The sequence below is a fragment of the Papaver somniferum genome, chromosome 5, assembly GCF_003573695.1.
Source record: "Papaver somniferum cultivar HN1 chromosome 5, ASM357369v1, whole genome shotgun sequence".
Taxonomy (NCBI): Eukaryota; Viridiplantae; Streptophyta; class Magnoliopsida; order Ranunculales; family Papaveraceae; genus Papaver; species Papaver somniferum.
The window spans coordinates 205,702,046-205,774,134 of record NC_039362.1 but is presented as its reverse complement, the minus strand read 5'-3'; the positions used below and the strand labels follow the sequence as shown (position 1 = coordinate 205,774,134).

Here is a 72,089-nt window from a genome sequence, read left to right as displayed (position 1 = left end):
TTCTTCCTTTGCCTTTGGCCCTTGGCCATTGCCTTTGATTTATCACTGCCATGCCATTGTAAATTCGCATCCTTTTTCCCTGTGTTGCTTCCATGTATATGCCATTGTCACCTTCACCATCATCATTGTTGTTTGCTGTTTGCTTTTGCCATTGTAAATATCCATGTTTTACCTTGGCCTAGTGCTCTGCTGCCTTGTTTAGCTCCAGCTGCACTAGGTCTTTTTGGCTTTTCTACCCTTTTCCTTCCCTGGCCTTGCTGCCAGTTCTCCCCCAGCTGCTACTACTTGTTGTTGTTGTTGCTGCTGCTGTGCACTGCTTCTGCTGCTGCTGAAGCCACCACTGCTGCTGCTCCAGGTCCAGTTCAATTCTGGGCTACAAGTCCAGTCATTACAAAAGCCCATTGTATCTGTTTAGAAACCTAAGGCCCAACTCAGTTCAGTTCATTTCAAAGACTACTGAGGCCCAGATTCATTACAAAGCCCAGTTCAGTCTTGGGTTAATCTAGAAGCCCATTGACACTCAAAGCCCAGTGCACTTCAAAGGCCAAGCCTAGTGCACTTCAAGACCAACTGAGTCCAAGCTCAGTTCACTTCATTGTCAAACAAGCCTATAATCCAAAGGTACCCTAAGCCCAAAGCCCAAAAGGCTTCATAGTTAACCAACAACAGTTTAGGAGCCCAAAATAGCTAGAAAACTCCAAAACACTCCCAGTCTCTGTGGATCGACCCGTACTTGCACGAGCTACAACTGACAACCGTGCACTTGCGGTATTACTGTAGGCCCGTTTTTATTGCGCTTAATTTTCACACACCTCCGGGCCCACCAAGTTTTTGGCGCCGCTGCCGGGGACTCGGGTTTGTTTCTCTAGTAGTTTTATTAGCTATTTTTGCATTTCACTGCATAGCATTTGCATCTGCATCTGCTTCACTTCATTTGTTGTTGGACCTGCTGTTCTGAACCAGTTTTTCCTCTGCTGGGACGCCACCAAGGAAAAGAACCAAAGCCCAACTGGGTTTTTGCAACAATATCAGAGCAGCTGGGCTGTGCTTAAAAGGTAACCCATTTAAGAGAACCCGAATTGTGGGCTTCCAATTTTTAATTGTGGGCTTGTAATATTAAAGCCAATTTTTGGGCTTTTTATTTTCTGTTGGGTTTGTAATTAATTTTTTTGGGCTTGTTTGTTTAATTTGTGGGCTTGTATTTAATTTTTGTGAGCTTTTTTAATTTGGACTGGTATTTTGTATTCTGGGTTTTTAAACCCAGCTGAGCTTGTAACCGATCACGCTAGGTTAACTCGTTAGTGGGCCGAGTACCCAAATTCTAGGCCGAGATTTTGGACTCAGTTTCACCAAACGTTTTCAAACCAGCTGAGCCAAAGCAAACACAAAACCAACAGTGGGTTTGCTCCCATTCAAAAACCAAATTTTATTTTCTTTTAAAATAAATAAATAAAAAAAAAAAAAAAATTGCTCCAAATTTCAAAAACCAAAATTTTTCTCCCTCTTTAAAAACCAAAACTTTTCCTCATCCCGTAAAAAACCAAATTTCTTTTCCAAACTTCCCAAGAAACACAAAGCTCTTTGCTCCCTTTAAAAAAAAAAAAAAAAAAAAAAACCAAAAGTTTCCAAATGTCTCCCGACAAAACCAAATTTTTCCCAAAAAGTCCAATCCCATTAAAAACTAAATTTTCTTGTAGATAATGTGTTAGTTAAATTTCCTTTTGTATATATTTTGTGTTCATCCATTGTGACTCCGAATATGTTGGAGTTTTCATAACCTCTTAAGCTCACAAACAAGTTCGCGAACTTAAGTAAACCGGCGGAGTTTTCCAAACTCAGCAAAAACTCTCGGAAAGAGAACTTCCGCCAGTTCGCGGACTGGGTTCGCGGACTAAGCACACAAACGAGTATTTGGAAAATCCCAGCAGAAATTCTCGGTCGAGAACTTCCGACAGTTCGCGGACTGAGTTCCCGGACTGGGTTCTCGGACTTGGCAAGCCAATTCCACAATCCTTCTGATTTCTCTTGATCAACAAAGTTGAAAACTTCGGTTCAAGGAATACATGGTTATGTAATCTAAACTCTAATTCCAATCATTGAGACATTCTCAGAGGACGTTATATAGCCGTTATTCACAGACTGTTTCGCATCAGAGCAATTCTCAAAAGTGATTGAAAGTTTTCATGACTTTCGTCACTAGGTGAAGATAAACCTGATCAAAGCGAAATACTTTACCAACACATGATTTCGATAAAAAGAAAAGTAGATTATACTCAGCTCGAAATGTCAAATGTGTATGATCTAGTCTATATAGCATACGACTTTTGTCTCATAAGAAGTAGGAGATAAAATAGATAGACTTTTGAGTGATAGATAAGTTCAATTCTCCACATACCTTTTTGTTGATGAAGTTCCACGGTTCCTTGTGTAGATCTTCTTCGTTGTATGATGAATCTCCATGAAGTCCTTGAGCTCAGCTACACTTTTCTATCCTAGTCCGAGACTTAGCTAGTAGACTAGAAATCAAGACTCATCGTTTTGATCACTTACATTGACAAACATGCTTGATATAGAAACGCATGCGAGGTCGACCGAGCTGTGCTCTAACAGCTTGTGATGCTTTTTTGGTACACATTTTCAAAGCGCGTGCTTGGGTTACTTCCATCTTGGATCCAAGCAAAACGAAGCACTCACTGAGAATCAAGGTAAAATACCTGAAAGAACGACACTTCAATAGTGCATAATTTGGATCTTGGATCCCATTAGACCCAACCTAAGAAACGGATAAAGAACATGATAAAAATATGCATTAATTAATCACGACAAGTGGTGATGAGTGTTTATGCATTCCTTAGAAAGACTTAATGCAAGACCAATAGAAACTTGATGTTAATAATTACCAGCGGTAGAAGATACCCAATAACAGAATTTGTTGACGATGAAATCCAATAGCCGTCTGTTTTAGCTACACGTTGGCAGTTTTCTTTTCTTTTCCTCTTTTTTTTTTTGTGATGAATACGGTGATAGTGACAATGGTTGTAGCGACAATGGTGGATAATAAATAGTCGCAGAAGCTGAATAGGAAAGAACTTGTCTGATACCAATGATAAGAGACGATTAGTTTCTTATTCACGTCCAGCAGCTCAAGCTCAAAATATCATGATTCGAAGAACCAATAATCCAAACAGGAACAATTTTCATAATATTTTCTGATTAATTATTAATGAATGGAAAAGGCATATTTATAGGCTACATTACTTGGAAAATAAGAAAACAAACCCTAAAAAGATTACTTTTAATGTAAATCATAATTCTAATAACATACCTATTTTTCATAACAAAAACTCTCAAAATAAATTAAATAACTAAATATTAAACTACAAAACTTGTTGTTGTCGCGCTATGCAATGGCTAGTCAATGTGGTTTCCATAATTTGGGTAGGCTTGACCCAAATAATGGACCAACAAGACCACATATGCTCCAGTGATGTATCGGGCCAGCAACGTTGACATGATAGATAAGACGTGGTCTTATCTTTCCACCTTCCTTAGATTGGACTTTGCCCACAAATTCCACTATATACACTGGCTTTGTATACGATCGTTTCATAATGATAGATGGGTTTATCTGGAGTACTTTGAACTATTTTCCATATTTCCATAATATTAAGCCGTTAGTCATGGTGTTCTTCGAAGCTAGAGTAAATTTTCGTCTGCTTAAAAATTAGTAGAGTTATGCGGATATTGTCTTAGTAGTACTGGTTTCCAGTTAAATTATTCTACGTACTAAAATCTGTACTGCTTGTTGAAAATCGAGCTGCTAATGCCATCAGGATTAATGGGTAATGGAGATCTAAAATGCACCATCGCTACTTTGCTAATCTTCGTAGAAACTAAATTAATGATATTGATCAAATTTGTCGGTATGACATAACTGTTGTAGATGTGACAGTAATGAAATCGTTGGGAGTGTAGAAGTTACGAAAAGTTGTTGCTGCGCAACGTACTACCTATTGTTAGAGGTAGTTGCGGCTAAGTTAGGCAGTACGTACCATCTATTGCAAGAGATGGTTGCCACTTATCAAAGTAGTTCATACCATTTAATAAAGGATACCTTAATTACATTATCTAAATAAATAATGACGAATTACGGTCGTGTTTGATTCCTTCGAGCAACGGAGAAGATACGTAGGCAGCCGCTATGCAGTTCAACACAATTATGCGAGTTGTTTGCCGACCGAGCGAAGAGAGAAAGGACCCTCTATATATATATATGGTAATCTTGTGTCAATGTGAAGCATGACTATTTTTCCCAATTCGACACAAAAGATTGAATTTGGTTCAACGATGAAAGAACGACACCGCCCCTCCGAATCAATTTTTTTTTCTTTTTCTTTGGATATTTTCATAAATAAACAGAAAAGGAAAGGATAATAGGTATTAGAGATCTTCATAAATGAACCAAAGAGGAAGGAAAATAAGGTATTAGACATTTTCGTAAATAAAACAAAGAGGAAGGACAAGTAGATATAAGAGTCAAATTGTATTATAATTCTTTAAGCATGCTATTTTTTAAGGGTATAAATGGCAACCGAACTTTAATATAACATATCTAAAAATTCGTTCCTTGGAATTTTATAAATTTTATATCATTGGAAAGGTTTTAAAAGAATCTACGCTATTAGTACAAACAACAATATCGAATTCACAATTTTTACGAAAAAATCGGAGATAGTTATCATTTTAGGCACAATTTTAAAAAAAATAATATTATAGTCATTATGCAAACCACCACAAAGGATGCGATAACATATTTTGATTTATGTATCAACTAATTTTCTATTGCAACTAATAAAACGATGTACTCCCTCTGTTTCAGAAAAAGTGATACTTTCACTTTAGGCATAAATTTTCCTTTACAGTCCAATTGCGACAGTGTTTTCTTTTTTCTTCAGTCGCCCCTCCCCATCGTGGCAGCGGTCATCTAGTATATATAGTTGACTTACATAGGGATAAATTTTTGATGAGGGCGTTTTTTAATAGGGATATGGGGGACAAACAAGATGATGAATGTGGCTTTCTTATTAAATTTTTTAACAAATTTTGTTTCCAAAAATATCAAAGATAATATATAACCAATTAAGATAACCAATATTTATTCCAAAAATACACTTCTTTGATATTTTTAGAAACATAATTCGGTGGAATCAGTTATTAGGAAAGACACATATTAACATCTGATTTGTACCTCATACCTCCATCAAAATTTTATCTCATACATAGCTAAAAGATGAAAACAAGACTACTTAAAGAGGAAATTTTATTTTTCACTAGTTGTATATTCAAAAAGAATGCTGACATGCTAAATCCAAATTAGGTAAAGAGTTAGGTTCTTAATCACTAGAATACGTTTCAAATAGGTATCTTGATATCAGAAGATCCAATTCGTATGCTTTCTTAACAAATCTTGATATCCAAAGATTTATTAATTAATTTATATGATTCATTGACAAATCTTGATATCCAAAGATTTGATTGATATGTTATTTCAATAAATTTTGATAATCCAAAGATTTGATTGACATGATTTCTTAATAAATGTTGATATTCAAGATATAATTAGTATACTTCGCTAATAAATATTGATAATCCATTGTGTGATAATGCAACTGAGATCCCTAGGTGTAGTACCAAGTGACACTCATTTATCATTTTCCATATATAACACCATATATGGAAGTCTAAAATTACATACAACTGTGTTCATCAAAATTGGTTTTGTCTAAAAATGGGAAGAACTTTTTTCATTTATGTTATAACAATCACTCATGTTTCGCTACTATTAAACTCAGTCATTGCGCTGAATCTAAAGATAGGGTTTACTATGAAGATGATTCATATAGACTCCATAGAATCACTTTTATATCCTGGTGACCATTTAACACGAGATGAAAGGATACAAAGATTCGTCGAACAATCCAAATCTCAAGCACGTTACATCGAGTCACAAATATTATTCCAGACTAATGCAACACGTTCTATAAATCCTGATGTTGCGCGTTTTTCCTGTAATTTACGAACCAAGAATGTTTTAAGTTGTAATGGTCGGTTTAGGTACGTTTCCTGGTAAACGAAACTCATTCATGAATTATTATTTGATGATTGATACAGGTAGTGATCAAACATGGCTTCAGTGCGAAGGTGCCACCAAAATTTTCTCCCAAGATATGCCACTTTATCCTTGGAGTTCATCAACTACATATTATCATGTTCCTTGTTATACACACATCCTCTTTGTAAGGGAGATAATTGCAATGATGATGGTCAATGCACTTACGTAGCACGCTATAAGACTGGATCAGTTACATCTGGTATTTTTGCCAAAGAAAAACTCACTTTACGCTCTGATACCGGTAGCCTTGAAAGTATGGAATTACACATGGGTTGTGGTTTTCGCCAAAAGAATTTCGAAAAATTTATCGGCAACAATCATTTATATGGAAAACAGGATCTTATTGCAGGAATACTCGGCTTAGGATCAGGACAGTGGTCTTTTCTAAATCAACTAGGTGTTGCTGGACAAGGAAAATTTTCTTACTGCTTCCAGACGTTTAACCCGAATACTAAGGGATCAGAAACATATTTAAGGTTTGGTTCAGATGCGATAATTGGAGGTGCGAGTCAAAAAGTACATACAACTCCAATAGTTATTCCTGAGTTTCAAACTCAAAAATATTATTTAAATCTAGAAGATATTAGCGTAGGTAAGAAAAGAGTAAGATTTCCTAGAGGTACTTTCAAGCTTCACAGTCAAGGAGAAGGCGGTACTGTCATAGATTCTGGTGCTCCAATATCCATTATGTATAAAGATCATTTTGATAGAGTTGTAGATTTGGTAGATGAATATTTTGACGATCTCGGAATTAAATATATTGGCTCTCACCAAAATTTTGATATGTGTTTCGGCTTACCGGGAAGATTTGATACTAGTAAATATCCTTCCATAATACTTCATTTTCAACAAGTCGACTATGTTATTCCAGATTATAAAGCTAATTTTATAATATTTGATGAAATTGTTTGTTTAGGTATTTTTCGAGGAAATACTAGTAAACCAGCTTTTGTTTTAGGAGCAATGCAACAAGCTAACAAAAGGATTTTATATAATGTTATGGATCGCTCACTATCGTTTGCTACAGAGTACTGTGAATTTGACTCATGAATAGACAATGTCATTTCCTAGGAATTTTCCAAAAATAATTAATATCATCTAGGATTTCATAAATTATGTATTCTTTCGATATCATGAGTTGTTTATTTTTTAAAAATAAAAAAATTAATATTTTTTACTAGAGATTTGATGGGAATCTGGTTATAAGCTGAGCTGCAACACCTTTTGATTGAGAATCCTTATATAATTGTAAAATATGTTTATGGTTAATACTTTCACTGGTTCGACCGAAAATGGCAGCATTATGGAGAAATTTTTTGCATGAAAAATCCTTCCTAAGAGAATTATTGGGCCCACTTTCTTCATTACCTATCCCAATGATAGCGGGGTTTCCCAACTTTCATTTGTCCTTTATTGTTTGAGTATCTTTGATACGTTTCATCCAATTTACCCCTCCACTGTAGTTAGTAATTCAATTCACTTTTGATTAGTTAATAATCGGGTCATCCAAAAAAAAATTATTATGAAACCCGAATGTCGCGTGGATAATATATACGTCTATAAAATTTGGGTTTTTCTATCTTACCTAATTCTTAGAAGAAATGACATTTGATGTTCAAAACTCGCGATACTCTCGTATGGGAATAAGTAAATAACTGTGAATCTGGTACATACGAAGACATCAAAGACCCAAAACCTTCACAGTTTATATTTTTTAAATTGGAATGTCTCATATGTGGGATATAGAATTTACAAGTGTTATAAATTCCTAGTAGTATTTTTCTTTTCAATTTCCTGTTCAAAATCGAAATGTATAATTTCGTAATGGAAAATTATGGTTATTTTGTGTGGTTAAGTCTATTTATGTCGTATTGTTTCAAAACATTTAATCCCAAGATCACGCGATTAAGAACAAAGAAGAAAAATCCCAAGATCACATGATTAAGAACAAAGAAGAAAAGGGGACGGTCCTAATAGGGAAGCAGGATAAGGTCCACTTTAAGGCAATAAAGGCCCAAGGGCAACAAAAAGCCTTGTTACATTCTGGGTATTTTAAATCATTTTGAGGGTTAAAGTGTAATCAACATAAATAATGGGGATGAAATGCAATAATATTAAGAGGATATTAGAAGAAATATTAAGTAGTTGGTTGTGCTTGATTTTTCTTTGTACTTCCTTTCTTTTCTTTCTATTTCTAGTTTTCTTCCTCTACCATATGTGTGCGCACCACCACCTCTATTAGGCACTACACTTGCTCGAGTGTTAGTATCACCAACTTCTTTTTTTGGTTTTCTTTTCTTTCCTATTATTATCTTTAACTCAAGTTTTTTAATTTGTTTCTCTAATATTCTTTTGGTCAATTATTTTTTCCCTAATGGATGTGTGCACACGTAAATCACGAAGGCATTTATATGTTCACAATCAATATTCGCATTCTATATACACACTCGTACTGATGAAATGATTGTACTGATTCCTTGGATCAAAACCTTCGGGTTTATCATAGCCTCATCTAATACATCACTAGAGGCGTTCACATAGAGGAAGATAAAGAAAACGTAGTATAAAAGTAAAACTCGTGGAGTATCAAATGAACGTAAAGTGCTGAAATGTAAATAAGACTGGGATTTACGTGGTTCAGCACTAAGGCCTACATCCACGGGGTTGTTGTTTCACTATGCATTAGATGATTACAGAGGTAGTCGAATGACTTTGGAGTTCACATAGGTCTGTGAATTGCACAAAGATAAACTTACACTCACAATCCTTCTCTTTCTCATCCTCTCTCTCCTTTTTTTCCGATCCCCTCTCTCTTGGTGGAGAGGGGGTATTTATAAGGTTAGAGTGTGGGACCCGTTTCTGTAGGCCGTTGGAACCTTATCTTCTTGTGCCTTGTGTCCATCACGCGGAACTCTTCGTTCATTGCTTGATCACGCAGAGTCATCCTCGTTCGTTCCACGGGTTGATCGACACGTATACTGCTCAGAGTGTTTAATGCGGGTAGTTGAGACGCATGCTCGTGTCAGACAAGTGTCTTCTGCCCCTCTCACGTCCATGTCAGTCAACCTTCTCTTCACCGTTGATCTTGGCTTCTTTTGGGGATGAGATAAAGTAACTCTTCGGGAGTTATTTAGTGCTCCGCAGTACATCGTGTTTTTGGTACATCTTTTAACTTCTGCCCTTGGATTTGTTCGGGCAAAGATCTGACGTCGACGGGATGGGCTTCTTGGCTGTGGGCGTGTGTCATCATGTTTTGATGACTTGGTCCGCATGCTCTCCACGTGTCTTCCTACATACACGTGTTTGATGATGAAATATGTACACACAATTTGCCCCTTTTCTTCGGGCTTGAGTGTTTAGTGGGAGCATTCAAGAAAACAGACGTTACATATTCTTCCTCTCTCCTAATAACTTCTCCTATATACTTGGGTACGTTTCTTACTCGTGCATTAACTGCTCATTTAATGGGCACGTTTCCCATTCCTCCATTAACTTCCTTCTCTTTCTTTCGAGTATATTAAGGAGAGGAGAAAAATTAATTTCATTCTCCTTGAAAATTAATTTCATTCTCCCTGTCAGTCCTCATTCTTTGTTCTTCAACCATTAAATTCTATCTGCCCTAGTATTAATCACGCTCGTTTCTTCTTTGTTTCTGGTTGGCTGTCTTCTTTTGGGATTTTGTTTGTGGTGGTAAGGTTTCTTTTCTTCGTTTCTGGTGTTTTAAGTTTTGTGTTGATTGTGTTGACTGTAAATTTCCTGCTGTTGTCGTACCTTGTTTGTTATGAAGAACATCTTTTGATGCATGTATGCTAGTTTTCCCCTGTTCTTCTTCTCAAGTCGAGGAGGCCATTGTTTCAATTGTATTGATTGAACTTTTAAGCTTAGGGTTTTAGGGTTTTTAGGGTATACATGTGTGTATGCTAGTTTTAGGGTTTTAGGGCTATGTTGAGATGAACTGCTAATTTTGTGATTTTTTGATCTTTGGTGATGCCCCCGTGTTTGCTTTTAACATGTTTTTGTTGTATCACCTCGCAGCCATGTTTGACCGTCCGCGACTTCCTTATCAAACTCCGGCTTCCAATCTACCAAGATCCCCTCCACGTAGAGAGTCTGATACATATCCACCTGGGGGAGATTTCTCTAAATTGTCGCAAATGGATCCTCGTGGTAGTAAAGTTTCGTCTTCTTCTGGGACGAAGGCCTCTCCTCCTAGGAAAGGGGATCCATCGAAGGGTCCTTCCGGGTCTCGATACGCTGTCGGCCGTGCTGCTTCTCGTCCTCATGATGACTCTAGGTGTACGCAGACACCTCCTTGTGGTGGCGCCTTCGATATTCCCCCTCTTCGTTCTATAGTGCCCGTGCAAAACCCTCTGCCCCCGCCTCCAGTACTTTCTTTCAAAGGGAAGAACTCCAAAGGTGTTGTGCCGAGAGCCGAATCGTCTAAGAATCCTCCTTTGAAAAGAAAAGCTTCCGAAGCTTTTGTTGGTTCGTACGATCTCGCGGAAGAGGATGAGGCTGCCCCGGTGATACGCAGCGTTTCGGTCAGCAAGAAGAAAGTCACGTTTAAACATATTGACCTTGAAGTTTTCAAGGAAAAGCATGAGCTTCACGCCTTAGAGGTTCGTTTCTATGCCCCTGAGGATGATATTACTTACGAGCTCATCTCGAAGTATCAGTTTGATGAGTTTCACCTGTTGACTACGGTTGGAGCCTTCGAGGCGGGTCTTATGTTGTCGTTGAATAAGTCTGGTGATTCCTTTTATTATGATGTGATGGCTGGTCGTGAAGGCTCTTCCACCAATACTCACAGTCGTTCTGTGTCGCAATTATCGGGGAACTATCTCCGTGCACTGAGGGAATGTTATCTGCGGAGTAAGGGGGAGACGACGATGACATGTTACGTTCCAAATCCCGCTGAGAGGGAATGGTATACTCCTGAAAACTTCAACAACTCCTTTGGGGATTATGTTAATAGCAGGAACCGTAAACCGTGGAGTGTTAGCCTTCGTAACCTCGCTGCTCCTCGGGGCGAAATTCGTCTCTTAAGTGAGGTGAGTGATGCCAAACTGAAATACGTTCCAGGCACCGAGGGGTCGGGTCAGCGGAAACTTTTTCCCGCTCGCGAAAGGATCAAGTGTGACCATGATTATGAATGGCACGCCACTGTTATTGAAATTTTTGGCCCTTGGGCGTATGGTTGGATTCCCCGTCCGCGCGGTTGGCGTCCTTCTGAGAGTAGCAGGCTTCGTGAATCTCCTCCTGCTCGTTATGGAGATTTCTGTCCCTGGCGTTTAAATTTCGAAGGCATGAACTTTACTTATGCTCTCGATGTTGTTGAAGGAGACGAGGAGGAAGGTTCGGGTGCTATGCTTCCGTCGAAGAGTGCTGCTACTGCCAAGGTATGGTTATTGCAGATTCTTGTCGCGCCCCTCCCCTTTTTTCTTTGAAAATCAGGCTGTGTATGAGGAACTAACTCTTTTTGTGGAACGTGCATTGGTTTGTAGGTGTCGAAAAAGAAAAAGATTGGGCCCAAGCAGTCTTCTACCATTGTGACGGGTGAGGCCGAGGTTCATGAAGAAGTTACCAGTCCAGTGAACGAAGAGGTTGCCGAGGATGAGGACATGTCTGATGGGGAAGAACGCACTGATACTTCCCCTCCTGATGTCGAGGAAGAGGTTGGTGCAGGGTGTGATGGTGTTGAAGGGAGAAATAATACCGCGGTGGCTGACAGAAGTGTTATCGCGGACATGTCTGCTCCTGCTGGTGAGGCTGCGGAAACTCTCCCCACCATTTCTCAAGAGTTCTCTTTTGACAGGATATATTCCGCAGGGGAACTCTTTGACGATACCCTCGATTTTCCCGAAGACTTTTATTTGCTTTCCCCCAATGATGATTGGGATGTGCTCGGGGGTTCTGGTAAGGAAGATGTTGCTGTTCAGAATAAGGGCGCGGATGATCACAATGCGCATGGTGATGACGAAACTTGTGCCGATGAGGCAATGTCAGCAAAGGGGAAGTCTGTGGTTGACTCGACGTCCGAGGATTTCCCTCATTCGCTGATGTTTGAGGGTGAGGATGCCATAATAGATTGGCTCAAGAAAAAGAGTCTGCTATTTGTTCCTCATCCTGCCCCGGTGGTTGCTGGTGAGAAAGATTCCGATGCTTATACCCGTCGGATGATGGAACTATCTTCCGAGGCGCGTGTTGCTGAGATGTGGGCGAAAATCTTGAGTGTTCCAGAGGCTACCCTCGTATCGGACCCTCCCTCTTCTGTTGCTGACATGATGGCCATAGTCGATGGGTATCAATATGGTTTTCCCAAGCAGTGTGTCTTGGAGGTAAGTCCTCGTGCATATCTCTTCGTGACAATTGAATCCTTCGGTGTAATAATGTTTTCCGTTTGATGTGTAGATGATGAGGAGTGAGAATTGTAACCATGTGTTGTATCAATTCTTTAAAGCGAAATCTTTGAAGCTGGAGGGTAAGCTCCGTCACAGAGAAAAGGCATTATCTGCGGCTGAGGTGGAGATAGAAGAACTGAAGAAAAGCCTTAAAGAGAAATAAAGGTTGGGTGAAGCGGAGGCTGGTCTTCGTTTAGAGCTTTCCGCCGTTCGTGATGAGCTAGAGCAAACTCGCGGCCAAGTTTCAGCTTTCACCGGTTTGGTTCTTCTTCATCTTTTATCCCTCGTAATTCCTCTCTACTACTTAGTTGTTATGTCTGAGTCTCCCCAATCTATCTTCAGTGGGTGGCGTCCCCGAGCTGATATGGCTTCGAGACGAAAGGGCACGGAAAAAATCTCGTATCAAAGAGCTGGTCGAAAAAATTAAGAGCGAAGCCAAAAAGTGGGACGCTCGAGCTGAGGGATGGCGCGCAAGGCATGTTCAGATGGTTGATATGCAGAATCTGTATAATCACGACCGTACTTTGTTCAATGGTACGTTGTTGTGGACACGTGAGAATCTGCGGGAATCCCGTGAGCGTACTTCGTTGTTGGAGTCTAGAATACATCTTCTGGAAGAGGAATTACAAAAGGCTCGCTCCCTTCCTTTTCCGGGAATTAAGGAGAGTATGTTGTGTCTTACCAGAGAAATGGACGATGCCAGGGCCGAAGTTGGGGCTCTCAGCAAAGCCCTTGCTGCGTCTCGCGCTGAAATAGCCCGCCAGGCTGAGTCTGAGAGGAATATCGAAGTATGTATGTACAGACTTAGCAAAGGGGTAACAGAGATAAACAACGAAGTCAACCACCTTCGTCACATGGATTCGATGAAGCAGGTAGAATTAGATGCCAGTCAATTTACTCTCACCAACCTTCAACTAGATTATAAGAAATTATCCGAGGAATATGACTATCTTGACGAAGCGCGAGATGCGGTTGTTAAAGAGTATGAAGAGGCTTCGGCTTGTGTCGAAGGTATAACCTTATTTCGTCGAGTGTGATTGTGTCTTTTCTGTGCTAACTCCCTTGTGTTGTCTTTTTCAGATCTCGAGGGACAACTCCGCGCTGCAAATGAAAAATTTGAAAAGCTCAATCTTCCTTAGCGCAGCAGGAAGAACAGACTAATCATTTTAAGAATTTGGCGGCATCCCGCGAGGAGGCCGTTGGTGCTGCTTCTAAAGAAGTGAATCGTCTATCGTCGTTGTTATCTCAATCCCATCAGCGGACGACAGTTATTATGCATAAGGCTCGGTGTCAATTGGCTGAGGAGACAAACAAGATGCTGGAGAAGATTGAGCTTGGCCTTAAGACCGAGCATGGCCTCGTCAAGAGATATCCGCGTCGTCCTGTACCTGCCTCGTTGCCTGGCTCCTCGGGACCCTCTTCTGGTGGGAGCGTCCCTTCAACTCTTCGGAAAAACCCTGCTGATGGGGCGGCATCATCTAAGTAGAGACCACGGCATTAGCCTTCCGTTAGATTTTGCTAGTATTTTGTAAAAAGAATATTTTTGATGTGTTTTTCCTTGAATTGGCCTTGCCGCTTTTTGTAACCAAACTTTATGAAATATACCCTTCTTTTGATATACCTGTAATATCAGTTTGTTGTTTATTTTAAGCATTGTGAGGAAGGACACTAAAAACAAAAGAAGAGTGTTTTAAGTGTTTGGGTGCGATACCGAAGGGAGGTACCTTCGTGACCGTCTTGAGACCTGTCACCCCGCTGGCGAACCCTTGGCCAGAGGATTCCCAGACGGTGGGGGCCAAGGCAACGTTCTAGGATATGGGGTTAAAATATTTACATACACCCATTCCGTCGACCCGTTGCCTTAAAATTGGTTGGGTATCTCTTTCTGTTGGGTGCCTTCCCCCCGGTCTTACATTCATGGACACTGATGGGGGAGCCCTGAGAGATTGTAGATTAACTACTATCCCCAATATTGTTGATAAGTTTTGTTTACTCGAATTTCATAAAGCTTGTTTGATTGATAGGTTGAGGCCTGCTACTCCTCGTCCAGAGATAGAAACATGTAGAGCGGTTACGCTGCCTTCTTCTTCTGGTATTCTTCACGCAGATGCAAAGCTGCATTGCTCCTATGGGTAGTACGGTTTTAGCCACTTAGCATTCCAAGGATGCCGGAGAACCTCGCCTTTCAGATTGCGAAGATAGTAGGAACCGTTTCCCGCAATGTCGTGTATTATAAAAGGTCCTCCCCACGTAGGTGCTAGCTTTCCCCATTTCTTTTCTCGTTGATACTGTGGGATTTTTCTTAGCACATACTTCCCCTCTACAAAATTTTGAAGTTTTACCTTTTTGTTGTACTCCCTTGCTAGTCTTCGTTGATAATTTTACATCTTCTGCAATGCTGCTTCCCTTCTTCCTTCCAGGTCGTCCAATCTCTCTAACATCATGTCTGTTGTGAGATTTTTCTCTCATGCTTCGGTCTTTGTGGTTGGCATGAGGATCTCTGTTGGGATGACTGCTTCAGCTCCATAAGTGAGGAGAAACGGGGATTCCTCAGTGGCAGATCTTCGTGTTGTTATGTATGCCCATAGCACATTGTGCAACTGTTCACACCATCGCCCCTTATGTTCGTCTAATTGTTTTTTGAGGATAATGGCGAGGGTATTGTTAGTGGCTTCCGCTTGTCCGTTGCTTTGAGGGTATATGGGGGTGGATTTGTTCTTCCTTATTTTGAAAGTATCGAAGAGCATGTCTATATTTTTCCCTTGTAACTGCTTACCATTATCGGATCTTTGTTCACAAACAATGTTCGCACTCTATATACACACTCGTACTGATGAAATGATTGTACTGATTCCTTGGCTCAAAACCTTCGGGTTTATCATAGCCTCATCTAATATCATCACTAGAGGCGCTCACATAGAGGAATATAAAGAAAACGTAGTATAAAAGTAAAACTCGTGGAGTATCAAATGAACGTAAAGTGCTGAAATGTAAATAAGACTGGGATTTACGTGGTTCAGCACTAAGGCCTACATCCACGGGGTTGTTGTTTCACTATGCATTAGATGATTACAGAGGTAGTCGAATGACTTTGGAGTTTACATAGGTCTGTGAATTGCACAAAGATAAACTTACACTCACAATCCTTCTCTCTCTCCTCCTCTCTCTCTCCTTTTTTTATGATCCCCTCTCTCTTGGTGGAGAGGGGGTATTTATAGGGTTAGAGTGTGGGACCCGTTTCTGTGGGCCGTTGGAACCTTATCTTCTTATGCTTTGTGTCCATCACGCGGAACTCTTCGTTCATTGCTTGATCACGCAGAGTCATCCTCGTTCGTTCCACGGGTTGATCGACACGTATACTGCTCAGAGTGTTTAATGCGGGTAGTTGAGACGCATGCTCGTGTCAGACAAGTGTCTTCTGCCCCTCTCACGTCCATGTCAGTCAACCTTCTCTTCACCGTTGACCTTGGCTTCTTTTGGGGATGAGATAAAGTAACTCTTCGGGAGTTATTTAGTGCTCCGCAGTACATCGTGTTTTTGGTACATCTTTTAACTTCTGCCCTTGGATTTGTTCAGGCAATGATCTGACGTCGACGGGATGGGCTTCTTGGCTGTGGGCGTGTATCATCATGTTTTGATGAATTGGTCTGCATGCTCTCCACGTGTCTTCCTACATACACGTGTTTGATGATGAAATATGTACACACAAGATGCTTACAAATCGAATGAATCTTCTATTTGATAGTGAGGGTTCTTTACTTATGAGTAACTATGATGTTAATAAAGTTTAGTTTGATGAAATGAATCTAACGCTCTTTAATTTTCAGAATTTATGCATTAAAACAACAGTGACATTTTGGTAATTGAATTTGCTTTTCGTTGATTATAAGGATAGGTTGATAAGTACAGTTTCCTTTTAGCTTTTAAATATTAATATCAGAAAACAATGATCTTTTATTTGTAAAATAAAATTATAGGGGCAAAAATAAAATTAATTCACTTGGGGACAAAAAATTCTCAGGAACGGCCTATGGCCGACCATAATGTATACAATCTTAGAGGTGGTCATTAATCAAGATGGCTCGAGATCCTCTATACTCAACTTGTTTGTCCCTTCCTGATCTTGTAGCCTCAAATCACAATTATCAAAGTGTAGAATAATTATAACTTACAAGTATTCAGTGAGCAAAATAATTTTTCTAAGCCTACTGGTCAAATCCACTGCCGATGTGGTGTTGACTTTCTAGTTTTACAAGTTTTTTTTCCTCCCTTGACGTGTTTTTTCGGTTTATGGTGATCGAATGGTGTTTCTTTTTCTATCCCTTTCTTTTATAATTTGTGCCATAAGACGAGTTACGGTTTTTGATCCACTCCTCTAATTCTCACATGAACCCCTAAACTCGGAAAGAACACACAAATGAAATTTTCAGAAATTAGTTCATTCAAAGCAATGTCCAAAAGAGTGTTTAGCAGACGGAAGAAATTGGAATCCAAAAATCTGCTCCCCTTCAAGTTCAAAAACATTGAACCCTTATCTCAATTTTTAATTCTAGCCTATTTAATTTTTATAGTCTGATGCTTCGTTTCATCCGATTTCATGATGATAAAAGCTCAAAACTAAACAACTTCTATTTATCACTCAAAGTTTTTTAAAAAAAAAACCCACAAGGTAAAGGTATTCGCTACTTAACAAATTAGCCTGGATAATGTGGGGTCTAGTGTGATCATTTGGGGCTTATAAATTACTTCATCTACCCAATAGGATATGATAAGGTGTGTCTAAATTTGTTGAAACTACCAGTTTACCTTCTAAAAAATATTAATACTACAAATTTACCCTGGAATTGCGGGGGTCTAACAACCACACCCAACAATTCATTTCGCAATCTGAGAGGACTTACTTCAATACACTTTCTAGAGAATCAACTAGACAGTCATACTCAATCTAGAATAAAGTATATCAAAGAGTATTAATATCTCTAACTCTTAATTCAATCCGCAATCAGCAAATAGAAATCTGCGAGCCCGATTGAATATATGAGGAGTAACTTGAACGGTACTAAAGACCAATGTTCAAGTGTCAATCAATGTAAATCAACAACCCAAGGTTGGATATTCTAATTGATTGATCTTAACGCACAACCTGTGATATTTCAATTATATAAAAAAATATAATGCTGAAAAGAAATAACACAGACACCAGAATTTTGTTAATGAGGAAACCGCAAATGCAGAAAAACCTCGGTACCTAGTATAGATTGAACACCACACTGTATTAAGCCGCTACAGACTCTAGCATACTACCAATCAACTTCGGATTGGACTGTAGTTGAACCCTAATCAATCTCACACTGATTCAAGGTACAGTTACACTCCTTACATCTCTGATCCCGGCAGAATACTACGCACTTGATTCCCTTAGTTGATCTCACCCACAACTAAGTGTTGCTACGACCCGACGTCGAAGGCTTGATAGACAAATCTGTCTCACACAAAAAAGTCTATAGGATTGAATAAATATGTCTCCCACAGAAACATCCAAGATTTTTTGTTCCGTCTTTTGATAAATCAAGGTGAACATGAACCAATTGATAAACCGAACTTATATTCCCGAAGAACAACCTAGTATTATCAATAAGCTCACAATAATTTTAATCGACTAGCGAAACATGATATTGTGGAATCACAAACGATGAGACGAATGTGTTTGTGATTACTTTTATATCTTGCCTATCGGAGATATAAATATCGAGTCAATTATTCCAATTGTACTCAATAAGATAGAAACAACAAGATCAGATCACGCAACTACAAAGATAATAGTTGGGTCTGGATTCACAATCCCAATGAAGTCTTCAAATCGTTAACAGGTTAAAGTACAATCGACTATAGTTATGAAACTAGTAGCACACAGGAGGTATGGGGATTAAGTTTCCTAATTGCTAGAGTTCTCATTTATATAGTTTTCAAATCAGGGTCTGAAATCCAAGTTACCTTGGTAACGAAGAACCGTTAGATGAAAAACCTGATTCAACCAAGATAATATCTTTCAACCGTTAGATATAACTTACCTTGTTTCACACAAATGAAATGTACCCTCATTTAGGTTTATGTAACCGTACATAAACGTGTACACCATGTTGGTTCACAAATAGTTAACTGAGGTTAGCCATATGATTACTCTCATATCAACCTTATTCATCTTAACAATAACTAGTTGAAATGACTCAAATGAAACTAGTTAAAGAGTTTTTCAGTTCATATAAGCAAAATCGGTTTGATTCCCTCGAATCAATACATGAACATTATAGCCATGCTTTGCAAAGATTGCATTATTTATTGATAAATTTTTAGGTTCATGTACAACCGATTTTAGAAAGTAACACACTTAAGTATGCGTACTTAAGTAACCAGATTTGTTTTAGTTTTCAAACTCAGCAGAATTTCACGGACGTGAACTTTCTGCCAGTATGCGTACGGGTACGCGTACTTTAGGTAACCAGATGAGTTTGGTTTTTTTATTTCAAACTCAGCAGAAATTCCCGGACGTAAACTTCCGCCAGTATGCGTACGGGTACGCATACTTACCCAGTCTCCTACATCCATTTTGTATACACACAGGTATGCATACTGTAGGTTCCCGGTTTTGGACTTATAAACTAATGTGTGAACACACTATGCTTATATCCAAATATGGTTACAGGATTCTAAACTCTTTATTTCAATCATTGAAACATTCTTAGAGGATGACAATAGCCGTTTTCACACACTATTAGCATCAAAGGAATTTTCAAGATATTGAAATAATCATTATCAAAACATTCCAAGCTTACATCAAATGATTGTATCACACAAACCATGTAACATGTTACTCGGCAATTTTATCATGATATAAGATGAACTTGGTCAAATTGAAAGCTTACCAACAGATATTTCGAGATATATGTAAGCGAGATATACTCGGGTCAAAATATCAAATGTGTATAGAGAAAACTATATCGTAACATGACTTATGTCTCAATATAGGAGATAGTAGAAATAGACTTTCCAAGTGATATATGAGTTCAGGTCTCCACATACCTTTTGTCGAAGAAGTTCCAAAATCTCCCCTTAGTAGTTCTTCGTCTTCAAATGATGAACTCCGTGAAAACTAAGCTCAACTACACAATCTATGTCCCAGTCCGAGACATCTATAAATAGGCTAGAAATCAAGACTTATAGTTTTGATCATAAACATTGACAAACATGCTCATGCGAGTTCTCCCGAGCAGTGCTCTAACAACCCCCATTAACTCTTTATAATAAAACTTAAAACTAAAATCAATTTTATTTTCATCTCCCCCATAAACGGATTCTCCTTTTTTTCTCTTTTTTTTTTGAAAACAAAATATCGACGATTCAAAAACGATTAATTGCATATTTTTTCTATAAAATGTCGTAGAAACCAACGCGAGTGAAGCATCCTACTAACAGGAAATTTCCTAGTGAAATAATCCCGGAATTGTTGAAGCGATTCGAAAAAACGAAGAAAACGGTTGAGGAAGACGAATCATTTTTTATCGCACAAGAGGAGGAAATGGGTCGAATCAGATACTTTTTTATCAACCCAATCCTCTAATCTAGGTTTTAGTAACATGCAATCGCTCAAAAATCGAAAATTTTATATCGGATGATGTTAATATACTTATAAACCAATTGTTTTTAGAGACGGTTGATGTTCTTGGTCACATACCCCGATTGTCGTGCATGTGTTTTCTGGTTCGAGAAATTTTAACAATCAAACAATGTTAATCTCCACATAGCCCGATTCAGTTACTGTAGGGATAACCATTTTTTGTAACTTTTTTTTTGTTAGAATCGGATTACAATGTGTCAACAAAAATCGATTATGTAGCCTTTGAATATTTATCAACTTAGCCCATATCGGATTACATGAGCACTTATAAAAATCGATTGTTGATGTGTAATGCTAGAATTGGGTTTTAAATGTGTATCGAGTAACCGATTCTTGTAATAAAAAATGCCCAATTTTTTTGTTTCTTTTTTTTGTTGTTAGAAACGGATTACATGAGCACTTATATAATCCGATTGGTATGTGTTGTGTAAGGAATCTGGTTATTATTGTGTATCGAGTAAATGGATTGTTATGTGTTATTTGTCGCTTATCTCCGTATTCTACATGACAAACAAGGGAAAGCAACAAAAGAAAACCGAAAAGAAATATAAGAGGAAAAATGACTTTGATTCTCCTCAGAGTTTGGGACCTCGTCAATAGGGTGGTCAAAATTTAAATGCTTCCCACCGAAGGGGATCTGGAAGTAAAGCTAACGCGATCCGCATCAATGACCTACCACCTCCAGTGGAGCAACCAACACAAGAAGAATCTGATTCCGATACACCTACTGAAGAAGGAGGTGGTGATTGATAAGTTTTCGAAGAAGAAAGTGGTGAGAAGGAAGTTAATGAAGAAGAAAGTGGTGGAAAGGAGATCAATGATGAAGAAAATGGTGGCAAGGAAGTTGATGAAGAAGAAAGTGAGGATGAAACTGATGAAGAATAAAGTGAGGATGAAGGTGATGGATAATAAAGTGAGGATGAAGTTGATGAAGAGATAGGAAAAGTTCAAGAACAAGTCCAAGGAGGAGAAGTTCAACAACAAGTCCAAGGAGGAGATGCTCAAGAACAAAGTAATACAGATGGTAAGAATGATAGTCCAAAGAAGAAGAAAGGGGACCACATGCCCCACCCGATGAAGATGTATCGCGACTCTAGTGATATTTTTTACGGGTTACCCAGTGATGGAGGAAATTTGTTATGAGGGTACAAAGAGAGTTGGGTCGCTGTCGTCTGTCATACCATAGTAACTACCTAAACCTTATGTTATGTAACATAAAACTTATTATCCGTGAAGTGTTTTGATTATCATCCATCAAATTTGTTTTGTTTTATAGGATCACAAGGATGTCGTTCGTCGTATGAAGCCAGGAACGTCGGTGAGTATGATGAATAATTGGCCACTGGAAGCACCAGAATCAACCATTAATTGGAGAAGTCGAGGAAGTAGTTGACCTAGTACAATCTAAGAGGTTGTTTCCTGCGATCGGGAATTTGGATTTTTGTACGACAAATCTCTTTATTACGCTTTTGCCGAGAGATATTACGGGGAAACGGATACTCTACGTCTTACGTTTGGCGAAATGACGATAACTCCAAATGATGCGAGGTTCATTACAGGTCTAAACATAGAAGGTAAAATCGTGAAGCACAAAGGCTACGCGCAAGAGCTTGAGTGGACATGATTTACGCGTCCATCAAGAATGTGTTCTAATGGGATGAGGAGATTACCAAGTCACATATGCTAGTAGGAAAAGCAAAGCATAAGATATTCCATATCTTGAAGTTGAGGGACCTCTTCATGGGAACAAAAAAACTTCGTGCAGATGGAAAAGAGGTGACCAATGAACGTATCTTTTTCACACCCAATGTATATGTCCTCTACATCCTGGGATCTATTATCTTTCCCGACGTTTTCGGTGCCCGTGTGAATGGAAATTTTATTCAGCTTTTACAAACGTTTAACAAGATTCAAGAATATTCTTGGGGTACTGCCATCCTTGCACACTCGTTGAACGAGTTGAGAAAGGCTTGTAGGGATGAAAGAAACCAAATCGGAGGAAATATGGCTTTCTGCAAGCGTGGATATATTTGCACATTCCAATATTTGATGATAGGGATTTTGAGGACAAGGATTGGGACGATAACTTTTATGGGGACATTTACACCTACAACAGTAAGTCGAAGTCCTAAGATTTGGATTATCTGAAGTTGAGACGCCAGTTGGACAACTTGACGATGGAAGATGTTGTCTTTGACCCTTTCAAGAAGGATTACTCTAAAGGAAAGGGAAAGATGGTTGGGTGCGCCGAGAAACAAAGTTATTTTGGGCCTTTGTTTCACCCAAGAGGATGTGTAATGTCCAATCCGACGAGAGTCGCAGTACAATGCGGTTACGTACAAAAAATCCTAAAGGAGCACAAAAACTAATGAGAAAAAAAAAAGTCATTTCATAATGATGTTGAAATTTTTCATGACCCTTTACCATCATGTAAATGTTGGGAAGACAAAAAGTTCAACGGATATGTTATGGATGGTCGATCCAGAACAGATAATGAGGCAATTCCGGGTTACATGTCGTGGTACCTCAATGTTTCGCATACTCGAGTGATACGAGTAGATGAGAGGACCCAGATAGAGGACAAAGATCCAACTCTCGAATACCTGGTGTGTATTGTTACTCAATTACGGTTTTATTAATTGTCTTAACATTATTTGTTAATTTTTTGTTGTTTAAAATGAAACAGAGAAGACGAGTCGGGCACTTGATAACCTAAGTGAAGCTAGATATCAGGGAAGGGAGAAATGTTAAGTCCAGTGAAAAGTTGATTGATGAATTGAACAGTCTCGAAGATGTAGAAGCGAGTGCAAAGTTTGGGGAACCGGTGGTGGAGGATACAAAGAAAAAGAGGAAGATAGTCACCACAAAAAGGAATTCTGAAGGTGCATCGAGCAGCACCTAACCTGCTAAAAACGGACGAGGTGGTCGTGGACGTGGATGTTCATGAATGAATGATTTCAAACTTATGTCTTTAACTGTGGATAATTATGGAGTCAAAACTTATGTCTTAAACTTATAGTCGAATTATGTTTGGTTATAATCCTAGTTTACGAATGATTGAATCTGGTTTCTTTTGAAAATTGTTTATGCTTGATTGTCTAAGACGCGAAAAAAGAACCAACTACAATTTTTGTGCAAAAAATACAAGATTCTGGTTGTTTTTTATTTCACAATCGGTTTACATGTACCTATATAAAATCCGATTCTGACAGTTCTCTAGGGGTACAATAGCAGAATCGGGTTTTGAGGGTGCACCACATAGACCGATTCTGAAAATTTCATTCACCTGGTCTGTAATTGTTCATAATCGGTTTATACAGATACTTTTGAAGTCCTATTATGAGAAAACACATTAATCCAGAGTTTTTATAACCTTAAGAATCGGCCCATGTGGGAATTGAATGTAATCCGATTCCCGTGAGGAAAAGTGACATTCTTCCTGTATCTTTTTTTTTTTTTACAAGAATCGGATTACAAGTGAAATATTAAAGACCGATTGTTCAGAGTCATATTTTGACAACCTTCATAATCGCTATATGTGGGCATTCCATTTAATCTGATTCTACTAAGGAAAAGTAACACCTTTTCTGTAACTTTTTTTTGCCAAGAATCGGAATACATGTGCAATATTAAAAACCGATTATTAAGAGGCATATTTTATATGATTTTGCAAGGACACAATCGGTCTATGTGGACATCCTTAAAATCCTATTGTGTGAATTGAATTTGAAAAAAATAGTCGTTGAGTCTTTATTATATAAGGACAGCCTCTTTAAGCTTCTCCCACATCACACACTTAGCCTAGAAAATGTAATGGGATCCAGAAGTAGATAAACATCTCGTGAAATGGGAACCGTATGAAGATTTGTGTTTCGTTAAATCGTTTTCTAATACGTTTCATGAACGTCTGAATGAAATCTATTGAATGTTTTGGAAGAGAGTTAAAGAGTTCTTTTACGAGCGTACCGCGAATCCCGATAACCGCAAATGGAGACTTGGCATTTCGATTCAACTACATAAAAAATGCAATGCGAGAGTATGTTAAAGTTAGAAATATGGTGTACCAACATCATCCACAAGCTCCTATAAGGGAAAAAGTGATTACTCCGATAATATTTATACTTATGTCATCGTTAAAAGTTTGCATACTAACACTTAAGAATTCATTGAATTTCAGCTGGAAAGTTTCAATGGGATTTGGAGAATTCGTAATGGGAAAACTAAGTTCATTCACCACAAAGAATATACGACGCTGTACCGACATGCTAGAAGGTTCATTGACAAACATTTGATGTGTCAAATTCTAAAATTCCCATACTGAATCCTATATATGTGATGCACTAATTTCCTAAATTATGTAATGTATATTTTTTTTTTGAAAGTACGGTATAATTGGTGAAAAAGCGGGGGTCTAACAACCTCACCCAATATTTCGTTTAGCAATCTGTATGGACAAACTCCAATATAATTCCAAGAGAATCAACTAGATAGTTAGACTCAATCAATGTAAATATATCCAAGATTTGTATCTCTGTTTCACAATGTAATCAACAAATCAAACAGATAGAAATCAGTGAGCCTGATTATTATGTGAAACAACTTGAACGGTTTCAAGTGTCAATCAATTTATATCAACAACCAAATGTTAGATTATCTAATTGATTGAACTACGCTCAACCAGTGATATTTCAATTATATAAACAAATATAATGCGGAAAATAAATAACACAGATACCATAAATTTTGTTAACGAGGAAACCGCAAATGCATAAAAAAACCCGGGACCTAGTCCAGATTTGAACACCATACTGTACTAAGACGCTACAGACACTAGCCTACTCCAAGTTAACTTCGGACTGGAATGCAGTTGAACCCTAACCAATCTCACACTGATCAAGGTACAATTGTGTTCCTTACGCCTCTGAATCCTAACAGGACTCTGCGCACTTGATTCCCTAAGATTATCTCACCCATAACTAAGAGTTGTTACGATCCAAAGTCGAAGTCTTGATAAACCGATCTGTCTCATACAGAAAAGTATATTAAATAGATAAATCTGTCTCCCACAGAAATACCTAAGAGTTTTGTTTCATCTTTTGATAAATCAATGTAAACAGGAACCACCTGATATACCGGACTTATATTCCTGAAGAACGACCTAGTAATATCAATCACCTCACAATAATCTTAATCGTATGGTAACAAAACAAGATATTTTGGAATCACAAATGATGAGACGAGTATGTTTGTGACTACATTTTATCTTGCCTATCGGAGATTAAATCTCGAGCAAAGCACAGAGAATATAGTACTCAATATGATAGAAAACAACAAGATCAGAAAACACAACTACAGAGAAATAGTTGGGTCTGGCTTCACAATCCCAATTATGTATTCAAGTCGTTAACCTACAGGGTTTTAGAAAAACCTAAGGTTAAAGGAGAATCGACTCTAATCGCAACTAGTATCACATAGAAGGTGAAAAAGCGGGGGTCTAACAACACCACCCAATATTTCGCTTAGCAATCTGTATGGACTAACTCCGAAATACTTTGCTAGAAAATCAACTAGACAGTCAGACTCAATCTAGATAAAAAGTATCTCAAGGAGTTATTATCTCAATCTCTCGATTTGATCTTTACTCAAGCAAATAGAAATCTGCGAATCTTTATCAAAGAGAGATAACTTGGACGGTACCAAAGACCAATGTCCAAGGATCAATCAACTACAATCAAAAACCAAAGGTTGGATTAGAGAAGTTGATGATCTTAACGCACAACCTGTATTATTTCTATTATATAAAATATAATGCGGAAAAGAAATAACACAGACACCAGAAGTGTTGTTAACGAGGAAACCGCAAATGCAGAAAAACCCCGGGACCTAGTCCAGATTGAATACACACTGTATTAAGCCGCTATAGACACTAGCCCACTGCAAACTAACTTCGGACTGATCTATAGTTGAATCGCTACCAATCTCCCACTGATACAAGGTACAGTTATACTCTTACGCCTCTGATCCCAGCAGGACACTGCATACTTGATTCCCTTAGATGATCTCACCCACAACTAAGAGTTGCTGCAACCTAAAATCACAGACTTGATAATAAACAAATCTGTCTCACACAGAAAAGTCTATCAAAAGGATAAATCTTTCTCCCACAGATAAACCCTAGGTTATGTTCCGTCTTTAGATATAAAATCAAGGTAACATGAACCAATTGATAATCCGGACTTATATTCCCGAAGAACAACCTAAATTAATCAATCACCTCTCTACAATCCTTCCTGACTACACAAGCGTATTGTCGAGGAATCACAAATAGTGAGACGAAGATGTTGGTGACTTCTTATCGGAGAACTCTCAAGATCTCAAGCCAATCAATCGATTGTACTCGTACGATAGAAGATGCAAGATCAGATCACACAACTACGATAAAAGTAGTATCGGTCTGGCTTCACAATCGCAATGAAGTCTTTAAGTCGTTAACCCGATTTTAGAGAAGAACATCAAGGGTTAATGGAGATCGACTCTAGCGAGCGCACTAGTAGCACACAGACGTGTGGGGATTAAGTTTTTCTCTAGCTAGATGTCTCATATATATAGCCTTTAAAATCAGGGTTTTGCCTTAGGTACAAAGCAAACTCTATCCACCGTTAGATGAAAACCTGATTTAGATTCAAGCCAATAACACTCAACCGTTAGATCGAAAGACAAAGCTTGTCACACACACTTAGGTACACGTTTAATGGGTTTGAGAAAACTATGCCCAAATGTGTACGCGTATGTTGGTTCAACTTAGTAACCAAAAGGTTAACCATATGAGCATCTCATATTAACATGGTTCTTCTTCACCATAACTAGTTTAATTGACTCAAATGAACTAGTTAAAAAGTTGTTCAATTGCTATGAAATCTTATGTAACTACACAAGACACAATTGAAACAAAGATGATTCGATTCGATTAGAATCGTCTCATGAACATTATAGCCACGGTTTGCATAAAACATTCCTTAATAATTAATGTTTCATATTCATAACACATCTTTAGATCATAACCTCTTAAGATCACAAACAAGTTCGCGGACTTAAGTTAATCGGTTGAGTTTTCCAAACTCAGCAGAAATTCTCGGGTCGAGAACTTCCGCCAGTTCGCGGACTTAGCACACAAACGAGTTTGGGAAATCCCAGCAGAAATTCTCAGTTGAGAACTTCCGTCAGTTCGCAGACTTGGCAAGCCAATTCCACGATCCTACCGATTTCTCTTGATCAACAAAGTTCGAAAACTTCGGTTCAAGGAATACATGGTTATATAATCTAAACTCTCACTTCAATCATTGAAACATTCTCAGAGGGCGATATTCAGTCGTGAAGTAGGAGAAGAATAGATAGACTTTCGATTGATAGATAAGTTCAAGTCTTCACATACCTTTTTGTTGATGAAGTTCCACGGTTCCTTGGTGTAGATCTTCGCCATTGTCGTTGAATCACCATGAAGTCCTTGAGCTCAACTACACTTTTCATATCCTAGTCCGAGACTTATCTAATAGGCTATAAATCAAGACTTTATAGTTTTGATCACTAACATTGACAAACATGCTTGATATAGCAACACATGCGAGGTTGACCGAGCTATGCTCTCACAATCTCCCCCTTTGTCAATTTTATTGACAAAACTATTAATACATATGGAATACAAAAAAGATAAAATTTAGTGGCTCCTATTCCATAGTCTAGTCTTCAACGTTACTTGAAATCTTCGTCCTTCCAAGTAGAAATTCTCAGTTGAGAACTTCCGTCAGTTCGCAGACTTGGCAAGCCAATTCCACGATCCTACCGATTTCTCTTGATCAACAAAGTTCGAAAACTTCGGTTCAAGGAATACATGGTTATATAATCTAAACTCTCACTTCAATCATTGAAACATTCTCAGAGGGCGATATTCAGTCGTGAAGTAGGAGAAGAATAGATAGACTTTCGATTGATAGATAAGTTCAAGTCTTCACATAACTTTTTGTTGATGAAGTTCCACGGTTCCTTGGTGTAGATCTTCTCCGTTGTCGTTGAATCACCATGAAGTCCTTGAGCTCAACTACACTTTTCCTATCCTAGTCCGAGACTTATCTAATAGGCTATAAATCAAGACTTTATAGTTTTGATCACTAACATTGACAAACATGCTTGATATAGCAACACATGCGAGGTTGACCGAGCTATGCTCTCACAATCTCCCCCTTTGTCAATTTTATTGACAAAACTATTAATACATATGGAATACAAAAAAGATAAAATTTAGTGGCTCCTATTCCATAGTCTAGTATTCAACGTTCCTTGAAATCTTCGTCCTTCCAAGTACTCCAATGATACCAAAGGTTGTAAGTTTAGTATCACCGTTGTTGAAGATTCGTAACTATAATAATGAGAGAAATCGAGATTCTCGATCATTATTATACAGTGTCATAGTATTATTATGAACATCAAAGTCCAATTGCATCACGACTTTAACAATAATACTATGGTGATATGTATCACTCCCCCTTAGTCAATACTCCATCTCGATCATGGAAACCACTCTCCCTTACACAATGATCCGAAAACCATATGTATTTGTAGTGTGGCCTACAATATTTCTCCACCTTTTTGTCAATAAAATTGGCAAAGGTACAAGAATGGGTTCATAATGAAATTTCCACAAGAGACATTTCATGACCAAAAAAAGACAACATATCATCTTAATTTAGATGCAATCTTATACCCGAAGCTAACAACATTCATCAAGGAGTTTTAAGACGCAAGATAAACCCTTTAAAATTCCACATCCGCACTCCCGGCAAGATATTACCATTAAGCACAAGTTCAAAAGAACTCTCCCTCATTTGATGTCATTCCCAAAGGAAGAACAAGAGAGACCTTAATTTCGAAAGAAAAGAATGATTTTTATTTGGACACCAAAATCCAAGTGAATGATTTTTTATATCCAAAACTCAACCAAAATACTGACAAGTAAACCCATGAATATTCTAATTGGAATACGCAATTAAATCAAAACCACAAAAGTGATCAAATTAATTGAAAGTGCTCAACATAAGTAAACTCATGGAGCAACAGGCTACGACTAAGTTAATCATATGGAGGTAACTAACTTAACCGTTCAAGTACTCAACATAAGGAAAACCTTACGGAATACGTTACTACATTAACCAATAGAACATGATAGTGTAGCCATTCATATACCCAGCACAAGAGCTTGTGGAATATATGAAAACACAATTAGATTAATTACAAGGGAACCTATAATTAATCTAATCGAAAAGCAAAGAATCAAACTAATCACTGAAGTAATCAATTTAATTATTTTGGGCTCAACATAAAAGAGATTACGGAACCCCGACTAAGATTATCATAGAACATGACCATCTTAACCGTACATGTACTCAACATAAGAAAGAAAACTTATGGAGTACGAACTAAATAACCAAACTAGTTGATTAATTTAGTTCCTAATGCTCAACATCTAGCATCTTACGGAACAACCAACAAAGCCAAGATAAATCGACTTAGTTGTAAGGTTCTCAACATAAGACACACAATGGAGCCTTCACGGTAAAACATGAAAATAGATCAATAAAGATCAATACCGTGGATAACATACAAGGATCTATTCTATCTTTGCATCATTATATGCATAACAACATAATAGACTTTATCCTTGTCACACAAAATATTTAATCCTATTTTCCATCAAATACATGATTGCATAGGCATAACTTTTGTATATGTCAAAATTTCATTCGTCCTTTCATCAATACGAATACCAATTCATGAACGACTTTACTTTTGACCGAAACATGGGACCTTCAAGTTCGCAAACAATACATATCCCATAAAAATATTGCAATATAACAAACCAAGAAAATACTGCAATAATAATCATCCTCCAAATATTTTTAGAATTTAAAACAATAAACCTAAAAAAGAAACATGAGAAGATTAAAACAAAATAGCTATGTGTAGTCATAATCATCGCTATTCAAAGCACTAGTTATTCTTCCATCTAAACCAAAAAGAAGACATCCTAGGATACAATGCCTTTGATAAATTCAACATCATTCCAGAACTCCTTGTTGTCAACAACCATTGGAACATACGGTTCACGAAGATAGGAGTTTATATCAACGAACTGTCTTGGCTGAATATTTCGTACCAGGGCTCTCTGAATTTCTAAGGACTTTGACACAAAAGCCTTTATTTCATAAATCTCCTTTCTTACTTCCTTCAACTCACCAAGAACATCGGAAAACTTCTGAGAGTTAGAAGACACTGCCTTTGGCTTTCTTGTATTCCTCCTTTTTCTTTTTCGGGACGGAGTTACATGAGATTTTTCTTTTCCCTTGATTGATGGCTTAACAATCATGTTGACATCACTTATCTCCATAGACATGCTTTGAAAACAGTTATAACCAATTTTGGATGGAATTCACAATCTCATTAGGTCTAGAGATAAAAAGGATATCAACAAAGGAAAAAGGAATGTAGGGTTCGAAACCTATAAACAGGTTCGTGGTCGTTCAACTCTAAACCCTATAAAGACTAGAATTGCCGATAATAACTCTTTCTTTTATTTGATAGACCAAAACAACAATCCTAAAGAAAAACTTTTCTACAAGCCTGCACGATTGCAATATTGTCTCTTTCGATCAGGCACATGATACAAGATTTGCACAAAAACACAATTAATTTATGCTGTGGTGAACAACAATTTTTCCACCACTTTCCTCGAGAGAGGAATCTTCAGGCTTCTGTCTATCAAAACGATTTGACCATATATTTTTTTCTTCAAATGGTCTAATTCTATCCCTGGAAACCAACTTCTTTGATGAAGACAAGATCCTACATACCTTGGTGGTCTTGTGAGAAAGTTCCAACTTTCTTGCTAATCGATATGATCTTCGTTGAAGTTTGTTAGCGTGCCTCATTTGATTCTTGTACTTGTAACATCTTGATAGTTCGTGACCCTTCATTGAACAAAACGAGCACGTCAATCTTGGATAATATTCAGGCATCTGTGGTGCGACAGCAGCTAAACACATGGTAGATCCTGAAACATCACGATCATAGTTTCCATAGGATAAATAAACCAAATCTTCCATCTTGATTGGGTTTCCTTCTTCCCTGAAACCATTGAGGTTGATATATGTATTGCTACAAGTATCAAAATCGATGTTTTCACCAAGAAGCCCTACACTTGATTTCCTATCTTCATCGGAATCATAGGTTTCAGACATTTCATCAACTGTTACAACTAGACCTTTGTTCCCAGTGTATTTTCTACGATTTGGGAATTCGTTAGCAAAATGGCCAAAACCCTTACACTTAAAGCACTGAGGCATGTCCTCGTCATCAGCCTCGTCAGCATCCCTGTTTTTAGGAGGTATGCGACCGTGAGGTTTGTCTCTTGAAAACCGTTTACTTCTCTTCAACAGAAGATCCCTAAACTGTCTTGTGATCAAGGAGACCAACTTGTCAAGGTCTTCATCTGAAAAATCATTCTCAGACTGATCATCCTCAGAGACATGAACAGTTTTACCTTTGGCAAGTAATTTAGTGCTCTTCTGTGCTTTAAAGGAAACATCCTTACCGACTTTGGATGTATGCTCATGGTCAAAGATCTTTAGCTTCCCAATCAAGGTGTTTCTGGAGAGATTATTGAGGTTATTCCCCTCAACGATGGCATGCTTCTTAGACTCATATCTAGATGGCAGCGATATGATAATTTTCATCACAATGTCCTTTTCAAGAATAGTCTTACCCCAATGCAAAAGATGCATTAACAATTTCAGACACTTTGTGATTAAACTCATCAAATGTTTCTTCATCTGCCATACAAAGGTTCTCCCAATCAGAATTAAGGTTTTGAAGCCTAACTTCCTTTTCACTGGAGTTTCCTTCAAATACGGTTTCTAAAATATCCCAAGCATCTTTAGACCTAGTGCAATTAGAAACATGGTGTTGAATACTTGGGGAAATGGCATGTATGATAGCATTCAACCCTTCAGAATTCTTCTTTGCAGCAAGAATCTCGTCAGCATTGTATTCACCAATATTCTTGGGAACAGTTCCTTTTCCGGCTGCAACAACGGGTGCATCATAGCCATTGAATACATACACCCATGATTGAAAATCACGCGACTGAATAAAATCTCGCATAACAATTTTCCACCGTAAGTAATTTGAGTCATCGAAGATTGGTGGTACGTTAATAGAGATAGCACCTCTGTCCATAGAGTCAGATCGCTACAAACACAGACTTGTTAGGTCTTAAACGTGTTTGCCTGCTCTGATACCAATTGAAAAAGCGGGGGTCTAACAACACCACCCAATATTTTTCTTAGAAATATGTATGGACTAACTCCTAAATACTTTGCTAGAGAATCAACTAGACAGTCAGACTCAATCTAGATAAAAAGTATCTCAAGAAGTTATTATCTCAATCTCTCGATTTGATCTTTACTCAAGCAAATAGAAATCTGCGAGTCTTTATCAAATAAATATAACTTGGACGGTACTAAAGACCAATGTCCAAGGATCAATCAACAACCAAAGGTTGGATTAGAGAAGTTGATGATCTTAATGCACAAGCTGTATTATTTCTATTATATAAAATATAATGCGGAAAAGAAATAACACAGACACCGGAAGTTTTGTTAACTAGGAAGACGCAAATGCATAAAAACCCCAGGACCTAGTCCAGATTGAATACATATTGTATTAGGCCGCTACAGACATTAGCCTACTGCAAACTAACTTCGAACTGATCTATAGTTGAACCCATACCAATCTCCCACTGATACAAGGTACAGTTGTACTCCTACGCATCTGATCCCAGCAAGACACTGCGTACTTGATTCCCTTAGATGATCTCACCCACAACTAAGAGTTGCTGCAACCCAAAATCACAGACTTGAAAATAAACGAATTTGTCTCACACAGAAAAGTCTATCAAAAGGATAAATCTGTCTCCCACAGATAAACCCTAGGTTTTGTTCCGTCTTTAGATATAAAATCAAGGTAACATGAACCAATTGATAATCCGGACTTATATTCCTGAAGAACAGCCTAGATTAATCAATCACCTCTCTACAATCCTTCCTGACTACACAAGAGGATTGTCGAGGAATCACAAACAGTGAGACGAAGATGTTTGTGACTTCTTTATCTTTCCTATCGGAGAACTCTCACGATATCAAGCCAATCAATCGATTGTACTCGTACGATAGAAGATGCAAGATCAGATCACACAACTACGATAAAAGTAGTATCGGTCTGGCTTCACAATCCCAATTAAGTCTTTAAGTCGTTAACCCGATTTCAGAGAAGATAATTTAGGGTTAACGGAGATCGACTCTAGCGAGATCACTAGTAGCACACAGACGTGTGGGGATTAAGTTTTGCTCACGCTAGATGTCTCCTATATATAACCTTTCAAATCAGGGTTTTGCCTTAGGTACAAATCAAACTCTATCCACCGTTAGATGAAAACCTGATTTAGATTCAAGCCAATATCTCTCAACCGTTAGATCGAAAGACATAGATTGTCACACACACTTGGGTACACGTTTACTGGGTTTGAGAAAACTATGCCCAAACGAGTACACGTATGTTGGTTCAACATGATAACCCAAAAGGTCAACCATATGAGCATCTCATATTAATCATGTTCTTCTTCACCATAACTAGTTCAATTGACTCAAATGAACTAGTTAAGAGTTGTTCAATTTCTATGAGATCTTATGTAACTACACAAGACACAATTGAAACAAAGATGATTCGATTCGATTAGAATCGGCTCATGAACATTATAGCCACGGTTTGCATATTCCTTAGTAATTAATGTTTCATGTTCAGAGCACATATTTAGATCATAACCTTTTAATCTCACAAACAAGTTCGCGGACTTAAGTTAATCGGTTGAGTTTTCCAAACTCAACAGAAATTCTCGGGTCGAGAACTTTCGCCAGTTCACGAACTGAGTTCGTGGACTTAGCACACAAACGAGTTTTGGAAATCCCAACAGAAATTATCGGTCGAGAACTTCCTTCAGTTCGAGGACTGGGTTCGCGGACTTGGCAAGCTAATTCCACAATCCTACCGATTTCTCTTGATCAACAAAGTTCAAAAACTTCGGTTCAAGGAATACATGGTTATATAATCTAAACTCTCATTTCAATCATTGAAACATTCTCAGAGGGCGATATTTAGTCGTGAAGAACAACAGACCTTTCTCGTCAGAGTAATTTCCAGAGTGATTGAAACTTTCATGATTTTCGTCACTAGGTGAAGATAAACCTGATCAAAGCGAAACGCTTTACCAACACATGATTTCGAGTAAAAGATAAGCAATGAATACTTAGCTAGAAATATAAATTGTATATGATCTAGTCTATATAACATACGACTTTTGTCTCATAAGAAGTAGGAGAAGAATAGATAGACTTTCGAGTGATAGATAAGTTCAAGTCTTCAAATACATTTTTGTTGATGAAGTGATGCGTGTCGTAACCACAACCAATTAGTGAATATTTTTCCACTCAATTAACAAGTAATATGGTGGTAGTTAAGTTCGTTCCCACGAGGAGCAAGAGGTTAGTTGTCTTATAATGTCACAAAGGGGGGTTTTGGTATAAGATTTTAAAAGCAAAATAAAGTAAATAAAACAATTAAAAGATAAAGGAAATAAATAAGAGAAGTTAGATCAAGGAATCCTTCTTCGTTGCAAAACAATGAATCAAGTTATGTTTTTCATCCACTTGTTATTAGTCACAGATTATCACTAACCGTAGGATAGCAGGTTCGCTTAGCTAACCCCAAAATCCCTTGTATCACTTAGTAACAGGTCCGCTTAGTTATCAGATTTTATTCAAAAGAACCACCTTGAGGTTCGCTTACAAGGTGTAATTCCCCGAACGCATTAAGATTTATGAATTTAGGTTTAGTACTAGTAGTTAAACTCGGTTCACTTGGTCCACTTTCTAGCGTTGTTTTCACACACAATTGCTCCACAGAATCCCTCTGCAAGGTCTCGTGTTTTCTACTTGCGTAAAGAGTGAAGAAACGATTACTTATCCCCTAACTTTCATTAGCTTTAGGTTGAGTTAACAAATCGATTTAACATGCATTCTAAACAACCTATCAATCAACCATGAATGTATAAACATTCCTATTAGTAAAAACAAACGATAATCATGTGAAAAACTTAAAAGTAGAGTTAAAACAAAACTCAAAACATGTCAAGAACTAAGAATTCATCCTCAATCAATAAGAAAATTAGTTACTCATGCTAAGGAGTTCACACAAAGAATAAAGAAAAGAGAAGTGTTGTGTGTGTAAAGGTGTGTAAAAGTGTGTAGAGAACTTCTCTATTTATAGACTTCAATTTCCTAACAATCTTCTTAGGAATAGACTCCCTTTCCTTAAGCAATTCCACATTCCATATCCTTGTCTTTGTAAAATTCTTCCACCTTCTCTTCCAAATCCAAGCCCAATTCTTCAAACCCATGAGTCTAGATGAGTCTAGAGAATTCTTCACAAATACCTGTATTTTTTGGCCGCCTGAAAAGTTCTCAGCATCACCGCAATTCTGCCTGGAATGTCGCCGCCGGCCACCTGAAAGTTCTTCTCCGTCGACGGAATATTCCGTCACTAAGCCGTCAAAGTTAACGGTCAAGATAACGGTCTTTGTTCGTCCACTGGGTCAAAGGAAGGGAAGTCAGCTACTGAGTCAGCTTGTCTTAGTCAGGCTGCGTTGGCTTACTCGGCTGAGTTAGTCTGGATCGGTCATCGCTGAGTTGACTCGCCGGTGCATAAAACTGGACAGAGTTTCCTCTGTTTCAGGTGTATTCCCAGGCCAAATTCAGGCCTATTTTTGATCTTCTTTGCCTGTTAAGAAACTTAGCATACATCTATTGTAATTTATCAGCTCAACCCATTCAATCATTCAGGCTTCTCCCTATCAATTCCTTCAAACACCCATGAGAAGAAGCATTAGGTTCTTTTACTGTTTCTTGTCAATCAACCAGCAGTTCAACAGCATCATCAATTCCTCCAGTCCCTTGACAATCACCATGGTAACAGCATCGAATCCATCTGCTTTTGTTGCTATTCTGTTCGATTTGGATTCATCACAAAACTCATTCAACAACCACCTTCATCTTCCTTCACCACAGATAACCCTAACTTCAATTTCTCTTCCATCGTCTCAGCAAACCCATTTCCGAAATCAACAGCAAACCCCAACTTCCATCTCAGATTCAACCAAAAACCCATTTTTCATACAGCAGCACCACTTGCTCTGCATCTTCAATGGCAACACAGTGAACTCGGTTCTTTGAGCTAAACCCATTTCTCAGCTCTTTTCTAATCCATTCTCACAGCCACTGTAATATCAACACCTCAGACCACCACTGCAAACCCTAACTTCTTCTCTATCGATTGCAGCATCAGGTCTTGCCGATTTCCCTTCAATTTGAGTTATGAACATCTCTGGGCGAAACATGATCACATTTAACTGTTCTTGGCAGACACAAATCCCACATCTCACCTCAATTCTCAGATCTGATAAAACCCTAACTCAATTTCTTCTTTCGTTTCAACCACCAACAAACCCTCCTGTGACTTCTAAATTCTTCGATTCTGGACATCAAAGCTTCATTTGTAACCAACACCCATCATTTCTTTCATTTATTTCCAACAGCAACAATCTTTCCTTCTCAATTTCAGTTTCTCGATCTGGTATCTGCGGTAGCAGCAGCGCTGCTTCTCTTTCCTACTTCTCAATTTCAGGTGAGGAAATGATTAGGGATGCTAGAGAATTCTCGTTTTTAGGGTTGAGTTAAAGTAGGGGATGGATAACGACACCGCAGAACTTTAGATAAGGGCAGATAGCAACCCCCTTAACTATGGGTGTTCTGTATTTAGTGCTTCTTCGGAAGAGAGTCGCCCCTTAACCTTGGCTCGACTGCCACTAGTATTTGCTTGTGAAATGACCATTGTGCCCTTTTGGCTTAAATTATGATGATTTCTTCTTCTTTTCTTCCGCATGACTCCAAAGTACCTATTAACTCAAAAACACTCGTAAAATACATAATTCACACGAAAAGTAACAAAGAAAGCATGACCAGTAGATATTAAATACGGTGTATTCTACACCCTATCATGAAGTTCCACGGTTCCTTGGTGTAGATCTTCGTCGTTGAATCACCATGAAGTCCTTGAGCTCAACTACACTTTTCCTATCCTAGTCCGAGACTTAGCTAATAGGCTAGAAATCAAGACTTTATAGTTTTGATCACTAACATTGACAAAAATGCTTGATATAGCAACGCATGCGAGGTTGACCGAGCTATGCTCTAACATGAGGTATGGGGGTTAGATTTCCCAGTTGCTAGAGTTGTTCCTTATATAGTCTTCAAATCAGGGTTTGCAATCAATGTTACCTTGGTAACAAAGCATTCAATATTCACTGTTAGATGAAAACCTGATTGGACTCTAGCTAATATCTTTTAACCATTAAATCGAACTTAGCTTGTTACACACAAATGAAAAGTGACTTCATTTAAATATGAATAAATGTACCTAAACGTGTACACCTTGTTAGCTCAACAATAATTAACCGAAGTTAGCCGTATGAAAACTTTCATATCAACCTTATTCATCTTGACCATAACTAGTTCAAATGACTCAAATGAAACTAGTTCTAGAGTTGTTCAATTGTTTATATTCTCATAGAAGTATAAAATACACAATTAAAGAAAAATCGATTTTGATTCAGTCGAATTAATTCATGAACATTATAGCTAAGGTCTGCAAAAGATTGCATTCCTTAATATATAAATTTGTTAGTTCATGAACAAACCGATTTTAGAAAATAACCTACTCAAGTATCCAAACGGGTACACATACCTAAGTGGCCGGACTAAGTTTAGGTTCGCCAGTATGCGAAGGGGTACGCATACCTTCCAAACTCAGTTGAATTTCTGGACGTGAACTTTACCCCAGTACGGATACGGGTATGCATAATAAGTTCCTGGACTTTCATTAAACCAACCAATACGCATATGGATATGTATACTATGGTTCTCGGACTTGGAGTAACTCGCAACAGTTAGCATACAAGTACGCATACTGTGATATATCCAATCATGGTTATTTATTCTAAACTCTCAATTCAATCATTGAAACATTCTTAGAAGATGACAATAGCTGTCTCACACAAACTGATAGCTTCGTAGCAATTTTCAAGTGATCGAATGACCAATATGAAACATTCTGAATTTACATCAAATGACTGTCTCACACAAATCATGTAAGATGTTACCAAGCTATTTTCACATGATTATCTTTTGACTTTAGTCAAGAATATAAGATGAACTTGGTTAAAGCGAAAGTTTACCAACACATATTTCGAGAAATATGTAAGCGAGTTAAACTCAACTCGAAATATCAAATGTGTATAATCGAAGTCGATATACTTATACGACTTTGTCTCAATAGGAGATAGAATAAAATAGACTTTTGAATGATAGATGAGTTCAAGTCTCCACATACCTTTTGTTGATGAAGTTCCACAAGCTCCCCTTATTAGTTCTTCGTCTTTAATCGATGGACGCCATAAAGTCTAATGCTCAACTACACTTTCTATCCTAATCCGAGACTTAACTATAAGTACACTAGTCAAGACTTATAGTTTTGGTAACTAAACTTGACAAAACAAGCTTGAGATAGCAACGCTTGCGAGTTTGATCGAGTAGTGCTCTAACAATCAGATATGTGGGCATCCATAAACTCCGATTTCAACAATCGGTTTATATGGGTATTGAAAAACCCGATTATGTGTTTACTTCGTCATTTGAAAAAACTCAACCCAGAATCGGTTTACAACTACACTTACATCAACCGATTCTGGATCGAGTTTTTTTTTTTTTAGTTTTGATCATGAATTAATGGTAGTTGATTTCAGGGTTAACTTGATTAAACATCATTTAATCATCCAAATTAGCACTAATTATTCAGGGGTAGTTTTGCCTAAAATAGTTGGATAAGGGATTATCCATTTTACTTCCATTTTTTTTCTTGGTAGTCGTAGGTCCCAAATAATCACACTAGATCCTGAACTAGCCAAACGATTTAGCGCTGCATCGAAGTTCAAGATTTTAACTTATCAATTTAGAATTGAGTTCGATTAAGCTAGATATCATACAACTTCTCATCAATTCAAGTAATTTTATCTCTCTATATTGATTAGAATTTACTATTTCAAAAACTTACCAGAAATGATTGAGACTTGAGAAAAAGAATGCAAATACGTGATCACTAGTGCATTAGTTGTGATGTTTCTAAGTGTATTTTCAGTTACATAATGATCTTAATAATGTTTTTATATTAGAAGTTGACTGGTGTCTAGAACTCACAACATCTTGAATGAGGCCAAATGGTTGTATACTGATGAGGAAGTGAGGATCCGAAAATAACTTAACCGGCTTGGTACAAGGGTAATATAATCAGATCTTTTTCATGAATGTGATGTATATTTTTGCACAAGCACAGGGAGATACAAGTGTAAAAGGATGTTACTACTGCTCAACTCTTTAAATATCTAAACAAAGGTGGAGATACAAGTGTAAAAGTAGTAACTAAGAACACCTATTTCACATGCGGGGAAAAAGAAAGAGTAAATAACTAAAAGTATAGGATTCGTTAACTACAGTATCTCATAACATAACAGAAAATTTGATTGTGCTCGCCTTCCGGAAATGTCATACTAAATGTGACGTGGCTATCGTCATACTGAATGACGTCACTCTGTTCAGGTACATTCAATATTAAATTGTGGGAAGAAAAGGGAAATTCTATTTAAACCGAACCCATGGAAAAACCACCCACTCATAATAGATGGGTCCCAAATAGGCCAAGGTAAATGGAAATAAAATGAACCACCGTATGCCCACATATCGGTTCATTTATTGGGACATTTTTTGCAAAAAAGAAATTTAATCCAAATCATATTTGGTTAGATTTTATTAAATATTTGTTATGGATCGAAAAATATTAAAAGAAAAAATGGGAGACGGAAAAAGCAATTTGTATAAATAAAAGAGTCAAAAAAGGATTGTTAGGAGTAAAAATAAGTAAAAACAAAAAATTAAATACGGATACTCAGTTTTCGTTATAAATCATACGAAAATAAGGAAACTCAGTACTCATTCCAGATGTATTCCATTCACTAGCTAAGCCAAAACTTTTTGCTACTTTATAGCTGAGCAACAAGCCACATTGGTTGGCAACGGCTATAATGTGGCTAAAGCAATCTGAACCCCCACAATGCTTGTGCAACAAAAACCCGTCAAAATCATGATCTCCTTGCTTTTTCTTCTCACCAAAGGAATTATCTTTAGGGAGAAAATGAAAAATCACTAAACCATTCTTTTATGTTCAGTGTCAGCAACACACAAAAAGATTCGATAGATTACGAATTTGTATGGGATCTTTTATTATCCACTATTAGTTGTAAGTTTATCAGAATCACTTTGCTATTAGATAAAAACATTCCACCTTTTGTAAATTCCAATTCAGAGCAAAGAACACAACTTTTGCAATCACCCTTTTGTTAGTTTCGTTCATGAAGTATATAACAACTTCCTTCTTTAAACCAAATTTCGAATATTCTTGACTACCCACATTTAGCAGTGCACAGTCAGAATTCCAATCCCCTTCGCACTATATATTTTCCATGATCTTGAAACCAAATGTTAATTATCTTCACTATCCATAGTTAACACATAAAAGGGTATCTTCTTCACATTTTTCTTTGTTCACAGAATTTGAGAAATGGAGAGTCCGTATTCGCCATTCCAGTTAGAGATGTTAGAAGCTGCCTGTGTCTCTTCCGGTAAGATAAAATTAATTCATTTTGTTAACTAGTTACTCAAATTTTTAAGCAATATTAAACAATAGTGTGTGCATCAGATGTTGTTTGGTTACTGGTTCATAAACTAAATTAGCCTGTCTTTTCTCAACCCTTTTCTAGATTTAGCTGTGGCAGATTTTAATTACTTTCTTAAGAATTGCATTGTTTGAATTGCATATTGTGTAGCAAAAGGCGGAGCCTAGGATTTCGTATTAGTTCCCAAAGGCCGCCTGAAAATTTTGAGGCCTTCTGGCGTTTTTGCGCCTAGGCCCATATACTGGCGATTTTAGATCGATTTCTCATTAGGCCCTGGGATCTGGACGCGGCATGGGCCACAACCTTTAACTAAACATGAAACCAAATAAATTAAGAAGAGTTATTTTTCTTGTTAAATACCCCATTCGTCCCAAGTTAATTGAGTTAATTGGTTTTAAATTTTGTACCACAAATACTTGAGCTATCTCACTAATCAACAGGATATTTCTAAAACTACCATTTTAATTTATTATTGTTACTGTAAGAAATATGTATAATTTGATAGTCATGTTTATATTCGTTATGTAGGTGTTTTAAAATGTTTTTCAACGGTATATAAAGTTTACGAAAAACCGTGGTATAGATAAATCATTTTTAAGTTTCACTAGTTACTACCCATAAGGGTATAACTGTAAAAAATACTTACTCATGCTCCCCTTTTCTATTTGCCTCAATAATTATGCAAAATACAAATAACTCAATTAATTTGGGACGGAGGGAGTACTTAAATGAGAGATACTTCTGGTGTACCGTAAGCCCAACGACCATAAATTCTATTGAATCTCGAAAAAGAAAAAGAAATAGTGGAGTCCCTGGCTAGTCTCTTTGAGCCCATGCCTACTTAGCCGCCTTGCACCCGCTTTACGACTTCTGCCACACATTTGCATTGCTTGTTTCCGGAATGAAATTGTATATTTATGTCCAGCTTTACTCGTATTCACCTTCGGTGACTCAGGGAGATGTCTGGCATCATGTTTCCCCCTCTCTTTATTATGGTTTGAACACATCGGTGTTCAATTTCAATGTGTAAACAGGATACTCAATTCCACCATTGGGAATAAGAAAGAGGCTAGCAAATGACCTAGGCTTGTCTGATGCCAAAGTGCGCTATTGGTTCAGCGATCGAGCAGAGAAAGATAAAGATAGCACATCAAACCCTTGTTATGGGTCAGGGCAGCGTTATTGCGGAAAATCAACGTTTTTATCGTTTGTGTCCACTGAGTATGGTGGTGTCTGTACAACTTCACGGCGAGAAGAAGCTGCCCCGAAACTCGAAGTTTCTAAGAAACAAGTTCGAAAACAGCTAGGAGAACAAATTCAGAAGGTTTTCTCTCAGCACTCACATATTTTACTTCTTACTCCCTCTTTCCTAAATTTTTTGTCCTCTGTTCTATTTTCGTTTGTCCTAAAATACTGGCCAACTTCTGTTTATAGTCATATTTATTAGTCAAACTCTCAAAGATACCCTTCGATTTTTTGTAATTATAAAATTAGTTTTAGAGATAACCAATCTAAGATCTTAAATGATATCTTCCTCAAAAGGAAACAAATTTACTAAATCAATCCCATAAAGATTTTTTTTTATCTTCTATCTAAACATTTCTATAAATAACTAAATTACCAAATATGTATATTTCTTACATACTCCATAATCCGTTTACTCATTTTAATTTTGCTAATAATATGCTTTTAATAGGGATAGTTTTGTACAATCCTCCGGTCTCCTTAGTATCTTGACTTAGTCAAAGCGAACTAATAATTTAGGACGGAGAGAGTAAAATCTTTTGTTTATTTGACTTAGCGGTTTTTATTGGCGAAGTATTGGGGTGGGTCTCATCCTAAATCCACCTCTGCTAAACCGCCGGGTCAAAGAGAGACCCCACCCACTTTCTCTACCGGGACAATCCGCGGGACGTATATCTCTTCCGTTTACGTTTTAGTTGTGTATTTACACATTTTTGGTTGTAGGAGCGAATGGATGCAATTCATAAGTTTCATGAGAGAGCAAAAGAAGTGTTTGCAAGCAGGGTTGCGATTGAAGTTGAGTTGGATCACAAAGTATTTGGTCAAACTGTAAATGTGCTTATACAAATGACACTAGAAGATATTGAGTTCATTTGCACGCCTTATGAGTGGCTTTCGAACAATGCCATAGTCTTATACATCCGGTAAATCCTCTTGATTGTTGCTTTGAAAAATACTTGCTTCTTTTCGACTAAGGGTATGATATTAGAACTCATCTTTATATGTGTTCTCAGATTGTTATATGAGAAATTCGGTAGTGATGCACACAAAAATAAGTTTGGATCTATAAATCCAGCAGCAGTTAATTTTCAAGTCGATAAAGAAGTTTTCGTGAGAAATATATTAAGTGGACTGAAAGTTTCAGCTTGCAGTCGAAAATACATCTTTATTCCTTGTAATACAGGGTGAGCTGAAGATCCATTACATTTCTTCAACTCGAACTTTGATTATGTTTTACAAATTTTAACCTTTGCATATCAAGTATAAAACTTAGAGTTAGGGTATTCTTTGATATCCACCGGTGTTGTTGACATTGCTTTTGCATCTCTTGCATATACTAACTTTTTGCATGTTCACTTTGTAGAGTTCATTGGGTACTAATCGTATTTTTCGACGGGGTATTTTATTATTTGAATTCGTTGGACGAAAAGCATAGATACAATCTAGATGAGCATATGAGCATGTAAGTTTGATTTTGGGTTGGAACATATTTTTATATGCATAGAAGGAAAAGTGCTTAAACCCATGTCACTTCCCTTACAAGATTTGTGAAACAAGTTTGCGATTTTGACTAACTCAATAAGTTCACCAGTGTTTCGCAAGCTCTAGCTCGAGAATTGGATTTCAAGACATCTAAAGAGAAAGTATCCTGGGTCGATGTGAAGGTAACAAACTAATAAATCTTTTCCCATACCATTAAATGTTAATAATACGTGACAAATACGTTGAACTGATGATCAGGGGTGGAGCCAGCCCATTGCAAGGGGGTGCATTCGTACCCCTACTCAGTTGACTCCAAAACCCATTTTAGGCCTGATAAGAAAAAAAATTTATCAGACAAGCCTGTTTTTTCATTTTTGCACCCCCTAAAAATTTTGATTGCACCCCCTTCCCATGATTCTTGGCTCCGCCCCAACTGATGATATTAAAATTACATGCAGCACAACCCTAAACAAGAAGGAACTTGGGAGTGTGGATTTTATGTGATGTTGTATATGAAGCAAATCATAAAAAGTTATGACATTGCAATGCAGAACCCTCAAGAGGTAGTGATTCAACTTTTTCGTTCCACTTGTGATATTTCCACGGCGTTACAATATAATGTTGTTAATAATGCTTCCATGTGTTGAAATTCTTGATTGCAGATGTTTAAGTCGGGGATGAAATATGGGATGCCGAAGATCGATGAAGTTAGAAAAGAGTGGATAGACTATGTTTCTCCAATTATTGAGAAGTATTGACGTTACAATATCTTTAGTGCAGACAAAGTAGTGATTGATAAAACAGGGGGTGCTCCTAATTAAATTTGAATAGTAGTGATAGTTAATCCAAAGAAATAATATGGATATGGTCTGTTTTCTACGAGTTTACTTGCATATTTCTCACTTGTTACATCTAACTGTCTTTTGTTTTCCTGCATATTAGTTTGTCAATATGCAGTCTTGTTTCACAAAGCAAGGTTTTGACATTTGGTTCCCTTTGCAACTTTGGTTGAGTTTAGTTTCAGACTTTTCATAAGATCAGGAGACATAGTCTCAGACGAGAAGTGTGCGGTCTTCGACTTGGATTGTGTTAACTTTGACACAATCCAAATAGAAATAACTGAATTGGATTCCGGGTACAAACAAAAATAATTGAATTACTTTCATTTACTTGGAATTCAATTCTAAGAATCAGATTACCCTATGATTGAACTTTTAAGATTCGGATTCGAGGTGTAATTTTAATCAATGTTCAATCCTAATCTCTGGTTACTGCATGCATTTGAGACCTTTTGTGAACCGCATACCTTACTGCTCCCACAAGTGACAGGACTTGGCGCTACATCATGTCACAGGGGCAGGGCTGCGACGGCCGCTCGGGCTGAAGCCGAGTCCCCTTATAAAAAGCTGAGTCCTTGAACTCATTAGGCTTCCTTCCCTCTTTACACCGTTGGCCTCCCGAATATCCCACAAAACGAAAAGCAGAGACAACAATGGCATCACCATCACATAAACTCATAAATCTTTTAAAACAATGTGATTCATTCAAATTACTAAAACAAATTCATTCTCAGATGATTATAAACTCAATCACAGACAAACAAAATTACCTGCTTTCTAAACTCATTGATCTCAAAGTAAACTCTGATTACACTCTGTTTTTCTTCTCACATATTTCTGAACCCAATGATTTCTCATATAACTTGATTATCCGTGCTTTGACTAATACTTGGCATGATTATTCACTAACCCTTCAACTTTACTTTGAAATGAAGGGTTTTGGTATAGAACCTAACAATTTTACTTACCCATTTTTGTTGATTTCTTGTGCTAATTTACCATCATTAAGTATAGGTAGACTGGCACATTCCTGTGTTGTGAAACTTGGGTTGGAGCTAGATTCTCATATTACTCATTCTCTGATTACTATGTACTCTAGGTGTGGTGATGTATGTGTTGCAAGGAAAGTGTTTGATGCAATAACTGAGAGAGATTTGGTCTCTTGGAATTCGATGATATCGGGTTATTCAAAGATGGGTTGTTCTAGAGAAGCTGTGGGCTTGTTTAAGGAGATGAGGATGAAGGGGTGTGAACCAAATGAAATGAGTGTAGTGAGTGTTCTTGGAGCTTGTGGTGATCTTGGGGATTTGAGTTTTGGGAAATTGTTGGAAGGTTTGGTAGTGGAAAAGGGATTTGAATTAAATACATTTGTTGGTTCGTCGTTGATTAATATGTTCGGAAAGTGTGGGGATTTGGAATCAGCTAGGAGGATTTTTGATCGAATGCCTGTAAAGAAAGATTCGATTCCATGGAATGCCATGATCACAGGGCAAGTTTCTGTTCCCTACTTGCAGCTGTTTGTTTCATTCTTTCCTTATATATGTCTTGTCTTACATGTTTTGACAACGATCTATCCTTGGTCGCTAAGAGAGATTATTGGTGACTTAAGTTCTATTTCCAGTGGAAATTAACTACAACTAGATACTACCTAAGCATGTTACATATAAGCATTGAGTTGGATCACCACCAGCAATAACAATTAGGCGATCTCAGGCCTGATTGGTTTGCTTGCTGATCATGGGTGATTATTGTTACAGGTTCAGATGTTCTTTCTATTATCCACATAGATTTTGTATTAATTGTATTTTCAACCAATTCCAAACAGGTATGCACAAAATGGGGCAGCAGATGAAGCAATTGCTCTATTCCACGACATGATAAGTGCTAGAGCGGAGGCTAATAAGATTACACTTTCAGCGGTACTATCAGCATGTGCCTCTGTCGGAGCCATAGATTTGGGTAAGTGGGTAGAAGAATACTCTTCCAAAAAAGGATATCTGCATGACGTCTACATTGCGACGGCTTTAGTTGATATGTACGCGAAATGCGGAAGCATAAACCAGGCACATCAAATATTTAAAAACATGCCTTCAAAAAATGTGGTCTCTTGGAACGCCATGATCTCTGCGCTTGCTGTTCATGGAAGGGCACAAGATGCCATAGCTCTGTTTAAGTCCATGCTCAAGGATGGGACTGTCTGTCCGGACGACATCACTTTCGTTGGAGTTCTATCTGCATGTGTGCATGTAGGGTTGGTTGAAGAGGGCTGCCAGTGGTTTGATTTGATGGGACCCACTTTTGGATTAATCCCAAAAGTAGAGCACTATTCTTGCGTGGTTGATCTTTTGGCACGCTCAGGAAATTTAGAAGAAGCGTGGAATTTTATTGAGAAGATGCCTGAAAAGCCCGACGCTGTCATGTTGGGGGCACTGCTTGGAGCATGCAAGACTAGAGGGAATGTGGAGATTGGTGAACGTGTGGTGAGTTTGCTAATTGATTTGGAGCCAGCCAATTCTGGAAACTATATTATATCAGCCAAGATGTATGCAAATTCAAAGAAGTGGGATGATTCGGCAAGGATGAGAGGGTTGATGAGAGAGAAAGGGGTGAGTAAGACACCTGGTGTTAGCTGGATTGATATTGAGAGTCAACTTCATGAGTTTCATGCGGGTGAAATCTGCCTTGCGTCTAATGGTATTTCCCAAGTTTTCAACTCGTTGAATGAGGAAATGAAGTTTGAAGGATATGTTCCCAACACGAGTTATCTGTAGGCAGTGGAAGATGGAAAATGATTATCATTTCAAACCAAACTCACCTACTTGACACATTGCTTGTAATTTGGACCTCTTGGATCCTTCAGGTCAGTAAAAAAATGCATTATATTTTGCAGATTTTTTTTCCTGTTATTTACTTTTTAATGCCTGTAACTTCAGATGCAGTGTAAGACTAAATGAGGCTGTGGGACTTAACCTTCAGAAAACTCTGTGCCCTAAACAATGTGGAATATTACACTCGATCAGATAGGAAGGGCAAACACTATTATATTTATTAGGGACAAGTATCACATTTCTTTTCTGCTTAGGATTATTTGTGTTATTCACTACAATCAATGTCTGTCTCCAAACTAGGACCTAGATATTATATCCAAATTGCATATCTTAGACGGTTCCCAAGCTTTGGATACTAGAATCTAGAAAATCACCCCCAGATGTAATGAAAAGCTTTAGATTGTTAATCATCTGATGTGTCGTTCTAAAGGTCTGCTAAATGTTATTCCTTCCAAAATTATATTTCAATGTGGGAGCTGTAAGTCTGTAACCACTGACTGTCATAGTTAAGTAAAAGTCAGGCACATGTATATATTAAGGTTTCGATCCAGCGTACATCTTCTACCAGACATGTGAATCACGCTTGCAAAACAAGTTTGGCTTATGTTTTTCTTTATTGTCTCACAGTATTATGATTTTCTCTGATGGCAAGTAGGATTAACTCACCCGTTAGAAAAATAAAGCTATGCGGCCCTTAACTGTCTGGTACACATTTGGATACCAGAGCCTAAAATGAATTTGCCCGTCAGAACTTATGATTGATTGCTGACCAATGATTCCCACCTGATTTTGAAAGAAATGAAACCACCTGTCAGTTGTGGTGGTGCAAAAGGCAGGAGAGAGAATGTAGAAAATGGAGGTCAGAGTTTTTACAGTTTTGAAAGAAAATAGAAAAGCTAAAAATAGTGAGAGATGGAGTAGAGAAAGATGTCTCCTTTCTGTTGGAGAAAGAAAGAGAGAGAGAGAGAGAAAGAAAGAAAGAGAAGAAAATAGTGAGAGAAAGAAAGAACAACAAAGGATCAGAAGAGAGTCTTGTAGGTGATCCGTAGGAACACAAGAAAGGTAATTCATCAATCATCAATGTTTTTCTAATTTTGGTTGGCTTTAGTTTCTAGATATTCTTATGGAAATAATAACGATTTTTTTTTCTCTTCATTTTGCCTGTTTGATAAATTGAAATTGAAACAGGTGTTCTAAAGAGGAAAAAAGGAATTTCTGTGAAGTTCCCTCCCTCTCTACCTTTTTCTTTTCTCTTAAAACAAATTATAATTTAATTTGTAGAAAACGGAAAGAGAAGAGAATTTAGAAGATGTGGATGCCAAAAGTTGAGGAAGAGAAGAAAGATTCAAATGGGATTGTTGCAGTTGCAGTAGACAAAGATAAAAGCAGCCAATATGCGCTAAAATGGGCTATTGATCATCTCTTAGGCAGAGGTCAAACTGTTACATTAATCCATGTCAAACAGAAAAGTGCTCCTATTCCATGTAATTCTCCATCTCTCTCTTTCTCTCACACACACACGCACACACTCATATTTCATATTAGAATGGGTTCTCTGTAAAAATTTATGGTTTCTCTCAAGGTAAAACGACTTCTTACATTTCAAGACGTAAGAAAACTGTTATGATAAGAAAAGCGCCAAATGAATCCAGACATGAATAAGTGTAGGTCTATTGTATTCAACGCAGATGATCTTCATAATTAAGTGTAGTGAAAGTCAAGTATACGCTGAATTTTAAATACTAATGTGGGCATACTGACATCTTAGGGTAATGCAACATCATTGCTCAATAACTGAAATTTTGAGAAAGAAAATAAGTTACATTTACATGTTATTTTCATATCAACGTGTGGAGTTCCTGATACTATTCTGTGTCTCTTGCAAGGAAGCGTTGTGCATTGACGTCGTTGATCTCTTTTTCCTCTTGTTGTTATACCCTTTGTAGCGCTTCATGGATTCTTTTTTTTTTGTTGTTGAATCTATTCATGCAGTTTTTAATGACTATCCCTTTCATCACTTTTCTGTTTGCAGCAGGACCAAATGATGTTATTTCCCCGTTCAAACCAAGTGATGCTGTAAATAAGGAAATTTTTCTTCCCTTTCGATGCTTCTGTTCACGAAAAGAGGTAAAACTTTGGTTTAACTCATTCCTCTTTTCTATTTCTATTAGGGATGGAAAATGAAGCTGTATTATCTCCAAAAAAGAAATTCTAACATTTATGATTGCCAACATAACTTTTTTGGTGAAGATAAAATGTCATGATGTTGTACTTGAAGAGCTGGATATAGGAAAAGCTATATCGGAGTATGTTTCCCATTCTGGAATTGACACATTAGTTCTTGGAGCTGCATCGAGGAATTCCTTTCTCAGGTAATCTTCAGAATATTACCGGCAATTATTTTTTCGTATTTTCGGTTTCTTATCTAGAGATGTCAAGGTACAATAATGCTATATATAAGATGCCTCTAAACATTTAGTTCTGCTGTCATTCTGTGTCAGTCAACCATACTGCATATAGATACCGTATTTCTAGTTTCTAGCAACCTTATCTCAGCTCCCAATCATGAGATCAAGGAAATTCATGAAATTGCTCTCTTTATCTGCTTATGCTCAATTTCTACATACGTTTGTAATACGTAAAATCTTCTTGGACAGAACGTTTAAGCCTACAGATGTGCCAACGGTGGTCACAAAGTCAGCACCAGATTTCTGCACTGTCTATGTTATCTCTAAAGGAAAGGTTTCATCTGTAAAAACTGCCTCTAGAGCTGCCCCGAGCACTGCCCGTCCTAAGATCCAAACACAGACCCAGGAAGTCGCAAGAGCTCCTGAACCACCTGAAGCACAGTTTGCCCGCAGTAGTACACCAAGAGGTCAATACTATTTTTCTTGAAAAAGAGTTTATCTGTAAAAGATACACTTCACTCCACCTCATGTCATTGATAGTTTGGTAGAGAAATGGTCTGAATTTTCTTTTATTTGCAGCTCCTCAAACACCTGTGGAGCAACGTAGTTTCCAAGACGAGTTGGATGCAATCAGGTAAGACTCATTACCCTGACAAACTTAGAGTCTTGTGCGAGTGTTTAATCTGACCACTTTGCTACCCCTATCTCAAAATGGTAAATGTATGTGTGGGTTGGTAAGTGAAGAAACCGTGGTTCACGATTCAGAAAGAAAATCAATGGGTGTTGGTTGTAGCCCAAACTAAATTCTTGCTGTTTGTGCTGGTGTTCAGCTGTGTCAGTGTTGTTCTGAATGTGCCAACTACATTAGACCATTTCGGTTTTCTCAAGTGATTTTAAACAAGATTCTAGAAACTGAAATTTGTATGCCAGCCCCAACAGTGAGGCTATGAGGTGATAAATAAAAGTAAACTAATCTTCGCGATGGAAACAGGTCACCATTCGGTAGAGCAGGAGGGAGAGGCCATCCCGAAAGACCTTACGGGGAGTATTCAAATCCTGATACTGACATATCATATGTTAGCTCCGGGAGGCCCAGTGTTGACCGCATGTTCCCCTCACTATACGATAATTTCGACCCTGTCCGGACTCCACCTAGATTGTCAAACAGCTCGGACATGGATGGTCGGAAAAGCTTTGAGTCACTGCGAATGGGAGGAGGACCTAGGTCGGTAGATCTCCAATATTCAAGTGATTTCTCAATGATCTCACAGGACAGCAAGATGTCATCAAGTTCATCCAACATGGTAGGGTATAAACAATATGAAGAGGATATTCTTTTCTTTTGTTTTCTTCTTCCTTTTTTCTTTTTCCATTTTTGTGAAACTTTAAATGGTGACTAATAATGTAAACCTAAATTGATGTATAGACAAATGTACCAACAAGTATGTGCATGATGGTTGTTACTTATGGATTTAGTGATGAATACGCAGGATGAGGTTGAGGCTGAGATGAGGAGGTTAAAGTTAGAGCTGAAGCAAACAATGGATATGTACAGTTCAGCTTGTAAAGAAGCACTCTCAGCAAAGCAAAAGGTAAGTACAGTACAACTGAGTTTGATACAATAAATTATTGATTCTTTATTTCACTCTGAATATATCAATGAGTTTTTGACACAGGCGATGGAGCTCCACCGATGGAAAATGGAGGAGGAGCATAGGTTGCATGAGGCGCGAATGGCTGAGGAAAATGCATTAGCAATGGCGCAGAAAGAAAAAGCTAAGTGCCTGGCAGCATTAGAGGCTGCTGAAGCAGCACAGAGGATTGCAGAACTAGAAGCACATAAAAGAATGAGTGCAGAATTGAAGGCTATGAAAGAATCTGAGGACAAGAAAAGGGCTTTAAATGCTCTTGCACATTCAGATTTGCGGTATAGAAAATATACAATCGAGGAAATTGAAGCAGCAACTGAGTGTTTTGCAGAAGAGCGGAAGATTGGGGAAGGTGGTTATGGACCAGTGTATAAATGTTATCTGGATCACACACCAGTTGCTATTAAGGTTCTGCGTCCGGATGCTGCTCAAGGAAGATCACAGTTTCAGCAAGAGGTAAAATAAAATCACAGTTTACCCACCGGCCCTCCCTCCTAGAAGCCCTAATTTCATTCATGTTCAGATTATTAAAAGCCATGGTAATTTCGTGATGCTGTAGGTTGAAGTACTGAGCTGCATACGACATCCAAACATGGTTCTTCTCCTAGGTGCCTGCCCCGAGTATGGCTGTCTAGTGTACGAGTACATGGCCAATGGAAGCTTAGATGATTGTCTTTTCAGACGAGGAAATGGACCAATTCTCTCTTGGCAACTTAGGTTTCGAATTGCAGCAGAAATCGCAACAGGGTTGCTCTTTCTACATCAAACCAAGCCAGAGCCCTTGGTACACCGTGACTTAAAACCAGGCAACATATTACTGGATCGCAATTATGTTAGCAAAATTAGTGACGTTGGGCTTGCTAGACTTGTCCCTCCATCCGTGGCCAACACTGTGACTCAATACCGCATGACATCTACAGCTGGGACATTCTGTTACATTGATCCAGAGTATCAGCAAACAGGAATGCTCGGCATAAAATCTGATGTGTACTCTCTGGGTATCATGCTTTTACAAATAATAACAGCGAAGCCACCTATGGGTTTGACACATCATGTCGAGCGGTCTATTGAAAGGGGACAATTTGCGGAGATGTTGGACCCTGACGTGCCCGACTGGCCAGTTGAAGAGGCGATGGTGTTCGCCAAGCTTGCACTCCAATGTGCTGAGTTAAGGAGAAAAGACCGTCCAGATCTCGGGAAGGTTGTCTTACCTGAGCTCAATAGATTGAGAGGACTTGCTGAAGATAATATGGACCATATAATGATAGGTGGAACTGGAGGAGGATACTCATCCTCTAGCCACAGCCAAGTTTACTCTGTTCGCCAGGTAACTCCTTTTTGGTGTTGTTTAGTTTTGACTACACACAACTGAACTTGGATTGTTTCCTGAATGCAATGTCTCAATCAGCACTACATTGTTTTGGTATCAACGCTTGTTTTGTTCTCTATTTCCTGGGCCACTAGTACTTCCGAGCTCAAATTTTCTAGCTAGGACATTCTGTGTGGTGAGATCATTCCTTTTTAAAAACATCCACCCGGATAAATCTTTGGTTGGAGTAACTTATCATACGTCAGGCAGAAAATCCTTATTACTAATAGTTATTAGATCTGTTACCCCCATTTAGGCAACATAGAGCAGTGTGCTAGATGATGCCAATAAAAGCAGTGTGCGCATACTATGTATTTCAGTATGATTGTGGTTGATCTTGAAAAAGAACCCCTGGAAAAATGTTTGGGTAACTGAAAAATTTATTATTTCTGTTGTATTTACAGGAGACGATGAGCGACCCTCTTTACACACGATCTGGATATGACAGTTCAAGGAGCCGGACTAGTGTAGCATCTATGAGGTGACTGACTAATTGATCAATAAAGTTACACATAAGAGGAGCTCTTTTTCTTTTTCTTTTTTTTTGGGTGACATCTACTCTACCGTATTAAGGAAAATCGGAAGAGATCAGTATGTTTGTTGTATTGTAGTTGAATGCTGGCTTAGCGTGAACAAATTTTGTCACCCCATACAAGGATACAAATATTTACAACTGAGAAGTAAAATCATATTTCTGTGTGGTTTACTCTGTTAATTCTAAAATGACAATAATATCTGCTCTAAGAAGCACTAGTATAATGAACTTGGTGGTAGTAGTACCAAGCAGCTCTGAAAGCAGTAAATACAACCAAAAGGAAGCAAAAGACAACAATATCGGGGGTCAGAAAGGGTAGGCATATAAAAAGAAAACCATGCTTCTATATTTTTTTGAATTGAGACCAAAGCTGTATACCAAAGAATGTCAGACTCACAGCTCTGGCAATCCAGAACACACATTACATTCATTCAGAAGGGTCAGAAAGGGTAGGAATACACACATTGGGGGTCATTATCATCAGCCCCACTTTAACATATTTCAGATCTCCTAAATCGAAACGACGCAAAAAGAAAAAAGGAAATAGACAAAGAAAACCTGCTTTCTCAAAGAAAGAACAGAACAGTATACTGAAAGAAACACAACAGACATATATGACACTTCAGGGGGTTCATTGGATACACAACTTCAAATCTCCTCGATGGATGAAAGTAAAATGGAGACTGAGAAACCAGCAGTCAAGACTCTATGGTACCCTTTTCTTTACCCTCTGGAAGTAAGTTCGCAAGAAGAAAAAAAAAGAAAAAGAAAAAAAAGAGAAATGCTAATACATACACCTGCCTGGCTTAAACACATAAATCACTTCTGCTCTTCTATTTTTCCTCATGAGCTTGTGGTTGGAGAATGTTGCTCAGTCCGTTGTCATTGGTTGGGTAATGCAACACCTAAAGCGAGCCTTCCTAACAGTTGTCAGTATTTCAGTCTCTGCATATTCGAGCATCCTCACGACTTCAGTGAAGGGAGGACGGACCTCGGGGTTGGCATCCCAGCAGCGAGTCATGATCTCACTGAGCACCGGCAGGCAGTCATTTGGAACTATAGGCCTCACATTTTTATTCACCACAGCAAATGCAGCCTGGACTGCTGACATGTTCTGGAATGGTAGCATCCCTGTGATCAGCTCCCACAGAACTATTCCAAAGCTGTAAACGTCAACTTTCTGAGTGTACGGCCTGTGCTGGATCATCTCTCTGAACATGTTCAAACACATCACACAAAAGAATGAGAAAACACAAAAGAATGAGACTGATGGTTACTAAACAGACTTTATGAAATATAAGTGTGCGTGGTATCTTCTCCGTAAAACCCTCTTACTCTGACTACATCATTTACCTAATCTTCAAAATCGAGTTTTAGATACTCTGATTTTGTACCTAAGACCTACAAGTACACCTACTTGACTTTTTCAAGCCAAATACATAAGCCAATCACATGTTTTTGGCTTGAAAAAGTCAAAGTACATGTGCTTGTAGGTATAGTCGAGCAAGAGATCAACAAATGTATTTGGCTTGAAAAAGTCTCAGGGGCACAAAACCAGCATGTGAAACCCACTTTTCTATTGGTTAATGATTCGGTAACATATATAGTAAAACTATCTGGGAAGGGGGGAGGGAGCTAAACAATGTCTGCCTGTAGTAACTAAGTATCACTAACAACAAAGAAGGATTGATTAATGTGGTGTTAATCATAAAATAAAGTGTCTGACAGCAGTACATGGACACTCCTCTTAAGCATATGTAAAACACACTTAACAAGTAACCTAAATGAAAAAATTTCGAAGAATATAATGACAGCTACCATTCACTGTGCAATCAATGCAGACTAACACTTCAAGAACTGAGACGTTTATAGATTATTAGATAATAACACTTCAAGAATTGACACAATTATAGATTAGAAGATGATAGGTAGATACGCCATCCATTCATGACGCAATCAATGCGGACTAACACTTAAAGGATTGACACGTCGACAGAACATTAGATGTTAGGTAGATACGTGTAACACTCTAAGGCACTGGGCATAAACAAATATTTGGTTTATCTCTATTAGGGCCAATCATAACTGCCCCAGATACGTTGAACACTTTTAAGGCACTGCATAAATGAATGCACACGGGGCAGTCATGATTAGCACTAATAAAGATAAACCAACAGTTATCCGAGACGGTTTGCTACTTGCATGCACTAATAAAGATTCCCACTGGTAAAAAAAACTTCTTGCCAATTGCGGATTGATAAGCGATCAGTCTAAAAGGTAAATGATGAGCAAATGTAAGTACTACAGAGGCATGCCTTGCAGAAAGGTCTAGATACAATCTAGGGCATCTACGGGTAGTTAGATACAAAAACCAAGCCGAAAGCATCCACGTAGAGAAATCTATGCCGCAGGCCCACAACAAATTATAATGATACCTAATCGAGATGGTTTGCCACTTGCATGCACTACACGTAACTCAGATTCCCACTGGCAAGAAAACAACTTCTTGCCGTTTGTGGATTGGTACAATCTAGGGCATCTTCTGATCGTTATATACAAAAACCTAGCCGAAAGCATCCACGTAGAGAGATCTGTGCCGCAACCAAATATAATGACACCTAATCGAGATGGTTTACAACTTGCATGCAATACACGTAACTCAGATTCCCACTGGCAAGAAAACAATTTCTATTGAATTAACAATTAGTCTAAAAAGGTAAAAAATGATTAAATGCAAGTTGTACAGAGGTATGCCTTGCAGAAAGGGAAAAATACAATCTAGGGCATCTACTGATCGTTAGATACAAAAACCTAGCGGAAAGAATCCACGTAGAGAGATCTATTCCGCAACCAAATATAATGATATCTAATCAAGATGGTTTTCAACTTGCATGCAATACACGTAACTCGGATTCCCACTGGCAAGAAAACAATTTCTTGCCAATTGAGGATTGAATTAACAATTGGTCTAAAAAGGTAAAAAATGATTAAATGTAAGTAGTACAGAGGTATGCCTTGCAGAAAGGGAAAAATACAATCGAGGACATCTACAGATCGGTAGATACAAAAACCTAGCGGAAAGCATCCACGTAGAGAGATCTATTCCGCAACCAAATATAATGATATCTAATCAAGATGGTTATCAACTTGCATGCAGTACACGTAACTCAGATTCCCACTGGCAAGAGAAAAATTTCTAGCTAATTGTGGATGAATAACGATCGGTCTAAAAAGGTAAAAAATGAGCAATGTAAGCACTAAAGAGGCATGCCTAGCAGAAAGGGCAAGATACAATCTAGGGCATCTACAGAAATGCATCGCACATTCTATTTTTTCCATGTTCCGAATTTGTTGCATATCAAATTAGATACAAAAACCTAGCAGAAAGCATCAACGTAGATAGATCTATGGCGCAACCAAATAAAGAAGATATAATGTTATCTAATAGAGTAAACTAAGAAACTAGCAATGAAGTCAATAAAACAAAAAGGAGGAGGAGAACTGTAAAAGTTAAGAGAGAATAAAAGCTTACGGAGCCATCCAACGATACGTTCCCGTCTCTGGCGTCATCCCCTCAGTTTGAACCTCGATCCTTGCCACACCAAAATCTGCAATTTTGATTGATTTGTCGGCAGAGATTAAGAGATTGTCCGACTTAAGATCTCTATGAATGAATCCAAGTCCATGCACGTAAGCCATCCCTCTTGCGACGTCCAACGCTTGCTTCACAGCTAACTTCAATGGCACAGAACGATTCTGCCGCCTCATGAGGAACTGCCGAACTGAACCTCCCTTTGCATACTCCGTTATGATACACCACACCAAGGGTTTACGACATCCTCCAATGAAGCGAACAATATTGGGATGTCTCAAAGTAGCAAGCATCATAACTTCTTGCTGGAACTGCTGTTCCATTAACTGTGCCCTTTCCGCACTATTCTCTGGCCTTTCCAATATCTTAATTGCGACGTCCTCACCATTGTATGTTCCTTTATACAGTTTCCCGAAAGCCCCTTGTGCGAAAGCAGTACCCATGTTAAGCTTCCTCAAATCGATAGTCCATTCATCATAATTCTCAAGACCTTCAGTTGGGTATCTACTATCGAATAAAGCTTGAGCTAATGCATCATCACTCAATGCATGAGAAACCCTACCAGGACGGAGAACACTATGACCCACAGAGTAATTATTATTGACATTCTTAAGACCTGGATGGTTTAAAATATGAGTGTGTGAATCATTTGATCCAACACTACTGTTATCTACAGACATTGAAACAGATCCTCCACCATTACTAGTTTGTAAACTCCCAATACTATCAATAGACATGTTTGAACCTTCCCCAAGCTTCTGATAAAACCCTTGTGTGAAATTATAGAAATTGTTTTCATTGTTTGCATTATTAGCATTAGGTGCTATAATTCCAGTAAATTTAGGTCCCTCCAACATCTTCAAAACCTAATAATCAAAACCCTCAAACAAAAATAAAAAAGAACCCACTGAATAAAAACACAAACCCTAGAAGAAAAACAAACTCTTTTTCTTTCTAGCTGGTGTATTTCATTTCCCTTCTGATCTAACACTGGGTTTTAACTACAATACATTTCTGTGCACAAAGTTCTAAACTTTTTTTTTTTTTCAAAACCTAAATTGGTATTTTGGGGGTTTTCCAGAATTATACCATGAGCATCATGAAAAGCTTGTACCTTTATATCAGCAGCATCATCAGATTTGTAACAACAACACAGAATAAGCCAAGAAATGAAAGAAAACCCTAAAAGAATAGAACCCTAGGAAAGGGAATAATCCCTTCTTCTTTTTGCTGTTTTGTTTAGGGTTTGTTGTACCAAATGGATACTAGACTCCAAATTTGTGCAGAGAAAAGAGAGAGAGACAGCAGGAGAAGGAAGGGGAGGGGGATAACTTCAACAAGAAATAATGAAAAGAAGCAGAAGGAGGAAGAAAGGGAGGAGAGAGAAAGGATGGCGTTTTCGAGGAGTGAATTTAGTGTCAGATCAAATAAGAGAGAGAGATGACTAGTATTTAGTAGTAGGAGTCTTTTCTTTTCTTTTCTTTTTGGCGTCCAGAGATGATGTTATCCAACGTTTTCTTGCATTTGTGTAATTACAACACTTGTAATAGAGGGTTCAGATTGGATAATATAGGCATTTGGAATATTCTTTTCTTTGATCATGAAATAAAAATGAAAAGAGAAAAGTGTAGATGATAAAAGTGGGAATTTAATGTTTAATCTTAGACTAACAGCTTGTTTGTTTGGTTTTGACTCGTGATCTGAATCTGATTCGGCATCTAACTCAGTTTGAGTTCTTTCTTTTCTCATTTTTCTAATATCTAAATCTGTTCGTGCATCTAATTTAGGGTTTTTTGTTCATGTATGATTTTGTATCTGACTTATTGAACATATATTTGACTGGATTCAAAAGTTTTCTGTAACTCAACTATTAAAAAATTGTGAGACATAGTGAGTCAGTTGAATTAGATCCAAATCAGTAAGTTAAGTCCGGGGGGGGGGGGACCTACAAGTAGTAGACTAAATAAAGTGTTTGAATACCAGAAGCTTAAAATCATGTTTGTTTTGATATGTCTCGTGATCTGAACTGACTTGGGTCGAGATAAATGTTTGTTTTTTCACTTTTCCGATGTCTGACTCGAGGTCTGACGCGTCTCATACATCTGATTCGGAGTTATTTGAGTCAGATGTAATGAGTCAGTTCCAGATGAATCAGTTGAGTCAGAATAATAAAAAAAAATCCATGGGCCTTGTTGCTTCCCCGAAAACAAAAGTTAATAATAAAATTCAGAAGCAAAAAAAATATATATATTTCACAAAAAATTAATTGATTGAAGGTGTCCTTACATTTGCCAAATTACAACGCTTGTAATAAGGTTGAGATTGAATTGCGCAACGAAATATTCTTTTCTTTGATTATTAGAAAAACAATAGTTTATGTGTCGATATAAGTAGAATAAACGTTTAATTCCAGACTAATTGATTTTTTTTAATATCCAGACATAATGGTTCTTTTAACTTTAAGAGAGATCAATTATTTGGTGAACATTGTACTTATACACGATGGCAGAGCCATGATTTCCAAATGGGGGATGGGGGCTAAGAAAATAAATTGGCTCGCCGGCACAAGAAAATCTCTAGACCTAACAGGATAGGAAACAATTTTAAGAAAATTAATCTTTTTATCCCAACTTTAGTAAAACAACAGGAAACATGAGGTAGCTTTTTTTAATAACCGTGTAAAGGTGTGCTAGTGGAACAAAAAGCATTCTATCCCGGAATAGTATCGATACATATGCATTTTACACCAACAGGTTTTGGTGCATACAATCCAAGCACCTGGTGTTAGAGCGCTGCTCAGTCGAACTCGCAAGCATTGCTATCTCAAGCTTGTTTGTCAAGTTTAGTTTCCAAAACTATAAGTCTTGACTTCCAGTCTACTTATAGCTAAGTCTCGAACTTGGATAGAAAGTGTAGTTGATCTCTAGACTCCGCGACGTTCATCATGCAACTACGAAGAATTACTCAAGGAACTGGTGGATCCTCATCGACAAAAAGGTATGTGGAGAGTTGAACTTATCTGTCACTCAGAAGTCTATCTACTATATCTCCTATCTTGAGACAAAAGTCGTATTGCTATATAGACTTCGATTATACACATTTGTTATTTCGATCCGAGTTTATCTCGCTTATCTATTTCTCGAAATATGTGTTGGTAAGCTTTCGCTTTGGCCAAGTTCATCTTTACTCGTGACGAAAGTCATGTTAGTTATTTCAATCTCTTGAAAATCGCTTTGATGAAAAATAGTGTGTGAATAACCACTATATACCATCCTCTAAGAATGTTTCAATGATTGAAATGAGAGTTTAGAATATATATAACCATGTTTGGATATAAACATTGTATGTGAACTCATACTTGTGTAAGTCCAAATCCTTGAACCAAAGTATGCGTACTTTGCTTGTTCAGGATGACCGAAGCTAAGTCCGCATACCCGTACGCGTACTGTTGGAAGTTCACATCCCGTGAATTTCTGCTGGAGTTTGTGAACTGAAAACAAGCTCAGTCCTGGTACTTAAGTATGTGTACCCGTATGCGTATTTAAGTGGGTTATTTTATAAAAAACAATTTAATTCGTGAACTAAGACATTTATAAATTAAGGAATGCAATTTTTGCAAACCGTGGCTATAATGTTCATGAATCAATTCGAGTGAATCAAAAATGTTTTTGCTTCGATTGTGTCTTGTATACCTATATGAGATCTAAGAAATTGAACAACTCTCTAACTAGTTCATTTGAGTCATTTGAACTAGTTGTGGTGAAGATGAATAAGGTTGACATGAAAGTGCTCATATGGATAATCACTGGCTAACTATTGTTGAACCAACTAGGTGTACACGTTTAGGTACGGTTACTCAAACCTAAATGAAGTTACATTTCATTTGTGTATAACAAGGTAAGTTCGATCTAACGGTTGAAAGATATTAGCTTGAATCTAATCAGGTTTTCACATAACGGTGAATATTGAATGCTTTGTTACCAAGGTAGCATTGATTGCAAACCCTGATTTGAAGACTATATAAAGGAGAACTCTAGCAACTGGGAAACCTAATCCCCACACCTCATGTATGATACTAGTTGTATAAGCTAGAGTCGATTCTCCTTTAACCTTAGGTTTTTATCGAGACCTTGTAGGTTAACGACTTGAAGACTTCATTGGGATTGTGAAGCCAGACCCAACTATTTTCTCTGTAATTGCGTGATATGATCTTGTTGTTTATATCGTGATTGAGTACAATCGTAAGATTGGCTTGAGATTAATTTCTCTGATAGGAAAGATAGAAAAGTAGTCACAAACATCTTCGTCTCATCGTTTGTGATTCCACAATATCTTGTTTCGCTAGTCGATTAAGATTATTGTGAGGTGATTGATTTTTTTAGGCTGTTCTTCGGGAATATAAGTCTGGTATATCAATTGGTTCCTGTTCACCTTGATTTATCAAAAGACGGAACAAAACTCGTAGGTATTTCTGTGGGAGACAGATTTATCTATTACTGTAGACTTTTCTGTGTGATACAAATTTGTTTATTAAAGTCTTCGACTTTGGGTCGTAGCAACTCTTAGTTGTGGGTGAGATCAGCTAAGGTAATCAAGTGCGTAGTATCCTGCTGCAATCAGAGACGTAAGGAGCGCAACTGTACCTTGGATCAGTGTGAGATTAATTGGGGTTCAACTACAGTAGGCTAGTGTCTGTAGCGGCTTAATACAGTGTGTGTTCAATCTGGACTAGGTCCCGGGTTTTTTCTGCATTTGCAGTTTCCTCGTTAACAAAACTTCTGGTGTCTGTGTTATTTTTTTTTCGCATCATATTTTTTTATATAATTGAAATATCACAGGTTGTGCGTTGAATCGATCAATTGGTAAATCCAACCTTTGGTTGTTGATTGATATTGATTGATCCTTTAACATTGGTCTTTGGTACCGTTTAAGTGATTTCTCTTGTATTCAATCAGACTCGCAGATTTCTATTTGCTTGAGTTGGGATTGAATCGAGAAATTGAGATATAACTCTTTGATATACTTTTTATTAAGATTGAGTCTGACTGTCTAGTTGATTCTCTTAAAAGTATATTGGAGTTAGTCCATACATATTGCTAAGCGAAATATTGGGTGAAGTTGTTAGACCCCCACTTTTTCAATTGGTATCAGAGCAGGCAAACACGTTTAAAGACCTTATAAGTCTGTGTTTGTAGCGATCTGACTCTATGGACAAAAATTCTATCTCCATAAACGTACCACCAGTCTTCGATGGCTCAAACTACTTGTGGTGGAAAATCGTTATGCGTGCTTTTCTTCAAGCTCGTGATTTTCAAACATGGGTACGTGTTGTTAATGGATATACTCCTCCGGTTGATACGGAAGGCGATGTGTCTATACCCAAGGATATTGGTAGATATAGTCTAGATAAATCCTTGCTACAAAGCAAAATTCTGACGGCTTAAATGCTATCATACATGCCATTACCCCAGATCTTCAGCATCATGTGTCTACATGCACAAAGTCTAAAGAATCCTGGGATATCTTAGAAACCGTATTTGAAGGGAATACCTATGAAAAGGTAGCTAGGCTTCTAAACCTAAATTTTTATTAGGAAAACCTTCGTATGGCAGATGAAGAATCATTTGATGAGTTTAATCACAAAGTGTCTGAAATTGTTAATGCATCCTTTGCATTGGGTAAGACTATTCCTGAAAAGGACGTTGTGATGAAGATTCTCAGGTCTCTTCCATCCAGATACGATTCTAAGAAGCATGCCATTGTTGAAGGAAATAATCTCGCAACGCTTTCCAGAAATACTCTGGTTGGGAAGTTAAAGATCTTTGATCATGAGCACACATCCAAATCTGGGAAGGATATTGCTTTCAAATTAAGCACAAAAGAACACTAAATTACTTGATAAAAGTAAAAGTGTTTGCATCTTTAAAGTTGATCTTTCTGAGGTTGATTCATCAGATGAAGATCTTGACAAGTTAGTCTTGTTGATCACAAGACAGTTTAGGGATCTTCTTTTGAAGAGAAGTAAACGGTTCTACAGAGATAAATCCAGATCATCAGATAAATCCCATAGCCGTGTTCCTCCTAAAAACAGGGATAATGATGAAACTGATGACGAGGATATGCCTTGGTGCTTTAAGTGTAAAGGTTTTGGTCATTTTGCAAATGAGTGCCCAAATCGAAAGAAATACACTGGGAACAAAGATCTTGCTGTAACTCTTGATGAAATGTCTGACAACTATGATTCTAATGAAGACGAAAAATCAAGTGTTGCACTTCTTTGTGAAAATATTGATTTTGATAATTGTAGCAATACATACATCAATCTTGATATTCTTTCAGAAGAGAACTCAACAAGTCTGGAAGAAAAAATTGACCTTTCTGTTGGAAACTCTCATTCTAATTTTTCAGGTTCCACTATGTGTCTACCAACTTGCACATCTCAGGCGTCTGAATCATATTCCAGGTTGAAATGCTCATATTGTTCACTCAAAGGTCATGAACTGTCAAAGTGTTTCAAGTACAAACACAAATTGAGGCATGTCAACAAACTTCAACGAAGAGCAAATCGATTAGCAAACAAGCTTAAACTTGTTCAAAAGACCGCTGAGTTATGTAAGATTTTATATTCGTCAAATAAGTTAGTTTCCAAGGATAAGACAAGACCATTAGAAAGAAGTTTATGGTCTAAACACTATGAGAAACAAGGTTCTATGAATTCCGATCGAAAAGAATATGGTGGACAGATTATTGTTCACCCCAGCACAACTTAAATTGTGTTGGTTTGTGCATCTTGTTTCATGTGCCTGATCAAAAGAGACAAGATTCTGCACATCTCAGGCTTTATAAAAAGAGAAATGGTTTTAAATTTGTTTTCTTTTCTTTTTAGCTTTGCCTGTTTTGCAAGATTGGAATTTTTCCATATCTAATTGATATTGGAAAGGACTTCCCTGGTCAATCAATAAAAGAGGGTTATTCTCGACAAATCTACCCTTCTTAGGGTTGTGAGTTGTGCGTGCGCGAACCTGTGATTATAGGTTTCGTAACCTACATTCTTTTTCCTTCTCTGAAACTCTTTTTAACTTAAGACTGCTTGTTGAGTTTAAGTTGTGATTTCCTCTCACAATCCCATACGCATATGGATACTCCAAGCATCATGTTTCTAATGGAAAAGATTAATCCATCAATCATGAAGGAAAAAGAAAAATCTCCTTTACCTCCAACTTTGAAAAGAAAAAGAAGGAATGTAAGGAAGTGAAAATGCGGGGGTCTAACAACCACACCCAACAATTCGTTTGGCAATCTGAGAGGACTTACGCTGATATAGTTTCTAGAGAATCAACTAGACAGTTAGACTCAATCTAGAGTAAAGTATATCGAAGAGTTTAATATCTCTAACTCTTAATTCAATCTGCAATCAGCAAATAGAAATTTGCGAGCCCGATTGAATAAGAGGAGTAACTTGAACCGTACCAAAGACCAATGTTCAAGTGTCAATCAATGTAAACAAACAACCCAAGGTTGGATATTCTAATTGATTGATCTTAACGCACAACCTGTGATTGTTAGAGCATAGCTCGGTCAACCTCGCATGCGTTGTTATCTCAAGCATGTTTGTCAATGTTAGTGATCAAAACTATAAGTCTTGATTTCTAACCTACATAGCTAAGTCTCGGACTAGGATAAAAAAGTGTAGTTGAGCTCAAGGACTTCATGGCGATTCATCATACAACGACGAAGATCTATACAAGGAACCGTGGAACTTCATCAACAAAAAGGTATGTGGAGACTTGAACTTATCTATCACTCAAAAGTCTATCTCTTCTATCTAATACTTGTTATGAGACAAAAGTCGTATGCTATATAGACTACATCATACACATTTGACATTTCGAGCTGAGCATTCACTGCTTATATTTTATCTCGAAATCGTGTGTTGGTAAAGCGTTTCGCTTTGATCAAGTTTATCTTCACCTAGTGACGAAACTCATGAAAAGTTCCAATCACTTTGATAATTGCTCTGACGTGAATCGGTCTGTGAATAACGGCTACATAGCGTCCTCTGAGAATGTATCAATGATTGAAATGAGAGTTTAGATTACATAACCATGTATTCCTTGAACCGAAGTTTTCGAACTTTGTTGATCAAGAGAAATCGGAAGGATTGTGGAATTGGCTTTCCAAGTCCGCGAACTGTCGGAAGTTCTCGACCGAGAATTTCTGCTGGATTTTCCAAAACTCGTTTGTGTGCTAAGTCCAAAACTCGTTTGGAAAACTCAAACCGATTAACTTAAGTCCACGAACTTGTTTGTGAACTTAAGAGGTTATGATCTAAAGATGTGCTCTGAACATGAAATATTAAATTATTAAGGAATGCTTTATGCAAACCGTGGCTATAATGTTCATCAGCCAATTCAATCGAATCGAATCATCTTTGTTTCAATTGTGTCTTGTGTAGTTACATAAGATCTCATAGCAATTGAACAACTCTTTGACTAGTTCATTTGATTCAATTGAACTTGTTATGGTGAAGAAGAACAAGGTTAATATGAAATGCTCATATGGTTAACCTTTTGGGTTACTATGTTGAACCAACATACACGTACACGTTTGGGCATGGTTTTCACGAATCCAGTAAACGTCTACCAAAATGGGTGTGACAAGCTAAGTTTTCGATCTAACGGTTGAGAAATATTAGCTTGAATCTAAATCAGGTTTTCATCTAATGGTGAATAAGGATTGCTTTGTAACTAAGGCAAAACCCTGATTTGAAGGCTATATAAAGGAGACATCTAGCATTGTGCAAAACTAATCCACACACGTCTGTGTGCTACTAGTGCTCCCGCTAGAGTCGATCTCCATTAACCTTTGATTTTCTTCTCTAAAATCAGTTTAACGACTTAAAGACTTCATTGGGATTGTGAAGCCAGACCGATACTACTTTTATTGTAGTTGTGTGATCTGATCTTGCATCTTCTATCGTACGAGTACAATTGATTGATTGGCTTGAGATCGTGAGAGTTCTCCGATAGGCAAGATAAAGAAGTCACAAACATATTCGTCTCACTATTTGTGATTCCTCGACAATCCACTTGTGTAGTCAGAAAGGATTGTAGAGAGGTGATTGATTAATCTAGGTTGTTCTTAGGGAATATAAGACCAGATTATCAATTGGTTCCTGTTACCTTGATTTTATATCTAAAGACGGAACAAAACCTAGGGTTTATCCGTGGGAGACAGATTTATCCTCTTATAGACTTTTCTGTGTGAGACAGATCTGTTTATTATCAAGTTTGTGATTTTGGGTTACAACAACTCTTGGTTGTGGGTGAGATCAGCTAAGGGAATCAAGTGCGCAGTATCCTGCTGGGATCAGAGGCATAGGAGTACAACTGTACCTTGGATCGGTGGGGGACTGATTGGAGTTCAACTATAGTCCAGTCTGAAGTTAGTTTGCAGTAGGATAGTGTCTGTAGCGACTTAATACAGTGTGTATTCAATCTGGACTAGGTCCCGGGGTTTTTCTGCATTTGCGGTTTCCTCGTTAACAAAATTTCTGGTGTTTGTGTTATTTCTTTTTCGCGTTATATTTTATATAATTGAAATAATACAGGTTGTGCGTTCGTGATCATCAATTGGAAATCCAAGCTTTGGTTGTTGATTGATATTGATTGATCCTTGGACATTGGTCTTTGATACCGTCCAAGTATTTCTTGTGTTTTATTAGGACTCGCTGATTTCTATTAGCTTGAGTAATATCAAATAAAGAGAGAGATATTAACTCCTTGAGATACTTTTATCTAGATTGAGTCTGACTATCTAGTTGATTCTCTAGCAAAGTATTTCGGAGTTAGTGCATACAGATTGTTGAGCGAAATATTGGGTGGTGTTGTTAGACCCCCGCTTTTTCAATTGGTATCAGAGCAGGCAAACACGTTCAAGACCTAACAAGTATGTGTTTGTAGCGATCTGACTCTATGGACAGAGGTGTTATCTCTATTAACGTACCACAAGTCCTCGATGGCTCAAACTATATATGGTGGAAAGTTGTTATGCGCACTTTTCTTCAGTCGCGTGACTTCCAATCATGGATATGTGTTGTGAATGGATATGAGACTCCCGTTGTTATGGAAAGAGATGTTATTGTACCAAAAGATTTATGTATGTACAATACTTCCGAGTTAGTTGCTGCAAGGAAAAACTCCGACGGGTTGAATGCCATCCTACATGATGTTTCCCCAAATCTTAGACTTCATGTGGTCTCATGCACTACGTCTAAAGAAGCTTGGGATACTTTAGAAATCGTATTTGAAGGTAACCCCAGTGAAAAGGAATCTAGGCTTCAAAACCTTAATTCCGAATGGGAAGACCTTTCTATGGCAGAAGAAGATTTGTTTGACGATTTTTATCACAAACTGTCTGAAATTGTTAATGCATCATGTGCATTGGGTAGGACAATTCCTGAAAAGGAAATTGTGATGAAAATCCTTCGATCACTGCCATCCAGATACGAATCTAAAAGACATGCCATCGTTGAATGAAATAACCTTAATACTATTTCACGGAACACAGTGGTCGGAAAAATTAGAATTTTCGATCGCGAATATATGGGAAGAGACGATCATCATTTGCTTGGCAACCGTGTCACCTCTCCTGATCATAAATCCTTTCATCCAAAATTTACGAAAGAGAAAAGTAAGAATTGCTTTATTTCTACGTTGTCTTTGTTTATACAAAAACTTAAGAAGATCCTCAGACGTAGTAAAAGAAAGTCTCAAAAGGAAACTTCGTTGGTCAATATAAAGGATAAGAATACCAAGAAGAGCCGTACCAATGAAACTGGTTTTATGTGTGTTCAAGCCTCTTCAAAAAATCCTGAAACGGAGATAAGAGAGATAACTAAATCATGGATGAATACTCTTGATTATTTTCCTGAGGAAATCTATGATTTCTCTGTCAGTCTTTTTGCTGAAAATCATTCTCATGATTCCTTCTTGACATGTCCGCCTATGTTGGATCAGCAAACCTCTCCTGATTTTGTGTTGAACTCCAGGAGTTTATCGGAAAAGAGTTTACCAAATCACTCGGTTCAGTTGAGTGCACCTCAGGATTATCTTAGCACGTCAAATCAAAAACAGTCCTTCCTGGCTAACCGTAGTATGCTGAAAACAAAAAGGAAGTCTACCTTTCATCAAAAGGTGTTTTCAAAAACGGTGCAGAATTTGCAAAGATCTGCAATCAAGTTTTCTAAAACTCTGATCGCAATGGATAAGCAGAAACCTAGTGAAATGGGTGGTTTCACTCTTTGCAAAGATTATCCCAGTCCAATCTTGGATTGGAGGCCTTATGCTCAGTAATCTTGTTGAAAAATGATTCTTGTGTTCTCTTCCTCTTATACAAGAATCATAATATACAAGGGGACTGTAACGTATTTTTTCTTTGTGTTTTTTCCAGGTCTTGTTCGAGAACGGCTTCAGTTTTTTTGGTAACCAACTTCTGTTATGATTTGGTAAAAAGGGTGTTTCTGGGAATTCTACATTTGTATTCCTTTTAAAAGGCTCTACCTCTTCAGCACTCTCATTTCATCCTCTCTATCATGTCCTCCTCTAGTCTTTCAAGTAAATAAAGTGATGTGTGGACAGTTTTATTTCCCTCAAACAAGATTCGTTTCGATTCTTCGGATAATGAGATGTGTTATGACAAACATGTCTCTTCTTCTGATGAGAACCCTTCTGTCTCTCAGTTTGATAAACTCTCTCTAACTATGAATCTCGTTTTGGAACAAGTTCGTTCTCTGAAAAATGAACTTGAAGTGTCTTTCAAAAAAAACTTGAGGAGAAAATGGATAGTCTTGAATCAAGGATTGACCTAATCGAAGATGAGCTTGAAGAATATAGGGAATACGAGAAGAATATTCAAGGTAAGTGAAATGATTGTTAAGAGGTATAGATACCTAGTATGTCTTCATTTTGGATTAGTTGGAAGAATAACTAGTGCATTGAATAGCGATGATTGTGACTACACATAGCTATTTTTGTTTTCATCTTCTTATGTTAATTTTTAGGTTTATTAGTATTAAATTCTAAAAATATTTGGAGGATGATGTTTATTGAAGTATTTTAATGGTTTGTGATATTGCAATATTTTTTTATGGGATATGTACTGTTTATGTCCGTGAACTTGAAGGTCCCATATTGCAGTCCAAAGTAAAGTCGTTCATGAATCGGTATTCGTATTGATGAAAGGACGAATGGAATTTTTACATATACAAAGGTTAAGCCTATGTAATCATTAATTTGATGGAAAATAGGATAAAATATTTTGTTCAACAAGGATAAAGTCTATTATGTCGTTATGATGGAAAATAAAATAGATCCTTGTATATTATCCACGGTATTGATCTTCATTGATCCATTTTATTGTGTTTTACCGTGAAGGCTCCATTGTGTGTCTTATATTGAGCACCTTACAACTAAGTCGATTTACCTTGGCTTTGTTGGTTGTTCCATAAGATGTTATATGTCGAGCATTAGGAACTAAATTAATCAACTAGTTTGGTTATTTAGTTAGTACTCCATAAGTTTGTTTTCTTATGTTGAGTACATGTACGGTTAAGGTTGTCATATTCTATGATGAACTTAGTCGGGGTTCCATAAGTTCTCTTATGTTGAGCCCAAAATAATTAAATTGATTACTTCGGTGATTAGTTTGGTTATTTGTATTCCAATTAGATTAATTATAGGTTCTCTTGTAATTAATCTAGTTGAGATTTCATATATTCCACAAATTCTTGTGTTGAGTATATGAAAGGATACACTATCATGCTCTGGTTAATGTAGTCATATATTCCGTAAGGTTTTCCTTATGTTGAGTATTTGAACGGTTAAGTTAGTCATCTCCGTGTGATTGACTTAGTCGTAGCTCCGTGAGTTTACTTATGTTGAGCACTTTCAATTAAATTGATCACTTTTGTGGTTTGATTTAGTTGCATATTCCAATTGAATTAATCATAGGTTTACTTGTGATTAATTTGGTTGAGCTTTGGATATAGAAAATCATTCCTATGGTTTTTGGTGTCCAATAAAAAATCCTTCTTTTCTTTGGAAATTAAGGTCGCTCTCGTTGTTCTCTCAGGAATGACATCAAATGGGGGAAAGTTCTTTTGAACTTGTGCTTAATGGTAATATCTTGCGGGGAGTGCGGCTGTGGAATTTTATAGGGGTTATCTTGTATCTTAAAACTCCTTGATGAATGTGTTAGCTTCGGCTATTAGATTGCATCTAAATTAAGTTGGTATGTATTTTTCTTTTGGTCATGAAATGTCTCTTGTGGAAATTTCATTATGATCCCATTCTTGTACCTTTGCCAATTTTATTGACAAAAAGGGGGAGAAATATTGTAGTTCACACTACAAATACATATGGTTTTCGGATCATTGTGTAAGGGGGAGTGGTTTCCATGATCGAGATGGAGTATTGACTAAGGGGAGTGATACATATCACCGTAGTATTGTTAAAGTCGTGATACAATTGGACTTTGATGTTATATAATAATACTATGACACTGTATAATAATGATCGAGAATCTCGATTTCTCTCATTGTTATAGCTACGGATCTTCAACAACGATGGTGCTAAACTTACAACCTTTGGGATCATTGGAGTACTTGGAAGGACGAAGATTTCAAGGAACGTTGAAGATTAGACTATGGAATAGGAGCCACTAAAGTTTATCTTTTTTGTATTCCATATGTATTAATAGTTTTGTCACTAAAATTGACAAAGGGGGAGATTGTTAGAGCATAGCTCGGTCAACCTCGCATGCGTTGCTATCTCAAGCATGTTTGTCAATGTTAGTGATCAAAACTATAAGTCTTGATTTCTAGCCTACATAGCTAAGTCTCGGACTAGGATAGAAAAGTGTAGTTGAGCTCAAGGACTTCATGGCGATTCATCATACAACGACGAAGATCTATACAAGGAACCGTGGAACTTCATCAACAAAAAGGTACCTGGAGACTTGAACTTATCTATCACTCAAAAGTCTATCTCTTCTATCTCCTACTTCTTATGAGACAAAAGTCGTATGCTATATAGACTAGATCATACACATTGGACATTTCGAGCTGAGCATTCACTGCTTATCTTTTATCTCGAAATCGTGTGTTGGTAAAGTGTTTCGCTTTGATCAAGTTTATCTTCACCTAGTGACGAAACTCATGAAAAGTTTCAATCACTTTGAGAATTGTTCTGACGTGAATCGGTCTGTGAATAACGGCTACATAACGTCCTATGAGAATGTCTCAATGATTGAAATGAGATTTTAGATTATTTAACCATGTATTCCTTAAACTAAAGTTTTTGAACTTTGTTGATCAAGAGAAATCGGGAGGATTGTGTAATTGGCTTGCCAAGTCCGCGAACTGTCGGAAGTTTTCGACCGAGAATTTCTGCCGGATTTTCCAAAACCCGTTTGTGTGCTAAGTCCGCGAACTGGAAGAAGTTCTCATACCGAGAATTTCTGCTGAGTTTTGAAAACTCAACCAATTAACTGAAGTCCGCGAACTTGTTTGTGAACTTAAGAGGTTATGATCTAAAGATGTGCTCTGAACATGAAACATTAAATTACTAAGCAATGCTTTATGAAAACCGTGGCTATAATGTTCATCAGCCGATTCAATCGAATCATCTTTGTTTCAATTGTGTCTTGTATAGTTACATAAGATCTCATAGCAATTGAATAACTCTTTAACTAGTTCATTTGAGTCAATTGAACTAGTTATGGTGAAGAAGAAAAAGGTTAATATGAAATGCTCATATGGTTAACCTTTTGGGTTACTATGTTGAACCAACATACACGTACACGTTTTGGCATGGTTTTCACGAACCCAGTGAAC

General features: G+C 37.6%; 5 protein-coding genes across 7 annotated transcripts; 4 read left to right on the top strand and 1 right to left on the bottom strand.

Moving 5' to 3' along the window:
- Nucleotides 1–6,184: 6,184 nt before the first annotated feature.
- LOC113280621 (aspartic proteinase CDR1-like) lies at nucleotides 6,185–7,222 on the top strand. The gene has a single exon (XM_026529226.1). The coding sequence runs from the start codon at nucleotides 6,185–6,187 to the stop codon at nucleotides 7,220–7,222; it is 1,038 nt and encodes a 345-aa protein (XP_026385011.1).
- Nucleotides 7,223–41,019: 33,797 nt separating this feature from the next.
- On the top strand, nucleotides 41,020–44,855 carry LOC113284416. 2 transcript variants are annotated; one of them, XM_026533865.1, is made up of 8 exons: nucleotides 41,023–41,195; nucleotides 42,284–42,573; nucleotides 43,218–43,417; nucleotides 43,508–43,678; nucleotides 43,858–43,956; nucleotides 44,086–44,158; nucleotides 44,435–44,539; nucleotides 44,639–44,855. In XM_026533865.1, the coding sequence occupies exons 1-8, from the start codon at nucleotides 41,135–41,137 to the stop codon at nucleotides 44,732–44,734; spliced, it is 1,095 nt and encodes a 364-aa protein (XP_026389650.1). In that variant the 5' UTR covers nucleotides 41,023–41,134; the 3' UTR covers nucleotides 44,735–44,855. The 2 variants fall into 2 exon arrangements, with proteins under 2 accessions (XP_026389651.1, XP_026389650.1); XM_026533866.1 differs by lacking the exon at nucleotides 43,508–43,678 and having other exon boundaries at nucleotides 41,020–41,195.
- Nucleotides 44,856–45,083: 228 nt separating this feature from the next.
- LOC113284415 (pentatricopeptide repeat-containing protein At2g34400-like) lies at nucleotides 45,084–48,386 on the top strand. The gene is made up of 3 exons (XM_026533864.1): nucleotides 45,084–46,304; nucleotides 46,641–47,675; nucleotides 48,271–48,386. The coding sequence occupies exons 1-2, from the start codon at nucleotides 45,469–45,471 to the stop codon at nucleotides 47,584–47,586; spliced, it is 1,782 nt and encodes a 593-aa protein (XP_026389649.1). The 5' UTR covers nucleotides 45,084–45,468; the 3' UTR covers nucleotides 47,587–47,675; nucleotides 48,271–48,386.
- Nucleotides 48,387–48,563: 177 nt separating this feature from the next.
- LOC113284414 (U-box domain-containing protein 52-like) lies at nucleotides 48,564–53,828 on the top strand. Of its 2 annotated transcripts, none has more exons than XM_026533861.1 (11): nucleotides 48,564–48,705; nucleotides 48,832–49,127; nucleotides 49,676–49,770; nucleotides 49,894–50,015; nucleotides 50,301–50,518; nucleotides 50,631–50,685; nucleotides 51,043–51,355; nucleotides 51,542–51,643; nucleotides 51,728–52,156; nucleotides 52,260–53,027; nucleotides 53,474–53,828. In XM_026533861.1, exons 2-11 carry the CDS (start codon nucleotides 48,953–48,955, stop codon nucleotides 53,552–53,554), a joined length of 2,358 nt encoding a protein of 785 aa, XP_026389646.1. In that variant the 5' UTR covers nucleotides 48,564–48,705; nucleotides 48,832–48,952; the 3' UTR covers nucleotides 53,555–53,828. The 2 variants fall into 2 exon arrangements, with proteins under 2 accessions (XP_026389646.1, XP_026389648.1); XM_026533863.1 differs by having other exon boundaries at nucleotides 48,588–48,705; nucleotides 48,925–49,127.
- Nucleotides 53,829–53,928: 100 nt separating this feature from the next.
- Nucleotides 53,929–58,638, bottom strand: LOC113284413 (serine/threonine-protein kinase STY13-like). The gene is made up of 2 exons (XM_026533860.1): nucleotides 57,137–58,638; nucleotides 53,929–54,815 (listed from the first exon to the last, which is right to left on the bottom strand). The coding sequence occupies exons 1-2, from the start codon at nucleotides 58,051–58,053 to the stop codon at nucleotides 54,476–54,478; spliced, it is 1,257 nt and encodes a 418-aa protein (XP_026389645.1). The 5' UTR covers nucleotides 58,054–58,638; the 3' UTR covers nucleotides 53,929–54,475.
- Nucleotides 58,639–72,089: the final 13,451 nt, after the last annotated feature.

Coding starts and splice junctions, on each gene's coding strand:
- LOC113280621 (XM_026529226.1), top strand. CDS start 6,185: ATGGCTTCAGTGCGAAGGTGCCACCAAAATTTTCTCCCAAGATATGCC.
- LOC113284416 (XM_026533865.1), top strand. CDS start 41,135: ATGGAGAGTCCGTATTCGCCATTCCAGTTAGAGATGTTAGAAGCTGCC. Junction 42,574..43,217: donor TAGGAGAACAAATTCAGAAG/GTTTTCTCTCAG, acceptor TTTTGGTTGTAG/GAGCGAATGGATGCAATTCA. Junction 44,159..44,434: donor TATCCTGGGTCGATGTGAAG/GTAACAAACTAA, acceptor AATTACATGCAG/CACAACCCTAAACAAGAAGG.
- LOC113284415 (XM_026533864.1), top strand. CDS start 45,469: ATGGCATCACCATCACATAAACTCATAAATCTTTTAAAACAATGTGAT. Junction 46,305..46,640: donor TGGAATGCCATGATCACAGG/GCAAGTTTCTGT, acceptor AATTCCAAACAG/GTATGCACAAAATGGGGCAG.
- LOC113284414 (XM_026533861.1), top strand. CDS start 48,953: ATGTGGATGCCAAAAGTTGAGGAAGAGAAGAAAGATTCAAATGGGATT. Junction 50,519..50,630: donor CCGCAGTAGTACACCAAGAG/GTCAATACTATT, acceptor TTTTATTTGCAG/CTCCTCAAACACCTGTGGAG. Junction 53,028..53,473: donor AAGTTTACTCTGTTCGCCAG/GTAACTCCTTTT, acceptor TTGTATTTACAG/GAGACGATGAGCGACCCTCT.
- LOC113284413 (XM_026533860.1), bottom strand. CDS start 58,053: ATGTTGGAGGGACCTAAATTTACTGGAATTATAGCACCTAATGCTAAT. Junction 54,816..57,136: donor ACGTATCGTTGGATGGCTCC/GTAAGCTTTTAT, acceptor GAACATGTTCAG/AGAGATGATCCAGCACAGGC.